The sequence below is a fragment of the Macaca nemestrina genome, chromosome 19 (assembly GCF_043159975.1).
Source record: "Macaca nemestrina isolate mMacNem1 chromosome 19, mMacNem.hap1, whole genome shotgun sequence".
Taxonomy (NCBI): domain Eukaryota; kingdom Metazoa; phylum Chordata; class Mammalia; order Primates; family Cercopithecidae; genus Macaca; species Macaca nemestrina.
This window is the reverse complement of record NC_092143.1, coordinates 16983424-17045915: the sequence shown is the minus strand read 5'-3', so window position 1 is coordinate 17045915 and position 62492 is coordinate 16983424. Positions and strand designations below refer to the sequence as shown.

Here is a 62492-nt window from a genome sequence, read left to right as displayed (position 1 = left end):
CCAGTGAATTGTTGCTTAAGACTCTGTGGGAAAGACCTTTGTGATGATCACACTAGCCTAACATGGTACCAAAGTCCACTTGGCTTGTGCTAGCCTGGTGCCACTACTTGGCTTCTGCAACCCAAGTGGATTGCTTTCTGGCCCCAGTGCAATCGGAGGACAAGGAAAGCACGTTAGAAAGCATTTCTTCCGCCGGGGGCGGTGGCTCAAGCCTGTAATCCTAGCACTTCGGGAGGCCGAGGCGGGTGGATCACTTACAGCCTGGCCAACATGGTGAAACCCCGTCTCTACTAAAAATACCAAAAAATTAGCTGGATGTGGTGGTGGGAGCCTGTAATCCCAGCTACTCGGGAGGCTGAGGCAAGAGACTAGCATGAACCCAGGAGGTGGAGGTTGCAATGAGCTGAGATGGCACCACTGCACTCCAGACTGGGCGACAAGAGCGAGACTTCATCTCAAAAAATAAAATAAAAAGTAAGAAAGCGTTCTTTCCACCTACCAAAGCTTTGATTAAGGAACCAGATTCTAGTTCTCTAGGAACACTGTGGCTTTGTGGATAGGTCTTACAGGGTAAATCCACTAAAGCTTTTTTATTTTCTAAAGTTGTTAGATTTTTTCTTTTACATTATATGTTAATGGAGTTCAGAGAGGGGCCACTGCCAAGTTCAGTTTCTTCAAGCAGTCAGGCAAACAATGAAAGTCCCTCTCAGTGACTCAAACCAAAAACTGAATACAGAATTTCTGATAACTGAACCCATAGTGATACATCCAATCATATCGGAAACTTGATTCCTCTGCTTTTTGATCATCAGCATAACCCACTGTCACATATGCTCCAGATGCTGATACTCAGAATCCTCCAAATTTTCACGAATATACACATTCTAATGCTACAGGGCCTGCTGTTTTCCTACTAAATTTTCTTCCTTTCACATACAAAACGTGGTCAATCTGTGAATTCAACTGATTGCCAGCAACCTGCAGGATCAAATACTGAGTTTGGCTTTTGATTACTTAGGCACTGTGGCTGTAAGAAATGTTTGTTTTAGGACAGTCACAGAAGATCCCTGGTTTTCCTTCTCTGCCCTGACCAGCCGTTTGAAGTTCTCATGCTCTTTATTTTATTCGACAGCAGCTGCAAAGTGGCTCTCCAATGTCTTGTCCTCACTGGGCACTTCATTCCGTGTGACCATAGGCAATGATGTAGTCAGCTGTCTCACTAGGAGCTACCAGAGTCCCATCCAGTTAGATGCTGGTGATGCTGCTATGATCCTATTTTAAACGTCCTGCCATCTCTGTGTTACTTGCTCAAGATTGAAGGAACTGAGTGGCAGTACTTGATATGCCAAGGTTACATAAAGGGCCCAGCTACTGGTTACCAAGTGATGAAGAAAAATAGGGTCTCCCCATTTCGGTTCCTGTGTTGGGAGGCCAGAGGGCAGTTAGATGAACAGCACCTCTCCAGAGTACATCTGTTTGATGACTGACTGACTGTCCTGTTCTCTTTTTAAAACATTTCCTGTTATTTCATAGGGTTCTAGAGGGGGAGGAGTCCTAATTCCTGTGATTTGCTGTCAACCAAATTCTTCCTTAAAACTTTTTTTTTTTTTTTGAGATGGAGTCTCGCCCTGTCGCCCAGGCTGTAGTGCAATGGCGCGATCTCAGCTCACTGCAACCTCTGCCTCCCGGGTTCAAATGATTCTGCCTCAGCCTCCCGAGTAGCTGGGATTACAGGTGCCGGCTACCACGCCCAGCTATTTTTTGTATTTTTATTAGAGATGGGGTTTCACCATATTGGCCAGGTTGGTCTCGAACTCCTGACCTCAGGTGATCTGCCCACCTCGACCTCCCAAAGTGCTGGGATTACAGGCCTGAGCCACTGCACCCAGCCCCTTAAAACGTCTTAATTTTGAGAAATTAAAAATAAAGATAAAAATACAAAGAAAAGAATGAAAGTGTCCATATTTCTATTCACCAGGATTTAGTCACTGTTAATTTCTTGAGGTGTTTTCAGTCCTAATTTTCTTTTAGAATAACACTGGGGGTGGGGGGCAGAAATTACACATGCTGATTGTACAAATTTAGAAAGAATACAAAGTAAGTTTCATTCACTCAACAAATACTTGTTGAACCCCCATCAGGCACCAGCACTCTTCTAGACACTGGAGATACAGCAGAGAACAAAACAGACAAGAAACTCTGATTTCATAGCATACATGTTAGTGGGAGAAATCACATAAGGAAAATAGTAAATTATATCGTATGTTAGATGACAAGCACTATGGGGAAAAATACAGCCAGGGATGGGGATAAGGAGCACCAGGAGGGTTTGTCATTTTCAGTAGGGTGGCCAAGGAAGGTGTCACTGAAAAAGAGACTCCGGAATAGACCTGAAGGAGATACGAGAGGTAAAGTAAGTTACAAAAAAAAAAAAAAAAAAAAAAATCAATCTAATAACATCATGAGTATTATGTGGAAGACATTCCAGATGTCTATGAGAACATGCAGATTTCTGGATGAATGATTACGGAGGGATGGACAGAAAAATATACTTAGGAGACACTATCACAAAAACAATTCAAACTAGAAAAGATTCTTAATAATCAGTAAATTATTTAGTACCTATTTCTGGATATCTACATATCTGGATATAAATGTACAGCATTAAGCATATGAGTTTTCACATACACACACATACACCTTTGTATCAACCACCCAGATCCAGATTTGGAATTGCATTAAATCTACAAATGGAATTGGTTAAATTGACTTTGTTTTTTGTAAGTCATCCATCTCATAAACAGGGTCCACCCCCCTCTTATTTAGGTCTTCCTTAGTGTCTTTTGGTAACGTTCCATAGTTTTCTACGTGGCAGTCTTGCCAATCTTTGAGTAGATTAATTTTGAGGCATTTGATGCTGATATTATTGTAATTAGTATTTTTTTTTTTTTTTTTTTTTTTTTTTGAGACAGTCTCGTTCCCTCACCCAGGCTGAAGTGCAGTGGTGTGACAATAGCTCACTGCAGCCTTGAACTCCTGGGCTCAAGTGATCCTCCCACTTCAATTCCCCAATAGTTGGGACTATGGGCACATACCACTCACATAATTTCAATTTCTAATTGTTGCTAAGATAAATAATTTTTGACTTTGTATCCTGCAACCTTGTTAAATTATTTCTGTAAGTTTATATCAATTTTCTACAATCATGTCATCTATGAATGACAATTTTGTTTCTTCTTTTAATCTGTAAGACTTTCATTTCTTTTGCTTGCACTGGCTAGAACCTGTATAAAGTTGAGAAAAAGTGGTGATAGTGGGTAACTTTGCCTTTTTCCTGATCTCTGGGGGAATAAACTTTTCAAAAATTCACAATTAAATACGTTGGCTATAGGGTTTTTTTCTAGATCTTCTTCTATTAAGAAGTTCCCTTCTATTCCTAGTTTGTGCAGTTCAAAAAAAAGCAAGTGCTGAATTGTATTGCTTTTTATGCATCTATAAATAACTTGTCTCCTTTATTTCTGTAAATGCAGTAAATAGTATTAATCTTCCTATTTTAAGTTACAGGCAATCCTTGTTTTTTATGGCTAACTGAACTCTTGCTGATTTCTATGGTATAAATATTCCCATCACAGCAGACTTTAAATTTCTAGTATGAGGTCACTGAACTCGCAGCTGGGAAAGAGGTACTATCGGTTTTGGTGAGCCAGGGTGAGCTAGTTTGAACACATTTTTGATTTTGTAGTTCTCAATCACCAAGACAGAAATTTATCATAACTTCACTAGACAAGTAAGAACAAAGTCACTTTATAAACTTACCTATGTTATAAATCTCTCACATAATCCACGAGGTAGATCAAAATTAAAACATAACTCCTTTTTTTCCAATACTAAGTACCTAATAGCATCCAGCAATATATTAATTGCTAGGGAAAATGTAACTCTCAGAACTTACAGTCTAAATGATCTAAACATGGTTAATAGAACATGCTTCAAACCGAAAAAAATCTCAACACAGCAGCAGCAATTTAACTGCTAATTCTTTAGCAGTTGGCAAAACTAGGATGGGGATAGTTTAGGCGGTCTTCCTGCAAGAGGCTACACGGTTCATCATTAGGTTTTAATGGAAATACGTGGACTAGCAAAAAAAAAAAAAAAAAAAAAAAAAAAAAAAAAAAAAAAAAGATACCATATTAGAATAAGAGAAGGATACAAATGAAGGCATGAAAGTAGGAAAGAAAAGGGCACCTGTGAAAACTCACAAACTTCAGATAACATCAATGTCAACAATAGGCACTGTGTTGCTTCATTTGCAAGACACTGTACCATCAGGCAGATATGCCTCTTTCTCATAGAAGTGGCTAAATGGTGCTTCTGTGGCACTAATCACGTACACCCATTCTGTTTTTCTGCATGTAGTCGACAGCAGACTCAGAAGTCAATCCTCTATTGACATGTTTTATAATTAGAGTCCTTCTAGATTTCTCAAGGTGAGACAAAAGGCTTTCAAATATCCAGGGTGTAGATCATAGAGATGCTTAACAACTATGATCTACTTGCTGGCTCAGAAAACGTCTACCTAAACTTCATAATTACTGGTCAAGAGCCAGAAAAATAGAACATGCCCATTCGGGTTCCTTTGAGTATCTGTGCATAAAGAACACACAGCAGTACTGTATAATTCTGAGGCAGATAAACAGGTAAGATGTATAAATTACCTTATCCACAAAGAATTCAGTGTTAGTCTACTAAGTTAGTTCTCAACCTGTGCATAAAAGTCATTGAAAAACAGAATTTTCATGTATACATTAATAATTTTAATGATTTCTTTGTATCTAACCAATGTAGGTGATGTTTTCTTTTACACAGATGGTCCCAAAATAAAGAATGCACAGAATACAGTCAATGGGTTTTATCGATTTACTTCACATAAGAGCATAATTCAGGCCTTTTCCATTTAATAACAAAAACAATCTGTACAGAAAACCCAAAGGCAACCACATAGCATATGTAAAATGTGCAAATACACTTTAAAATGCAAGTTATTCTAGAGCATTTGCAAGATAGAATTTCATAGTAATTAAGGAGTCTACTTCATTCTAACTTAATAGTCTTTTGCATGTATAGACAATGCAAATCTACAAGGCACAACTTAGCGCTGATGCTAAAGTATGAAACACATCCTCAGATTATTTATTTGAAAATATTAAAATAGTATCATGTTTATTTTTTAATGAGTCATGAGCTCATTTCTAAAGCTTCATAAAGCATTACACTGATAACATATGTGTGGTCAGGACAAACTGCTCCCTGAACTTAAAAGGTGAAGGACAAGACCCCATATTATTATCCTGTATTAAAAAAGGAAATATACATATATGTACACAGACACCCCATATCACAGACAAGAAACTTCCCATAATCCAAAGGGAGACCATTTCCTTACTAGCATTACAGTATTTCATGACAGTTAAAAATTACACACTTACCACCTGTTTTGGTCAATCTTGCTACAAAAAGACACTGAAATAGACAATTTTCTTATTTAAGGTAAAGACAATGTCTAATTTAGAAAATCTTCCTCTTGAGATTGCACAGTGAAAGGTATCATTTAATTAAATATAAAAGCTTACTGTTGTTGTTTTTTTGAGACAGAGTTTCGTTCAGTCGCCCAGGGAGTGCAATGGTGCGATCTCGGCTCACTGCAACCTCCGCCTCCCAGGTTCAAGTGATTCTCCCGCCTCAGGCTCCTGAGTAGCTGGGATTACAGGCACCCGCCATCGTGCCCAGCTAATTTTTATATTTTTAGTAGAGACAGCATTTCACCATGTTGGTCAGGCTGTCTTGAACTCCTGGCCTCAGGTGATCCACCCGTCTTGGCCTCCCAAAGTGCTGGGATTACAGGCATGAGCCACCACGCCCAGTCAAAGCTTACTTATTTTAAAGAAATTATTTAAATCTACACAGAAAAAAATATCAACTTATTAAAAACCAGTAAGAGCACTGTCTACAATTCACAATCTTTCAAACCCAATCACAATGCTCTTTGCTGTTTTATTGCCCATCCCTGAGAGTAAAGATTCTATCATTTGTAATTTTTTAATAACGTAAATTTTACATTGATAAGAATGTTTAACAATTTTTTTGAAAATATAAAATAAACCCTATATCATTTTAGTAAAAAAAAAGATAAATGCTCTTTGCAAAGACCACTATTCATAAAAATTTTAAATATTTGTATGTCAATCAATTTCTGACATCCTTTCTACTGGGTAATTTCTATTTTTTGCCATTCATATATCGCTCATTTCCTCATAACCTGTTGTTTTGTACATTTTGTTAATAGGAGTATTTAATAAGTAATGGAGGAAAAGTACAATATAAAACCTAATGGAATTCTGAAGTGAGATGTGTATTTCCCTGTGGTAAAAGTGTTTTACTGGAAACAATCAATGCGATCCAAAATAGACAAAAATATCTATGAAAGAAAGAATACATATGGGTAAGCATCTTCCTTGTCTTTGGTTTAGCCTTCTTGACCAAAATCTTCTGTAAACTTCTTTAATTTCAACAAGTCATGTTCATTGACTGTAGGTTTTGTGTTAGATAGTGACCGCAACATATCCGACTGTCAGGGAAAAAGAAGGGCAGGGAGGATATTAATAATAGAGTTAACAAAATAAAAAACCGTCATATTATCATGATTGTTATGAACTTTAACCTAAGTTTAAATATGAATATTTGCCGTCTACCATAAGATACTGACAATAAACTCCCTGTTCTTTTTTTTGAGTCAGAGTCTCACTCTGTTGCTCAGGCTGGAGTGCAGTGGTATGATCTTGGCTCATTGCAACCTCTTTCTCCTACGTTCAAGCGATTCTCCTGCCTCAGCCTCGAAGTAGCTGGGATTACAGGCACCTGCCACCATGACTGGCTAATTTTTGTATTTTTAGTAGAGATGGGGTTTCCCTGTTGGTCAGGCTGGTCTCGAACTCCTGACCTCAGGTGATCCGCCTGCTTCTGCCTTGCAAAATGTTGGGATTACAGGCGTGAGCCACCGCATCCGGCCCCTATTCTTTCACAGATCTTTCAAGATCTTTGATCATGTTATTACTTTGTGTAGAAACTTACACTTTCTTCCCCTGCATTGATCAAACGGCTCCCCATTATCAGAAGGACATTCCTCTTAGTCTGAGGATCAAGGCCTCCAAAGTATGTTCATGATCTAATTTCTGGCCTTATCTCTTTTTCTTAAACAAGAGATCAGTTTTCTAAGTAAGTATAGTTCAAAAGGTAAATATCATTCACTTACACGTAAGTGAAGCAGAATACCATTTTATGAAAAATCAACTAACCAGAATTTTACCATAGTTACAATTAAGATTGAAATGGTTAGAAAAATATGCTAATATCAGAGATTCATTAAAAAACTAACTTCTAAGCCAAGACTCCTGTAAAACGATATGAAAAATAATAAAGAGGACTACTCTAAGTCACTAAAAATTCTTCAAAGTTGAACAAAGTACAAAAAATAAAAAATAATACACCAAGGATTAAAACAAAAGGGGTTTCTTTTTTTTTTTTTTTTTTTTTTGAGACGGAGTCTCACGCTGTTGCCCAGGCTGGAGTGCAGTGGCGCGATCGCGGCTCACTGCAAGCTCCGCCTCCCGGGTTCCCGCCATTCTCCTGCCTCAGCCTCCTGAGTAGCTGGGACTACAGGCGCCCGCCACCGCGCCCGGCTAATTTTTTGTATTTTTAGTAGAGACGGGGTTTCACTGTGGTCTCGATCTCCTGAACTTGTGATCCGCCCGCCTCGGCCTCCCAAAGTGCTGGGATTACAGGCTTGAGCCACCGCGCCCGGCCAACAAAAGGGGTTTCTGAGTAACTTCTCAGATAAGCATTATGGTTGGTTCACACACAAATATATAGGCGTGTACACATTTACATGTATGTCTATGTATCAGGTAAAAGTTTCTCCTCTGGAAGTTACTATTAAACCCGCCATTAAAAGTCCTTAAAGATCTGAAACTGACGGAAAATTCTGAAAACTGAGAATGTTCTTCCATAAGTAATCAACTTTTCAATCACCCTAAGTTCCCTAAAAATAACACGCCTTACAAAATAAGTCACATATTAATTCCTCCAATATAAACTATGTAACTGTAATTTTTAAAAATAAAAATAGAACTACATTATTTAAACTTTCTATGGACCTTTGAAAAGTGAACTAGAAAACACTATAAATATGATGATACGAGCATTAGTATTTGTTTTGTTTTTTTTTTTGAGACAGAGTCTCGCTCTGTTGCCCAGGCTGGAGTGCAGTGGTGTGATCTCGGCTCACTGCAACCTCCGCCTCCTGGGTTCAAGCCATTATCCTGCCTCAGCCTCCCGAGTAGCTGGGACTACACGTGCGTGCCACCACACCCAGCTAATTTTTTTGTATTTTTAGTAGAGACGGGGTTTCACCGTGTTATCCAGGATGGTCTCGATCTCCTAAATTTGTGAAGAGCCCGCCTTGGCCTCCGAAAGTGTTGGGATTACAGGCGTGAGCCACCGTGCCCAGCCCTGGTTTTTTTTTTTTTTTTTTTTGAGACAGAGTCTCACTCTGTCACCCAGGCTGGAGTGCAGTCGCGCAATCTCAGCTCACTGCAACCTCTGCCTCCCTCGTTCGTGTGATTCTCCTGCCTCAACCGAGCAGCTGGATTACAGGTATGTGCCACACTGCCCGGCTAGTTTTTGTATTTTTAGGAGAGACAGCATTTCGCCAGGTTGGCCAGGCTGGTTTCAAACTCCTGGCCTCAAGTGGTCTGCCCGCCTTGGCCTCCCAAAGTGTTGGGATTACAGGCAACTTCTGGTTATTTTAAAAAATCTGAGATGCAGGGAAAAAAAAAGTTTCACCAATCCTATTTTTTTAGTTAGGTTTTGGCAATCATTATACTATATATGAGCATTTTGGAGATATTCTAGCTGTAAGACCTGTAAAGTCAGAATCTTGTGCTTTAAAAAATAGCTTTTTCACTTAAAGTTTCCTCAAAACCCAAGAAAATAGTTTAAAAATAATTACTTTTTATATTTTAAGTTCAATTAACTTTATAATTTCTAATGTGAGTCAACAGTATTAAAATACATCTGTTTAATAGTAAGATTTTCCAGCAAATATTATGTAACTGAAAATTATAATGTTTTAAAATTTTTCTTAAAAACAAACAAAATTTCAAACCATGGAAACAACTGGCTCCAAAAGTTTATCTCCAGGGACATCCATCCATGTCATTTCAATGGCACCAGGGTCACCTGGAGAGCAAGGTGTTAGCAGATCATCTACAAGATGGTTAGGATCAGCTCGGGAAGGTCCGCGAACCTGAAATAAACAGTAATCTGAAATATTTATTTGAAACAAAATTGAACATTAAGATTTAATCCATTATCAGGCAAGTTAAAATGTGTAATAGATTTGTATGTTTAATGTTTACTTCTGGGAAAAAAAATTAAGAATATACAACAAAAAGTAGTTATCCCCTGGGTAACAGGATAGATTTTGGTTGCTTTTAATTTTTTTTTTTGAAAGGGTGTCTCGCTCTGTCAGCAGGCTGGAGTGAAGTGGCGCGATGTCGGCTCACTGTAACCTCTACCTCCCGGGTTCAAGTGATTCTTGTGCCTCAGCCTCCCGAGTAGCTGGAATTACAGGCACGCGCCACCACACCCAGCTAATTTTTTTTTTTACTTTTAGGAGAGACAGGGTTTCACCATGTTGGCCACGATGGTCTCAATCTCCTGACCTCATGATCCGCCCACCTCGGCCTCCCAAAGTGCTGGGATTACAGGAGTGAGCCACCGCGCCCAGCTGCTTTTACTTTTTTTCTTGATGCTTTTCTGTATTTTGAAATTTCCTACAATAAATTACTTATATGATCACACATAGAAGTTAAAAAAAAGAAATAGTTACCTGTGTCTAAGCTTTCTCTTTTACCCCTCCAGTGCTTAATAAGTGGTAGTAATCTCAGAGACCAAAAACAGATACATTAAAAAATTCTCAGAAGTTGCTCTATAGCTGAGAAACTTCTGTAATATTTGGAACTTTAGTATGAAACTACTGAATCTGTATCTTTCAACAAAAATGCTCTCAAATCTAAGTGCAAAATTATATGCTAAATGCAGTATCAATGCCATTTTATCATGTACAACTTAAGTTTTTTTTGTTTTGTTTTTGTTTTGAGACAGAGTCTCACTCTGTCGCCCAGCATGGAGTGCAGTGATGTGATCTCGGCTCACTGTAAGCTCCGCCTCCTGGGTTCACGCCATTCTCCTACTTCAGCTTCCCGAGTAGCTGGGACTACAGGTGCCCGCCACCACTCCCAGCTAATATTTTTTTTTTGTATTTTTAGTAGAGACAGGGTTTCACCACGTTAGCCAGGATGGTCTTGATCTCCTGACCTCATGATCTGCCTGCCTCAGCCTCCCAAAGTGCTGGGATTACAGGCGTGAGCCACTATGCCCGGCCACAACTTCAGTTTTAACAATATCCAGAAAAAGAATCTTTGTGACATAGTCACATGGAAACATTTAGATGGCAATAGTCTGCATCAACTTGGGGGCACTTTCTTTTTTTTTTTGACAGAGTCTTGCTCTGTCGCCCAGGCTGGAGGGCAGTGGCGCAATCTTGGCTCACTGCAACCTCCGCCTCCAGGGTTCAAGCAATTCTCCTGCCTCAGCCTCCTGAGTAGCTGGGATTATAGGCACCCGCCACGACGCCCAGATAATTTTTGTATTTTTAGTAGAGACAGGGTTTCACCATGATGGCCAGGCTGGTCTTAAACCCCTGACCTCGTGATCCGCCCACCTTAGCCTCCCAAAGTGGTGGGATTACAGGCGTGAGCCACCACGCCCAGCCAACTTGGGGGCACTTTCACATCTGTTTCACAATGATCTACTTTAAATATTATCTCAGGATTGGTGAAGGTGTGAAGAAATACACGCTCTCACCTTATTATGTGTATTTTATTGTCTGTCTTTACTCACTAATATTTTAGCTGCATGAGGTCAGGGATTTTTGTCTCTTTTGACTGCTCTACTTTCTGATGTACCGCTGGGCCCAGATTAGTATTTTAAAAATAAAATACTAGTAAATGCAAAAAATAAACAGGGAATCTTATTGTTAATTGAAATAATCAGCTTTAAAAGAAGTAAAAGATGGAGCCGCTGAGAGGTCTGCTGCAGCTGGTGATCCCCAGTCGCAGAGATAAACCTCATCTGGCTGTGTCATCTTCATCCCACTAACAAGGACCTGGCTTCAGCGTCATGTGAGCTCACTCAGGCAGTAATATGCAGAATCGAGTGATAAATTCTGAGTAGGAAAGGACTGAGTTCCTATGCATTTATAGTTTCTAAGTGGCAAAGAGAATTTAAGAGAAAACATAATGGCAGTGGCATAAACTTAACAGTATTTTGGTAATGAAATGGCTAAAGAAGGGTGGATGAGTAATACTCACTGGGCATCTGCAGTATCACGATTGGTGTTTTATAAGTATTATATCACTTCATTATCAGAAAGGACTTCAAAATAGCATGATCATCCCCATTTTAGAGATGATAAAAATGAGCCTTCAAGAAGTAATAGAATTCGCTCAAAAAGGTATAACAAGTAAATGGTGCCAGGTTTCAAATTCAGATTTTAATTCAAGCTTGTTAACCTAAAAAATCTTATTGTGGTATATGATAAACATACATATGTGACTTAGTCATATTAGTCCTGACATACATTATGAGATTAGGTTTGCGATAGTATTCCACATCTATGTTCATGAGTAATACTGGATACTGCTGTTCACAGCAAAAGGGTTGGTCCAGATGACCCAGTACACTGTTACTCAAACTGTGTATCTCAAGACCACAGTCTTTTTATAAAACTTTATCTCAGCCATAGATGCTTAACTTGTTCTTGCAGACAAAACAGAACACAGGAGGGGCAGGATAGCAGAATGGTTGAGATTTCGGATTCAGAAACCTCATCTCCAGACAAATCACATGTGAACCACTCTAGCTACTGTGTTAGCACCTAAGTCCAAGACTAACCACCAGTAGGTGGCTGGCTACATGTACCTCTTGTTGTTTTTGTGAAGAACAAATGAAATAATAAAAGATAGAACACAGTGCCAGGCATGTGAATATTTAAAAGATATTAGCTATTATTAGTTTTACTTTATGAGGTATAAATGCACCAGATTCTGCTCAAAAATATTCTAGATGTGTCAGAAGCAGCCTGACATCTATACATTTAAGTTTCTATACTTACATCAAAATAATACACAAATACTTCAAAGCTCATTTCACAGGAAAATTTAAAACACATTAGGATGATTAATAAGGCCTTTCTTTTTTTAAGACAGGCTCTCACTATGTCACCCAGGCTGGAGTGCACTGGTGCAATCTCGGCTCACTGCAACCTCCACCTCCTGGGCTCAAGTGATGCTCCCACTTCAGCCTCCCAAGTAGCTGGGAATTACCAGAGTGCGCCACCACATCCAGGTAATTTTTCTATTTTTTATAGAAATGGGGTTTTGCCGTGTTGCCTGAGGCTGGTCTTGAACTCCTGAGCTCAAGAGATCTGCCCACTCCGGCCTCCTAAAGTGCTAGGATTACAGGTGTGAGCCACTGCACCCAGCCAATAATGGCTAATAAACTTTATTGAAGAACTTGTTTCAGTGACATAGAAATATGTCTATTATGTAAACCCACTTATTGTATTATTATACAACACTGAAACCCTCCCAAATTCTTTGAAGACAAACCAATGATGATCTTGAAACTTGATTTTAAAAATATAGGAAAGGGGCCAGGTGCAGTGGCTCACGCCTTTGGGAGGCCAAGGTGGGTGGATCATCTGGAGCCAGGAGTTTGAGACGAGCCTGGTCAACATGGTGAAACCCCGTCTCAACTAAAAATACAAAAAATTAGCCAGACATGGTGGCACATGCCTGTAATCCCAGCTATGCAGGAGGCTAAGGCATGAGAATCGCTTGAACCTGGGGGGTGGAGGTTGCAGAGAGCCAAGATAGTGCCACTGCACTCCAGCCTGGGCAACAGAGTGAGACTGTCTCAAAAAAAAAAAAAAAAAAAAGATAGGAAAGGATAGATAAAAATGACTTACCTTTTTAAAATGAGTAGCTGACTGTACTTTCCTAACAGGCTGCATAAGTGCATCACGTACAATGATACTTATATCTGCCCCTGAATAACCATCTGTCTTCTTCCCAAGTTCCCGAAAGTCTGCTTCCGTGAGACTGTTCTGAGTGGTCCCCAGGTGCAGTTTAAACATTGCTGCTCGGGCATGGGGTTCCGGCAAAGGAATATAAATTCGTTTCTCAAATCTTAAAAGAGAAATTACATCAAGGAAATATTTAATTGAAAATTAGGATATTTGCAAGGAGAAACAGATACTAAGTTAAGTGGGCGTGTATGTGCCAAGGTTAAACATATATATTTCGGTTCAAGGGAGAACATCCAGAACACATTAAAAACAAACAAATAAAATCAAAATAGCCTGGGAGCCAGTTTGGAGTGGTTGAATATTTCGCGCATGATTTTTGGGTTATTTTGGCCACAGTGTTCATATGTCTGGAATTCATGAAATAAAAAGAGGTCCTACAGGATTACAGTTTCCCACAAAATTGTACTGTGAACTCTTGATCAAGGGACTAATGATTAACAATATAAAATAGAAGTAGAGATGACACAGTAATTCTCTACATTCAAAATAGAATTAACTCACAATCTTATAGGATATACATTACACAAAATGTCCACTTTAATGAATACATCCAGAACAAACAATCCTATATTATAAAAAATAAACACTATGTTTCATTAACAATAATTTTGCTTGCCTTCTTAGAATGTATTTGGAGATAGAGAAGCAGCGATGAGGGATAATTTAGGTGGTCTGAGCAGACTGTTTTTCCTCCAGGTAACTCTCTGTGGCAATGAAAAGAATTTTAAGTTTCCATTGCCTCTAGAGATGGGTGCAGAATAAGGCAATTTTCCAAAAATACCCTGCACATTTCCTTTCTTGGTACTGGATGGTAAGCTAGCATGCTGGCAAATCATCAAGTGAATGGGATAAAAGTGGCAAAAACTGAAGTGCTAATTTTTACCATACAAAATAAATGAATGTACTAGGGAACTGTGAAGAGTGAAAAGTGAAGAGTCCATATACCTTTCCTAGAGCTGAAGTTTTATTTTCAACTTAAAAATTAGATAGATATATACACACACACACATATTTTATTTTTGAGATGGAGTCTCACTCTGTTGCCCAAGCTGGTAGTGCAGTGGCACCATCTTGGCTCACTGCAACCTCCGCCTCCTGGGCTCAAGCGATTCTCCCACCTCAGCTTCCCAAGTAGCTGGAACTACAGACAGGTGTGTGCCACCATGCCCAGGTAATTTTTTTGGATTTTAGTAGAGACAGAGTTTCACCATGTTGCCCAGGGTGGTTCTGAACTCCTGAGCTCAGGCAATCTGCCTACCTCGGCCTCCCAAAGTGCTGGGATTACAGGCACGAGCCACTGCACCTGGCCTGACATACATTTTTTACTTTAAAAAAAAAAAAAAAAAAAAAAATCTTGGCCGGGTGTGGTGGTTCACATCCGTAATCCTAGCACTCTGGGAGCCCGTGGTGGGTGGATCACGAGGTCAAGAGATCGAGACCATCCTGGCCAACATGGGGAAACCCCGTCTCTACTAAAAATAGAAAAATTAGCTGGGCGTGGTGGTGCGTGCCTATAGTCCCAGCTACTCGGGAGGCTGAGGCAGGAGAATCGCTTGAACCTGGGAGGTGGAGGTTGCAGTGAGCAGAGATTGCGCCACTGCACTTCAGCCTGGCAACAGAGCGAGACTCCGACTCTTACCTGGTTATCTTACTCTGACTTATAGAATTGCCATTTTGCTAAAATTTTATATGAATGGTTTTTACTGAATTGTCAAACTATGTTTGTAAATTTTTGAAGCATCAGTGCCCACCAAGCTTAATCAGAATGAAAGGTAAACATTATGTAATATATTTTCTAATATGAAAGACTCAAGTATGTGGAAATCTTGTATATTTGATAAAATAGGGAAACAAACAAGCAAATAAGCACCCTTCTCCCCCTCAAGGCAGGGGAGCGACAGGGTTAGAGTACACTACAAATCTTTTGAAAAGTTGTTAGAATGCCTCCTCACATGACAAAAAGGGAATTATCATCTACTTGTTACATCTGTGGTGAGAAATAAGACATTTACTGTATTATCCTACCTTCGCCTAATGGCAGAATCCAGAACCCAGGGTATATTTGTAGCTCCCAGAACCAAAATTCCATCATTGTCTACACCAACCCCTGCATTAAAATAGGTAATGCTTTAATTAATTTGTCATTTTGCTGTTCTTTAAACCTCTTCCATATATTGTTAAGAAATGTGATGCTTTACCATTAAAGTGCCTCATCTTGAGGGTCTTTGAAAAAAAACTGTATTTAATCAAATATCACCTTACAGCAATATGATCCAAATTCACTATGATGCAGGATGATGCAAATGTAAGCATCAAATCTCCCAGACTGTGGACAAATACTATTAACATTCATTTCGAAATATTTCTTGAAATATTTCATTTGAAGTCTACATATTACTTTTACTGAAGTTGCTGCTGGTACACTATAAATGAATATATTAAAACTCTTTTCTATTTATGTCAGTGAGTCCTACAAGATAATTACAACTGAGTAAAAATCATGTATGCATATGGAAGACAACGGAATGAAACACGGCAAAATGAAACAGTTTGTTAGAATGGAGAAATTCTGCTTGAATTTTTTATTACTGTTATAAAAACTGTTATAAAATAAACAAAGACGACTTTAAAAATTAGTAACATTAAATTAGCCAGGCATGGTGATGCGTGCCTGTAATCCCAGGTACTCAGGAGGCTGAGGCAGGAGAATCGCTTGAACCCGGGAGGTGGAGGTTGCAGTGAGCCGAGATTGCGCCACTGCACTCCAGCCTGGCGACAGAGTGAGACTCTGTCTCAAAAAAAAAAAAAAAATTAGTAACACTACCTTGCATTTGCACTAGGAACTCCGTCTTAATTCTACGTGCGGCTTCACTTTCGTTTTCACTTCTTGAACCACATAGAGAATCAATTTCATCAATGAAGATAATGGAGGGCTTGTTCTCTCTGGCAAGTTGGAATAAATTCTTAACCAGTCTAAAAATAAATGAAAACTTTAAGTGTCTAAAAAATAGTAAAAGAGTAAAACAAAGCAATGTATCAATATTACACGAACTGTGTAGATTAAAAAGCCTAATCATGTTTCAGGTACAGAAAATAAGAATGCTACAACTGGATAACTCACTTTGATTTACTAGGTTGTACATATATGCTATCTTTTCCCACAAAATAAATTCTAGATTAGAGACTGATTTGACAGAGAACTGAGTACTTACATTACATCACTTCTCTGAATATCTATGAATGATGTAAGAAATCTATTAAGGACTGATACAGTAATTACAGGCAAAGAAAAAACTTTAAAAATTGATTTACTACTTACTTTTCACTTTCACCTAGCCACTTAGAAACAAGATCAGAGGAAGATATTGAAAAAAATGTTGAGTTGTTGGCTTCTGTTGCTACAGCTTTGGCTAAGTAGGACTTTCCTGTTCCAGGCGGCCCAAATAATAGGATTCCCCTCCAAGGTGTTCTCTTGCCTAAAATTTACATTTAGAAAAATGTCACAAGAATTTTAACACTTAATTGCAGTTACCACTGACATCATCTATACGGAGGAATACTCTGAAAAGATTTTCACTCTAAACCTGTAAGGATTAAAACAATATTTTAAAAATAAATCAATCTAAGGTATGTCTTAAATGTATTTTGTTTCTTCTAGAGACTACTTTATCAAAAACACACTTACATAACATAAGCCTTCTAACAGGAAGTACATTTGTTTGCTCATTCATTCAACCAGGATGTATCAAAACCATAACATGTGCACAGGCAAAAGGATTGCTGCCCTGCATGGAGTCTATAGGGGAAAAGAGTTCAGTGAAAAGGTACTTTCTGATCATCCACTGTGTGCACAGCTTGATACCAGAATATTGTACAAAAACTACACCCGTAAAAAATGGGCAGCTGGAAGAGATTTTCTTTCAATATTTATGCTCTTTAGAAAAGTGAACCTAACAAAGTTTGGATGACTTATGAGTTTCTGCTGAATTCTTGATTCCACAGGAAAGCACAGGTTAGTGTTACAGGTAGCAGACTTCCTTTTATTTTTTTTGAGACGGAGTCTCACTCTTGTTGCCCAGGGTGGAGTGCAATGGTGCTATCTCGGCTCACTGCAACCTCTGCCTCCTGGTTTCAAGTGATTCTCCCGCCTCAGCCTCCCAAGTAGCTGAAATTACAGGCGTCCGCCACTATGCTTGGCTAGTTTTTGTATTTTAGTAGACATGGGGTTTCACCATGTTGATCAGTCTTGAACTCCTGACCTCACGTGATCCGCCTACTTCAGCCTCCCAAAATGCTGGAATTACAGGCGTGAGCCACCGCGCCCATCTCAGTAGCAGACTTCCACGGTTGGGTAACAAAAAGGTGATGCTACCTTAAATCCCAGTTTTGCCAAAACATAACCAGTGAACATAACCATCAACTCTTTGTGCCTCAACTTTGCTAATGAGCAATTATAATTCTGCCTAAAATAACACAGGCTGGGTTACAGCTGGCAGGAAATTATCAAACATACATTTAAAAAACTATGGCCGGGCACAGTGGCTCACGTCTGTAATCCCAGCACTTTGAGAGGCCGAGACGGGCGGATCACCTGAGGTCAGGAGCTCGGGACAAGCGTGGCCAACATGGTGAAACTCCGACTCTAGTAAAAATACAAAAATTAGCTGGGTGTGGTGGCAGATGCCTGTAATCCCAAATACTAGGGAGGCTGAGGCAGGACAGTTGTTTGAACTCGGGAAGTGGAGGTTGCAGTGAGCCAAGACCTCGCCATTACATTCCAGCCTGGGCAACAAGAGTGAAACTCTGTCTCAAGAAAAGAAACAAACAAACAAACAAAAAACTGCTAGGTGCAAACTATGGCTGTATACACAGTATCTGCAAAACGATGATACGCAGATGAGTAATACTATTTCACTTAACTGTTATGAAAGCAACTATTACTTGAATTTCATTTTCTTATTTCAAATGTATACATTTACAAATCAGTGTCTAAGTATGGTACATATACCACTGGTATAACATGAAATACTTTTAGGTGGTATACACTTTTTAATTTTTTAACGTGTATTAGGAAAACACTTTTTTTCACTTATAATAGGCACAAAGTCTTTTCAATAACGTTACTAAGTAAAAATATGTGAGATGATTTAAAGTTCAAATACAGGCAAAATAATCTCTGGTGTTAAAAGTTGAGAGAGAGATGACCTCTGGGGAGGAATGAGGCAGAAGGCTCCTGCCAGGTCCCTAGCAATGCTGTTATTTCTGGATCTGGTTGATGACACTGGCATGCTTGCTCTGTGATAACTAAGGAAGCCCAACACCCAGGGGCTCCTGTATGTCTCTGTATATTTATGCTATGCTCCAGTAAAAATGCTGTCCTAAAAAAATAAGCAAAGAAAAAGTAATGGTACACATACATGGAAAAATTCATGAAGATGATACATAAATGACTTATGTTTGAGAAAAACTGGTATAAGTAATATACCATAAAATGAGTTCAACCATATTTTTGTGCTTTTCTAGGATTACGATGTCAACTTTTATGCTGTTAGTTTCATACTCCTGAAGTTGGGTTGTAAACTACACCTTGAAGTTAGGTGGACAGTGCGTGACCTACTGGCTTTTTGCTCTTCATCACTGCTCTATATGATACGACTGTCTGGACTGCTCAGCCTGAGGCCTACATTACAGATTTGCTGTTGACATAAACCAACATGTTTATAAAAGGAAAACCTCTGTCTGACCGTCAGATTGTGGGTGTGGCCATATTACAGACACAGACTATCAGTCACAAGAAGGATAATATAAAGGAATGGTTTAGCACAGACATATCACTTACTGCTGGAACTAGAACTTGTAAGTTTCCCCAGATGGTAGGTCAGCAATACTCTCTTCACAGTGATAATGAAATGTTGTTTTGCTACTAGAGGATATGCACTTCCTCTGAAGCTGTTAAGTGATTCTTACCTCTCATTTTAAGAAATGGAAATACTCTTTAAAAATTAATACATAACCGGCCAGGCGCAGTGGCTCATGCCTGTAATCCCAGCACTTTCGGAGGCCAAGGCGAGAGGAACACGAGGTCAGGAGATCGAGACCATCCTGGCTAACACAGTGAAACCCATCTCTACTAAAAAATACAAAAAATTGAGCTGGGCGTGGTGGCGCGCACCTGTAGTCCCAGCTACTCGGGAGGCTGAGGCAGGAGAATGGCGTGAACCCAGGAGGCAGAGCTTGCAGTGAGCGGATATCGCACCACTGCACTCCAGCCTGGGTGACAGAGCAAGACTTCGTCTCAAAAAAACAAAAAAATAATATATAACCACTGCAAAAATTCAGATGAGAGTCAAAAGTAAAAATCTCCTATAATCTTATCTCCTAGGCATACATTAATATTTCTATGTCAATCCAATTATACTTACTTCTCAGCATACACATTTAACAACATGGAATCATACTATTCAGTTTATAACTGCTTTTTGATCTTTGCAATAGATGTGGACATTCTTCAATAAAATACAAGGCAGATTACAATTTATTAATGTAGATGCACACTCTGTTTTACTGAGGGCATAGTATTCTATTGCATGTTGGTGAATTACCCTACTGGTTGACATTTAGGTTGTTTTTCAATATATATACAGCAAATATGGATATGTATAAGAAATAAAACATCTTGTATAAAGATAAATCACCACCTTTTAAGAGACACAATTTATTTAAGATAATCATTAGTGACAAGAATGACAATGCTTCGCCTCAGTCATCAATGAACTTTTACAAACTCATGAAATAAAATTATTTAAAAGTTATGTCACCTGTAAAAAGATGAGGAAATTTAATAGGCAGTATCACAGCCTCTTTCAGTGCTTCTTTGGCTCCTTCAAGTCCAGCAACGTCACTCCATTTCACATTTGGTCGTTCTATAACAATGGCACCTAGAAAAAATTATGTTATCTTTAAATTAAGAAAGACTATTTCACCAAAGTTAGAAAAAAACATGAAATAATGATGTTAAGGAAATGCATTATAAAATTGTCTGGGAAAGTTTTATGTACTAACAACCTTTTTGAAATAGTGTGAGGAGGAAGCAGGTGTTAGGGAGAAGTCAATAGGACTAGGAACCAGGTGGATGACTAGATCACCTGGGGCATGTTTCTTTACCCTTCTGTTTCAGCTTCCTCATTTGTGAAATGAAAATAATATCATCTGCCCAAACTACTTAGATAGGTTGGTGCAAAAATCAAATGACATAATGAATATTAGAGTGTTTGGAAAAGCACCAAACGTTCCGTAAGTTGGTTATATTTGAATACATTGATTTTGGGGTATCAAAAGTACTTGTTCTACCATTTCTCCTGTTAACCAAAAGAAAAGAGGATCTAATCCTCTCCTCAACCACTGAAAAAAAAAATACGCTTAACAAATTTAACTCAAGATAGGCAGATAGACAGAAGGGAGAAGGAAAAGGGGAGAGGAAAGGAAGGAATGGAAGCAGATGATGCGAAAGAGAAAATATACCCCTGCAGATTTGCAGTATTTTCCTAAGATTTGCTGAAGTTTCTATTTGGCTGCTAAACAGATCTATTTACAACTTTTGTTAATTAACAAAGTTAACTTACATGGAAGATTTAGCTTCTGAATGCAGTATATTTAAAAGCCAAAGCAATTACTGCAGTAAGAGTCCAAGAAGGATGTCTTTTAATATAGCCTACTGACAAATTTTCTAGTTCTCTTTTATCGAAAGCTTTTCTAATTTTCTAGAATATGGAAACTGTTCCACTATAAAAGATGAAGCAGCCTGTTCTGAGATGGCATGCACTTAGTTGTCTTAAGTGTAACAGAACACCACCACTTACACAATCTATTACTTTATGAAATCAGTTCTACTGATTGTTTCTCCTTGTTAGGAAAGATAATCTGTTACTCTAAGACTAGTTACTCAGCAACTTCCCTAAATTATGAAAATCTTCAGCTACTAGATTAAAATTAAATGAAATCATAAGCATTTTGTATTACAAAAGTTCAGACTACTATAAAGAAAAAAGTAAATTCACTTTGTCTTTTTTATGTTTAAGATTAGTAATCCTAGGATTTCATGTCAGTTAAACAAAAGTAAACTTATTTTATATATGTACACCATCCGACTAACTCAAGATTTTCTGCTATAAATTTTAAAAATATGTCATGATTTGTTTTCATATATAACTAATACTTTTAAGTTAAAAGGTGACTTTGGAATGTTTACTGATAATCTCATACTAGACATGGTTTGCAAAACTAAAAAGGGGGGGATAGGACTACTGAAAAATGCTAACAAATGGAATGTACTTCAGTGATATAAATTTATCCAGTCTTTGACTATACTATTTATTACACTAGTATATTATTTAATCACAAAAATTCACTGAATAAAATTAGCTAACAGAAAACTCAAATCACAAACCAATTCTTAATTTTAACAAATATACCCTTCATATCATAATCTAAAACAGAAGTAAAAGATTTAAAATACTGTTCAAAAAACAAGGAAAAATTCAAAAAATATGTAATAGTATGAAATCCAGCAGCAAACCATTAAAAAGTAGGAAAAAAAAAAAGGATATTCAAACATAAAAGGCTAGGACTCCTTTCATATTCTATTTCATCCCAAAATTTCAAATACATTTCCTCATTTAAATGTTTTAAGTATTTGGTTTTTGTTTGTTTGTTTTACATTTCTGGCCCTTATAAGTGATATGGAATTTAGAAAAATCCCTATTAAAAACTGGTTGTATCGGCCAAGAGCGGTGGCTCACAACTGTAATCCCAGCACTCTGGGAGGCTGAAGTGGGCCAATCAGTTGAGCTCGGGAGTTTGAGAGCAGCCTGGGCAACATGGCCAAACCCCATCGCTTAAAAAACCAAAAAAACTCAACTTAGCGGGGCATGGTGGTGTGTGCCTGTGTTCCCAGCTACTTATGAGGCTGAGGTAGGAGAATCCCTGGAACCCAGGAGTTTGAGGCTGCAGTGAGCCATGATCGCGCCACTGCACTCCAGCCTGGGCGACACAGTGAGAGCCGGTCTCAGAAAAACACAAAAGAAAAAAAATGTATCTTTTTCAAAATTAAAGATATACAACTGATTTTTACCTGGGGCAGGAAAACAAAACCAAAACCAAAAGAGCAGACAGAAAAAGTATCTTGCTTTACAACTGGAATAAGGCCACTTGGCACAGACCACAGGGTCACCCAATAAATGCCAACTGAGTGGGCAGTACATGCCAGCAGTTTCAGGTGGTGGGGACATAGCAGTGTAAACTCAAGTTTTCGCTCCTGGACGACACCTACCACTGAGGTTGTTGGCACCTAAAGATGTTTTCTATCCTCATTACCTGGTCTGTTGTCAACATATTATCCTACAGTGTTTTCCTAGACATCCCAGTAGGGTAGGCAAGACAAAAATATTACCAAAACGGAGACACTAGTATAGCAAGGCTAAAAGTTTGGTTAAGGTAGGTATTTTCACTATTCAGTAACTAAGTCTGAACCTATAAAATGGAAATCCTTTCCAGTTATGCATTCTATTTGGTAAGATTCAAATGAACAAAATATATACTACCATCGGGTGAGCAAAAAATTCAATCTGAAAAATTGTTAGATAATTTATTTCAAAGAATAATCAAATCTCAGCAACTAACAAAGCCAGCCAACAAATAGATGCCTTTTTAGATAAACAGAGCTACCATTTATTGAGTCCCTAGACTTCGTCAGATATATTAGGTAGTTTTTACACTGTCATTAATCTTAAAAGCCCTGAAAGGAAGTTATTGCTTATTTCTATTTTACAGATGAGGGACTCTGACTCTGAGAGGCTCAGTCACTCACTCACAATTATAAAGTTTCTAAGTGGCAGACCCTTGAACAGAATGAAGATCTGAATGGAGCCAAAAATCTATGTCCCCTCGGTTATGCCACTACGCTATAGCAGAACAGAATTTAAGGGCTTCACAGGTGTGGAAGGTAAACACAGAAAGCTTAAACACTTAAATGTAAACAGGAACACTGAAAAGCAGATGAAGAGCAGTTAAGAAACAAAATAAACTATCAATAAGTGAGCTACAGCAATGGCAATAAAAGCCATGTGTAAGTCCTAACTTCTGCGCCCCTCACAGTAGTAAATTTTAATACCATCACATTTTGCAGTGTGCTAAGAGTATAAATGTTACCTTCCCTAAAAGGGGGCAAATAAACAAAATCAAAGAGCAAGTGGACTGAGAGCCTTTTAAAAGCAGATATGAAGCCAACAAAACTTTTACTATATAAAAAAGGCCAAACCATGATCCTAGAGGGCAAACCCTAAAACACACTCTAAACAAAGCCAGCACATGACTACTGGGAACCAAAGCCAGCTCTTAAACTTCATTTAAATACAGAGGGAGAACAAAAACAATTCAAATAGACAATTCACTTTGAGTCTTTTTAATAGGATAGTAAATTTAAAAATGAAATCTAAAGCAACCTTGAAGTTGATTCTGTAGTTTCTTTTTTTCAGGATCATCAGATTCTCCTTCCCCATCACTGTCATTCCTAATAAAAAGAATTTAATATATTCAAATGATCACTCATTGCTATCAAATAAGGCAAAAATGAAGGAAAAAATAACCTGAAATATTTGTAATTTAAGTGGCAAAATCAGACATTTACATTAAAAGCTATGCTTACTTAAAGAACGTAGTAAATAAAATAGGAAGCAGGCACGTTATCATCAATAGAGAATCATGTAAAGGAAAGGGACAAAAAGACCAGAATGAAGTCAGGAACTAGCTCCAAATTCCCATGACATATTTAGGTATGTATTAATTCATAAATGCATGCCCCACACATCACTCCATGAAGGATTCAAGATGAATTACAGAAGAGTTGCAAGCAACAACAGTGAAAACATCAGGACTGGGCAAGATATAAATTAGAACAAGAGGTCATATTAGGAGGAAAAAAATCTGGAACACTAATTATCTAAGGTACAACCCTTAGTCTGGGGGTTCCAAAGGACAGAGGAAGCTTCTTGAGGACAATGAACTACACTCAAAAGAACAAGTAGGTCGATCGAGGCATTTCATATCTAGGAATTTATCTTGAGGAAATAATTTTAGAAAAGTTCAAGGATTTGACCATAAAGATAATCACACACACACCGTTTGCAAAAAGGGAAAAAGTAACATATTATAGGGACTAGCATATGACAGGATACATTGCAACATTTAAAAGCGATGTAGAAATAGTTTATTGGAAAAATGTTCCTGATACAATGTTAAGTATAAAAGTGATAAAGCCAAAAATAAGGCATTATATCATTTTAAAAACAATAACATATAAAGGGGGATAAAAGCATGACATATTTTATGCCAAAATGGAATTGCCTTGGTTATCATAGGATGGTGGGGCCGTGGGTGAGGCAGACACTGCAAAACAGATTCACTTGACACTCACTTGAACCTCCTACTATCATGCTGTCCAGTACTATAAAGGCTGTCCTTATTAAAAACAAACTGCCGTTTCTCATCTCCCTTGCAGCTAGGGTTCCACATGAGACCTAAATTCTTCCAAGAAGGTGGGGGCTACTCACAAGGAGACTAGTTTTGCTGAGGGAGCTGCGCAGAGGTTTTACTACCTGCTCCCAAGCACCATCAGTGCTTGGCAGAGTTGTTGGCAACGGTGGGATCCCTACTTGAACAACCTTGGTACTGTTGGCCATTTCTCCTTGTGATCCAAGTCTGATTCCCTGGCCCCACTATTCTGTAAGGTAATACCTATAATACATCCCTTTTTGCTTAAATTAGCCAAAGTGGGTCCTACTATAAATGAAGACTGCTGTTCAGTACAGGAGAAAAACTGGCATCACCTTGTCAGGTAATTATCTCAAGAGAGATCCTTACAGGATTTTCAAGCATGACCAGAAGAGCTTCTATGCACAAGAGAAGAGAAGCTTCTGCGGTCAAGGGAGTTTCAGTGAGAGCTGGAGGTCCCAGGCAGTCACGGTCAACTAAATTCTTCCCAATATTTTCACTTCATGTTTGGAGTCCCTGTTTTATACTAAATGTCCTCACTTTCATGTAAGAAACCCTCAGCTGAAATTCAGTAATTCATCACATCGGACTATCATCTGATTTTTGTTATGTCTATGTTATCGATGAAGAAGATAAAATGTTGTTAGGGTCTCACAGAAACTTCCTAGTTCCCCGATCACATCTTGAACACAGAATATAAAACCTTGAGCTTGAGCTTATCATTTCCTTCAAACTCTGCCACTTAGTTTGAAGCAGCCAAGTCAACACTGGTTCTTATATTCCTCATGTCCCTCTAAACGGTCAAAGCCCCAAAGCATTGCCTAAAAGGCACTTCATTCCTTGTGACCACAGGACATCGTTTCAGTAACTTGTACCACTGCATACCATGAACAATGAGAACCGCATCCTCTAAAGCTGAGCAGAACCTCCCTGCTTTCAAACCCAACCAGGCCAGATAACTCCATTCCAGAGTCTCATTTTCTTAAGGGTGTGTTACCTGGAACTATTGGCATCAATTAATAGGAGAGCCAGAGAGGATGTGGTTAGAATATGTTCCCAGTGCTCAGCACAAACTTGGCATGCATATGTCATGTACTGAATAAACAAATTCTGCATCTAGAAGTGATACATCTCCCATCTAGAAGACATGCCAAAAATCGGTTTCAATGTTTATAAGTTATGCTGTGCTGTGTTGTTTTCTTTACAATGACAACATAAAGCAAGTCTAACACAAATTCACATCAAAAAATTTTGCATAAGATATCTGAAAAAAGTTTACATTGTTGGAGTTACTTTTCATTTTTTCCATATGGTCAAAGGTTTAATTTTCAGGTCACTCCTATAATCTTAAGCTTCGATATTAGCTAAAGACCACAGGGTAACTGAGTGCTGTTCCTACAAGCATTCTCCCCTACTACTGGCAGGCAGTCAGGAAGCGATGTTTGAGGAATATCATCCATTAAGCTTGGCAAACTAGGGGTCAGCAGACTTTTTTTGTAAAGGACCAAACAAGTAAATATTTTAGGTTTCGTGGGCCATATAGTCTCCACACAACCACACAACTTTGTTGTCATGGCATGAAAGCAGCCCTAGACAACAATATGTAAAAGAATGGGCACGACTGTGTTCTGATAAAACTTATTACAAAAACAGGCAGCTGGGCAGCTTTGGCCCATGAGCCACAGTTTGCTGACACCTGTTTTAATCAAAAGAAATTTATTTCACAAATCAAAAGCTAAAAGCCACAATAAAATTGAACAACTTTAAACACGTACCCCTTCTCATCTGCTGGACTCGGCTGTCCTTCTTTCACTGGCTTCTGTGCTTTTTTCTCTTTATTTTTCAGGTACTCCTTTAGTTTTTCTGCTCTATCAAGATATTCTGTACACTTTGCCCTGATACTTTGCTTGGCTTTATCACCCTGTGCTTCATCTATTAAAGAGAAATGACAGAGATTTTTTTCCATTAGTATTCTGTGTAAAAAGGTTTGAACTCTTAAATATGTATTTTTTAGACAAGGAAATTCTATGTTGGGAGAAGGAGGGAAGAGCATCTCTAACTCATCGTAGTCAATGATTATTACCTCTTTTCTACCCCTTCCCCCAGCAGGGTTGGAGACCAACAGTAGGTCTGAGTCAGAAACAATCTGAGCAAGACAGCAGGGTATTTTAAGTTAATGTTAACTAACAGGAAATTATTTAATATTCTGAAGCTTTCACACTCTTCCCTTACATTTTTTGCAGATAGTTCAAAGTTGCTTGTCTTCCACAAACCCAATGATAAGAAAGACAAATAGAAGGAAAGCAGTATTAATCATTTCCATGAATGTCTACAAAAGCTTTATTTCAGAAGAGTAAAGTGATGGAAATCCCATACATTCTGTGTAATACCAGTGTCATAATTTTACTACATGAAGGCCTCTGTCAGAGCTGTTTTCAGTGTGAACTTTGGCAACACATGCAGTAGATGGGATGAGCCCCACATAGCTTACAGGTTATGACTCATTCTTAGTTTCACTTTAACATAAAATCTCAAAACTAAATGAGAGAAGTTCAAAAGAACATCTTCAATTATCCAACTACATTCCATTTAAAAGCCATGAAGGCTGGGGTTTTATCCATTTTTTTTCTATTGTATCCCCAGTGCCTGCCACATGGTAAACATGCAATACGTATCTGTAAAGACACAAATAAAATGTCTCCCAATCTATTTTCCTCTGACCATACTAGATTTTAAGATGTTTCGGTATACAAAGTAATAACTATGATGGCTGTCACATTTGCTAGCTAAGTCTCATTACTTAAAAATCACTAGAAAGAAAGTGGACTTTTTTTTTTTTTAATTTTTTCAACAAATGGATAGTTTAGAATTTTCTGGCATTATATTTCAATTTTTTAGATATGAAACAGAATAAATTTTTCTTTTCGTGTTTTTAAATAAAATATAACCGATGGCCTCACATTTCACGACATGAAGAAAATACTGCACAGCATGCTGATAGAGCTGAAGGGCTTCTTCGTAGTTCCCAGCCTTGTCTTCTTGCGATGCTTTGCTAGCCAGATCTATCGCTTTCTGTTTGAGGGAGGCAAAATAATAACAGTTAAATCAAAGCATAAACATAAATTTGAAGTAAATAATCACATTGAAAGTTTTTTTTTTTAAGCTTCTTAGCCTGCTGGACTGTTAAAGAAAACAAACAAAAATAAGTAAAAAATAAACAATAACTAAAAAAATCATTTTTTTCTAACTCACAACTGTATTATAAATTACAAGTTGATAAGATGCAAATTACATTTGTTATATGAATAAATGTTACTGAATATTACTTTAGTACCAATCGCTAACATTTACATGTAATTTTCACTTAGCTAATTTTAGGGCTAACAAGAAATAATAGAATCTGAAAATTCACAATTTTAGTATATGTGCTGCCGAAGCGAGCACAGAATCTGAAAATTCAAACTAAACAAGTATTTAGGGAAATTCTAAAAAATTAAATGCTGCTTTAATCTAAAAGATATAACAACAGTGGAGATGTAAATGGGGTGAAACCCCTTCAGAAGCAATGGGGCAATGAAATATCAAGAATCTGAAAAACATTCATATATTTCAATCTAGCAATTAACTAAAAGGTTTACTGAGCAAAGATATTAATCAGAGAGGTCTTTTAAATAACAAAAACAAAACCTGGAAACCTAAATCATAAAGATGCCACAAAACAGAATATCAAAGGATCACTAAAATAATATTAAGAAATATTTGTAATAACATGGAAAGTGCTAATAATGGGCATTTTTAAAAAGCAGGACACAACTTTTTGTATGTAGCATGAATTTATTTGAAACAACAGCAAAAAAAAAAAAAAAGCACAGGAAAAAGATGGGAAGGAAATTTAACAGAGCTTATCTTTGATAAAACTTCATAGATTTTTCATTTTCTACTTTTTCACATCTTCTAAAAAACATGGTCTACTTTTGTGGAATTTTTTTTAAAACCTCCCAGAAATAAATCCATACTAATAAAGCCAAGAGATTTTTGAAAATGATGCAAAAAATCAGTCAATGGCACCGAGTCAGGCTTTTGAAGAAGTGGTGCTAGAGGAACTAGACATCCATAAGCATACACCTAAAAGAATCCTGACTTAAACTTAATACTTCCTGCAAAAATTAACTCAAAAATGGATTACAGAATTAAATGTAAAACTACAAAATTTTTATTCTTATTTATTTTGTTGAGACGGGGCTCCATCTCACTATGTTGCCCAAGCTAGCCTCAAATTCCTGGGCTCAAGTGATCACCCTGCATCAGCCTCCCCAAGTAGCAGGACCACAGGTGCACACCACTGCACCGAGCTAAAACTTTTAGAAAAAACATGGAAATCTTAGGATCTGGGGCTGGGCAAAGAGTTCTTAGATTTGACATCAAAAGCATACTATATAAAAGAAAAAAACGGTAACTAGACCTCACGACAAAACTTTTGCTCTTTGAAAGATTTTGTTAAAAGGATGAAAAGACAATCTATAGACTGGGAGAAATATTTGCAAAACATATCTAACAAAGAACCAGTATCCAGAATATATAAAGAACTCTCAAAATGTAACACATATCTTCATGTGATAAAACTACACAAACACAACCACACCCACACACATAAAAACACATGAGGACAAGTAAAACTGGGAAAATATGAGTAAGAGTGGTGGAATGTATCAGTCAATATCCTGGTTGTGATATTGTCCCAGTTCTACAAGATGCTGCCCCTGGAGACAACTGGATAAAGGCCGGATTCTCTGTTACTTCTTACAACTGCATGTGAATCTACAATTATCACAAACTAAAATTCTCCTGAGCTCAGGAGTTCACGACCAGCCTGGACAACACAGTGAAACCCCGTCTCTACTAAAATACAAAAAATTGGCCAGGCATAGCCGCATGCGCCTGTAGTCCCAGCTACTTGGGAGACTGAGGCAGGAGAATTGCTTGAATCCGGGAGGCAGAGGTTGCAGTGAGCTGAGATCACGCCACCGCACTCTAGCCTGGGTGACAGAGCAAGACTCTGTCTCAAAAAAGAAAAAAAAAATGCATCTCAAAGTCTCAGTGGTTAAGCTACATAGCAGAAATAAATCCTTTTTCTTTTCTGTTTTTGTTTTGTTTGGTTTTGTTTTTTATTTTTTTTTGAGATGGAGTCTCGCCGCTCTTGTCGCCCAGACTGGAGTGCAGTGGCACCATCTTGGCTCACTGCAATCTCTGCCTCCCAGGTTCATGCGATTCTCCTGCCTCAGCCTCCCCAGTGGCTGGGATTACAGGTGCCCACCACCATACTTGGCTAATTTTTGTATTTTTGGTAGAGATGGGGTTTCACCATGTTGGCCAGGCTGGTTTCAAACTCCTGACTTCAGGTGATCCACTCGCCTCAGCCTCCCAAAGTGCTGGGATAACAGGCGTGAGCCACCGTGCCTGGCCTAGAAATAAGTTCTTTCTTATCCTAAGTATAATTTTCTTCTCAGGTGATTTTGAAATGCTGTGCCACTCACCTCTTCAGCCACTTGTTCCTCTCATTGAGTCAGGTCTCACTGTGGCACCACACTGATTTTTATTAAGGTAAGTAAATCTCTTACACTGCAGTGGGTATTATTTAAGCATCTAGCTCCAAACACAGTAGTAATTAAACCAGCCTTTCCCTGTTGATGAGAATGTCTGTGTATGGCTTCTAAGCACTTGAAATGTGGCTAGTGTGACTGAGGAGTGAATTTAAGTAATTAAAATTAAAATAGCCACATGTAGCCACTGTACTGAGTGGCACATGTTAAATCTTTAATCAAAGACGATGAATTAAGAGGATATGCATCTATTTTTTTTTCCGCTGAAGAATGCCCCATCTCAACCTTATTTCTGTTAACATTTTTCACCTGAAATAAACTTAACCATGTCTCTTAGCATTTTTCGTTTGAAATAAAATTAACCATGTCTTCTATGGTCTCTATGGTTAATTCTGGAGAGCTAATTATTTTATTTTTTCATTCTAGAAAGCTTTACTGGAGAGATCCATAGAAAGGACATCCATGCACTTCCATTAGTTTCTTGACGGACATGTTTTACTCTCTATCCTTCTGCAAGACGCTGGCTACTGCTATCTCAAAGTCCTCCTGGGTGACATGGACTCGCTGTTCCCTCAGGGCATATACAGTGGCTTCTCTGTATATGACTTTCACTTCAGGCCCTGATGCTCCTGGCAAAAGCTCAGCAATTTTTCTCTGGTTGATCCCCTGGGTCAGGTTCCTTTTCAGAGAATGGATCTTCAAAATGTCCAGCTAGAATTCAATTTTTCTGTTGACATGCCGTGAGCGAAGCAGCGGTCCACAATAACCTCCATCTTCTTGGTGGCCTCAAAGCTGTCCAGCTGGTTGAGCAGCTCCAGCACGATGTGCACTTCACTGTCCCCTCCACAACCCACCTCCAGCTGCAAGGAGTTGATGGAGCTGATGATAGATGGCGGGTCCTCATGCCATGACAGACAGCTCCCTCACCATTCTTGGCCCTTCCCTGATGAATTTCTGTACCAATTCAGAGCCAGGGATATGAACAAAAGTACAGTCTATATGATGAGCCATGACCCAGGCAAACAGTGTCTTCCCAGTGCCTAGAGGTCCACACAGCAGGACCACCTTGGGTTGTGCGATACCCAGTGCTTCAAAGAGCTTGGGATGCTTAACAGGCAGTTCGATCACTTCTCTGATGTCTTTAATCTGCTTGTCCAGTCCACCAATCATCTCTTAAATCAAGGCTGGCACCTTCTCCACCATCACTGGTGACACCAGTGGGTCTACTTTGTTGGGTATGATGTTGTGCAGTGTGTAGCTATCATTTCTGAGCGCCACCTGGCAATTGGGTCTCATGTCATTGATGTCGCTGTTTCTGTCCACACCTAAGACAAACTTGCCCTTGGGATATACCTTGACTAACATTTTCTCCATATCCATGGCCCGGACTACTTCCCTCATACAGGAGCCCTGTTCCAGCAGCAGCTGCAGCTCCTCCTGCAATAGGTGAACTTTTGCATTTAGTTCATTCCTTTCTGCCTGCAGCCTCTGGAGGTATTGGCTCTTATCATTCACAACTGACTGGAGTTCTTCAGTTCTTCAGTCTCAGACACATAATACTGGCAGAGTCTGCTGCCTGTCTTCCCCTCTTCCGGGTCTATCTGCTCTGGTCCATCAAACCTTATCTTCCCTCTTCAGCCAGAGCTCATTTTCTTTCTGAATATAATCCTCCACCCTCTCCCTTGCTAACACCCTAGTTCTATCTGCTATCATATATGTCAAAACTACTATCCAGCCTCGTGAGTGGTCAGTTTGTTCCCACCCTTGCTACCTGAAAACATACAAGGCAACCTTCGATGGCTTCCCATTGAAAAGAATAAAATCCTGATGCTAGAGCTGACCTAAAAGGTCTGAAATAACCTGGGCCCTAGCTACATGTGGTTCTCCTCTGAACCCTAGAATCCTCCTGCACTCAGGCAGCCTGAGCAGTTGGAGCCCTCCACCTAGAATGTTCTTCCTTCCTTTCCCCAGATAGATGCATGATGTCTCCTTTTCAGTCCTAGTTCAGATGGCAAGTCCTCAGAGAGGCCCTCCCTAATTTGCTATAGAAAAGGCTGTACCTCATCCCTGCTCTCTGCTATCTGCCCCCGCTGCACTCTCTCATCCTATTACTGTCATTATATTTACCTGTACACTCACCCACTGGCTGTCTCCTTTAGGGAGGTAGGCTCCATGAGGACAGGACTTCACCTTGAGCTCCCCACGCCTAGAATGGTGCTGGCATACAACGGGTACTCAAAATTGTTTAACGAATGACAAAAAAATTCCCCTACTCCTTTTTCAGTATCTTCTTCCTTTTAATTACTTCACTTCTGTCATTCTTAACATTTCTCTCCACTAGGTATTTCCATCAACGTAAAAACAGCCCTCCTTTAAAAAGTCTTATTTGATAACAAAACACTATTCAGTGTTAGTTCTGTTTCTCTGCTACCTTTTAGAGTCAAAAATCTCACCAGAGTGGCCTCTATTCTCTTTCCGTTATCACATAATAAAACGGCTCCTATAAAGGCTCTCTAGTATGCTAGATCCAAACACCAGCTCTGTCTTCTCGATCTTCTGACATTGAAAGTTGATTATTTCCTCCTTCTTGGACACTGTCCTCTGCTGAGTCCCCTACGACCACTTGGCTGGTTTTCCTCCCACCGCTCTGGTGCTCCTTCTCAGTCTCCTTCATTGATTCTCCCTCTCGTATGTGACAATGAAGTATATTCATCAGGTGTGGGCTGGGACTCACCACCCTACGTGGTTTGCAGTGACCTAAGGCTGATGATCTTTGTGTGTGTGTGTGTGCGTGCGTGTGTGTTTCAGAGCACGCACAAAGTTTTTTTGTTTTTCTTTTCATTTATTGGCCTCTCTCTCCCGGTTAGAATGTAAGCTCTAGGAGAACAGCAGTTATATCTGTTGTCTTCACTTCTTTATATTCCCAGAGTCTATTACAGTGGCTGACACAAGACTGAATGATGTATCACCCCAGGATCAGTCAGGATCCAGTTATCAATATGGAAGTATAAAGGTTGGGAACATGTGGAATTGTCCTTTTCCACTTAGGAGACCCAGACACATCCACCTTAGAAAACCCTGAGAAATGGGGTAAATTCTACAATTACCTGCCTCAGGAGAAAAGGTGTCCCAGGCCCTGTCTGTCGAGACCAATTCTTTCTGCTCTGCTGTGGAGCTGATCCCCACCTTCCTCCGCTGACCTTTACTCCATCAATGACATGTCTATCAACTGTTCTCTCCAATCTTTCCTTTTTTCCCTCAGCAGAAAAATGTGTTGTCCTATCTCAGACTCACTTCTGCAGAACACAAACTACACACCATCTCTCCTCAGCTCCTCGGTTCCCCTATCTACATCTCACTCATCTCTTTGCCTCCACATCAAAATCCCGAATACCCACACTCATCCCAGTTTCCCGATCTGCTATTTCTCACACAGCAATGCTTTCTGCCTCCTGACAGCCAAATCTTATGCTTATCTCACTCCCTCTTCGCAGCACTTCACACACACAAGTACCCTCACAGTGTCTCCTTGCTTGGCTGTCATGACATCATTTTCTTCTAGTTTTAGTCCTTTTTTTTTTTTTTTTTTTTTTTAGACAGGGTCTCACTGTGTCACCCAGGCTGGAGTACAGGGGTGTGATCACAGCTCACTTTAACCTCCACTTCCTGGGGTCGAGCCATCCTCCCACCTCAGCCTCTGGAGTAGCTGGGACTATAGGCATGCACCACCACACTCAGCTAATTTTGTAGAGAGGGGGTTTCACCACGTTGCCCAGACTGGTCTCGAAGTCCAGAGCTCAAGCGATCCGCCTGCCTTGGCCTCCCAAAATGCTGGGATTACAGATGTGAGCTACCGCACCTGGCCTGGTTTTACTTTTGATTAACAATTCTTTTCCAGGCTCCCGTTTCTCTCTCCTTAAATGTCGCTAATCCATAGAATTTCTACCTTGGTCTTTGTTTTGGCTTACTCTGTATACTCTCCAGGATGTGACTCTGTATGCCTACAACCTCTACTGCCACCTGTACGCTAATAATTCCCAAATCCTTATTTCCAGCCTAGTTCACTCTCCCTAGTTCTACACATGCGTATGCAAATATTCACCAACATTTCCATTTGATTGTCTCCACAAGCAACTAAAACTCAACAAGTTTAGAACCAAATTATTTTGCTCCCTTGCCCTGGCCCCAAATATCTCTCCTTTTGTATTCCCAGAACCAATCCCTACCTACTCAGATACCCAACCCCGAAATCTGGGAGAAAACCCAGACTATTCCTCCTCCCTTTCAAAACGCAGATACAGCCAGGAGCGGTGGCTCACGCCTGTAATTTCAGAACTTTGGGAGGCCGAGGTGGGGGGATCACCTGAGTTCAGCAGTTGGAGACCCACCTGGCCAACATAGCGAAACCCCGTCTCTACTAAAAATACAAAAATTAGCTGGGTGTGGTGGTGCATCCCTGTAATCCCAGTTGCTACTTGGGGGCGCTGAGGCAGGAGAACGGCTTGAACCCAGGAGATGGAGGTTACCATAAGCCGAGATCATGCCACTGCACTCCTGCCTGGGCAATAGAGTGACACTCCGTCTCAAAAAAAAAAAAAAAAAAAAAAAAAATGCAGATACAAGCTTGACTCTTCTCCATCTTTAATTTTTCTCCTCTGATCAATCCTTTTCACTTTATTTGAATGGATACTCTCCTAATTTGGTCCCTCACCGCCTCCCATCAGACAGACTTTGCCTCCTTGCCCAGTACAATATACTGTAATAAAAGTTATGTGAATGTGGTTTATCTCTCTCAGCATCTTATTGTACTGTTCTCAACCTTCTTGTGATTATGTGAAATAATAAAATGCCTACGTGATGACACGAAGTGAAGTGAATGACACAGGCATTGCGACACAGTGTTTCAAAATTATAAACTATTTATTCTGGAATATTTCATTTAAAATTTTTGGACCCAGGTTAACTGTGGGTTATTGAAACTGTGGAAAGTAAAACCACAGAGAAGTGGAGACTACTGTGTAGCTTTGTTACATTATTACATAATCTTGATTTTTAGTTATCTGCATTCCCTCATTAGATTATAAGCATCTGGCCACAGGGAGTTTTGCCTTGCTCAGCACGAAGTTAACCATCACATGGATATTAATCCAAATTTCCTAGGTTAGAAGGCTGAAAAGGTTGAATGAGAAAGCACACATGTGAACCTACCACTAACAAAATCACAATTCAAGATCCCTCCGGCTTAACAGTAACAATTATGCCTTTCATGTTGGTCAGTCTCTGGCTGACGCACTGAAGAAGAGCCAACAGTCCAATTCAAATATGATGCATTCCGGGGCTGGGCACGGTGGCTCACACCTGTAATCTCAGCACTTTGGGAGGCTAAGGCGGGTGGATCACTTGAGGTCAGGAGTTCAAGACCAGCCTGGCCAACATGATGAAACACTGTCTCTACTAAATATAGAAAAAAATTAGCCGGGCGTGGTGGTAGGTGCCTGTAATCCTAGCTACTTGGGAGGCTGAGGCACGAGAATCACTTGAACCTGGGAGGTGGAGGTTGCAATCAGCCAAGATCATGCTGCTGCACTCCAGTCTGGGCAACAGAGCAAGACTATCTCAAAACAACAACAACAAAAACCTGCAAATGATGAAGATTATGTTGTAGAGTATCGAAATCGCATGCGAAGTCTCTGACAAATGAAAAGTTGGTGAAATAAAAATTGTTAAAAAGCCAACGATGACAAGATGGGCACTTCAGAAGGGTCACCTTTAATACTCAAGGGAAAAACACTTTTACCAAATGACCAACGCTTTTTCCAAATACGTTTACCGAAAAGAACCTTTCCAAATAGGACTACAAAAAGCTACAAAAACCTCATGTGAAGATTGCTGAATCTTAGTTTAACACAACCTTGGTGAAAAAGATACAGTCGGCCGGGGGTGGTGGCTCACGCCTGTAATCCCAGCACTCTGGGAGGCTGAGGTGGGCGGATCACCTGAGGTCAGGAGGCCAGCCTGGGTCAACGTGGTGAAATCTCATCTCTACTAAAAATACAAAAATTAGCCAGGAGTTGTGGTGGGCAACTGTAGTCCCAGCTACTCGGGAGGCTGAGGCAGGAGAATCGCTTGAACCCGGGAGATGCAGGTTGTAGTGAGCTGAGATCGAGCCACTGCACTCCAGCCTGGGCGACAGAGCAAGGCTCCATTTCAAAAAAAAAAAAAAAAAGAAAGAAAAGAAAAAGACACAGACAAATCAACACTTGACTTATTCTACAAAATGAGTCATTGCTGCAATTATATAATTATTTTGTGAAAGATTTAAAAAAATTTTTTTATAATCTTCTAGGTCGATTTTCAAGACAAAAGTCCCAAGCAAGCCTCCTTTCCCACTCTTTTTGTGTATGCGTGCGTGAAATTTTAATCTCTGTTTAAGTGGGTCTACTTTGAGTGGTCTTTCTTCAGAATCAATTATCATGGACTAAGGAGTTCTTCCATTACCTTTGATGCCTCTATCAGGCACTCCAATAAAAGTTGAAATGCTTGTTCAACAACCTACCGGAAGTCCAAGACGGGGATTCAATACAAGTATTTTAGGCTACTTTCTTCCCTTATTGACTTACTGGACTGGGAGTCCTCTACATTAAGCCACATTACATTCTAAACTCCACTGAAGCCCTAGATCCATTCTGGGGATAGGAGACACCATTACATGAATTTCTTTTCTGAAAGAATTCTATTCCACAGAAGACTAACGATTAAGCCTAAAATCTTAAGATTCCATGATTTGTGTACAAAACACTGTGCTCATTGCGGTAGAAGAGGGGAACTGGAGCCACACAGAAGTTTAAGAATAGTCCTCGATCTTACACACTACAATCTGGGGGCCACAGCAGACTGCACATAAATTCAATGACTTCACGCAGACTGTATGTAGCCTGGCTGTAATTTCAGATTCTTAGTCTGTTCCCATATTTCTACTCATCTGACAGCTCAGAATAAAGGCATCTGCTGTCAGCTTGAGAAACTAAGACCGAACTATGATCACTCTATTTTCAACTGGTCTAGAACAGGGCTTTGCAAAAATTACGTTCTTTCTCCCTTAACCCTGATTGGAGAGATCTGCCCAGATCTTGGCTGGTTTGGGGACGTGAAGACCCAACAAAAGGGAGCAGTATCACAAAGTCAGTGGCTCGGGAGACCCCAAGACCGGGTCAGAAAAGACCTTTCCGCTGGAAAACGGGCCCCTCTCCCACCTGCGGCAGGTCCCCGGACCCGCCCTCCTCCTTCCCGACCACAGGCGCGGCCGCTTCCTCCCTTCTCCCCGCCCCCCACCCGCTTCTCGCGCCTCCCCTGGGTCCCAGCTCCCTAGGGGAACGGGAGATGAGCAATGATACCTGGAGGTTGGGCGAGGTGGATGACATGGCGGAGTTCCCAGGCGGTTCCCAAGGGGAACGAGGGGCGAGAAGAGCCAACGGCAGCGACGTCCAACCGCGCCCGGGGTAACAGCCCCCAAACTGGGGAGTCCGGTGGTTCTCGGACCGCGAGCAGCAGCCTCCCTTCCGGAACTTGTTTTCAGACAACACTCTCTCCACTAGCAATCGGACCCTCCCCACCAAACTTCCGCAATCCCGAGCCCCTCTAGGTTCTGGTCCCGCCTCTGCTCCGGGCACTTCCGATTTCGTCATCAGCACGCGCGCACCCAGTCACCAGACTCCCTTCTCTCGCCACAGCGCAGGCCCTCCCTAGGCCGGGAGAAGTAGCCTGGAACCCAAACGAGCCCTGGCGGAAGTCGGGCTCGGCGCAGGCGCACTGAGACTCTGGCCTAGGGGCGGGGCGGCAGCCTGGCCGACCTAGGATAGCGCAAGCGCGGAAGCACAGAGCCAGTTGTGGTTTTTTTTTTCTGTTTTGTTGTTGTTGTTGTTGTTGTCGTTGTTTGTTTGTTTTTTCCCCACCCCCAGGGACGTCTTTTACTTTGAGATGAATTATTGGTCCTGGCTCCCTTCCCTCCTCATCCACGTGCCTTGTTGCCTCGCAGCGTTTGAGTGAAAAACTCATCCATTTCCAAGACCCGCCGACTGGGGGCTTTGGGCCTGTGACTGCGCCTCCCTCACTGCGTGTCCTCTGTGGAATGGGGGCGATCACAGTCCTCGTCTCGGTGGTGAATAATTCAGGAGGGAGTGAGCGGTGAGGCGGCTGCGCAGCGATGCGCTAGCAGTCAGGCCGCGGGCGGGTCGGCGCTCGTTCCTGCTTGTTCTTCCCACGCCACTCGGCATCTTCCAAATGACTGTTGTGTTGGGAAGATGAACGTAAATAAGGCGTGGACGGCCGCTGTCCTCGAGTATATGTTGTAAGAGGGAAGCACTTGTCCTGTAAAATGGGCATTATGCCGGTTATGTTTACAGGCAAATGGCTTGAGGTTAAATGCGTCAGGGATTAGAGGCAGAACCAAGGTAAAACCCTTTCTTAGCCTTCCTATGGTTTGCAGCCACCACCACCGTTTTCTTCTTTTCATAGTTAACCTTCTCAAAGGAAAGCAACGTAGATGTTTAATCACTCCATCATTTTTTTCTCACTCATTCCTTAATTTTTTCTAATCTGGCATCTCCGAAACAAAGTCTTCTTCTCCTCCCTCTTCATTGGTATTGTCAACTACCCCGTTCTTATTTGTCCGGCTTCCTAATGTTCGTTTTCTACCTCCTTCACTGTCTCCCTTTCTTACTCCTCCCTGAGCTTAAGCTGAATTTACTCAAGAGTCTGATGTCCTCTTCTCTCTTTCTTCTCCACCTCTGCTCATCTTATTCTCTTCTTGAGCTTCAGCTATCAATAGACTAGAAGTCGCTTCAAATCTGGATTTCTAGACCCACCGCATCCCCTGCCCAGCATTTACAACAGTCTCACAGAGGTTTCCTTCACAGGGATTTTCTGCAAGACAAATTCAACATACTCAAATTAATTACCTTCTACCCTAAACTTCTTTCTCTGGTCTCTCCTTAGAATAGTATTGCCAAATCTGTATCATCCAGGCTCAAAGCTCAGAGCCCTGTCTCTGCCCTGCATCTACCAGTCCTTTCTCCCTACTTGTGAAATTGCCTTTGCAAAATGATGACTGAGACAGTGAAAGAGATCTAACTTAACCAACTCCATCTTGCTTCTAACCTCCAAGATGTCCTTGTACATTCCTGGGCATAGGCTGCACTAACTGTGGGAGAAACTAAGTTTATAATTTAAGCAAAGATGGGCCAGGTGCGGTGGCTCAAGACTGTAATCCCAGCACTTTGGGAGGCCGAGGTGGGCCAGTCACTTGAGGTCAGGAGTTCGAGACCAGCCTGGCCAACATGGTGAAACTCCATGTCTACTAAAAGTACAAAAATTAGGCCGGGCGCGGTGACTCACGCCTGTAATCCTAGCACTTTGGGAAGCCGAGGTGGGCGACCACCTGAGGTCAGGATATGAAGACCAGCCTGGCCAACATGGTGAAACCTCGTCACTACTAAAAATACAAAAATTACCTGGGCATGGTGGTGCATTCCTGTAATCCAGCTACTCGGGAGGCTGAGGCAAGAGAATTGGTTGAACCAGGACCCAGGAGGCGGAGGTTGCAGTGAGCTGAGATTGCACCACAGTACTTCAGGCTGGGCTACAGAGTGAGACTCTGTCTCAAAACAAACAAACAAAAATTATCCAGGCGCGATGGTGCCTGCCTGTAATTCCAGGTACTTGGGAGGCTGAAGTAGAAAAATCACTTGAACCCAGGAGGCAGAGGTTGCAGTGAGCCAAGATCACACCACTGCACTCCAGCCTGGGCAACAGAGAGAGAATCGGTAAAAACAAACAAAAAACCCTCTTTTATCACCAGTAATAAGCCATGTTGTTATGATGGAACCCCTGATGTGGAGAAGGGCACATTACCTCTGTGGTATGCTTCCCAAACCTGTGACCTCAATCTAATCATGAGAAAACATCAGAAAAATTCATATGGAGGGTTTTTCTACCTCTACAAAATGACCAGTGCTCCTCAAAATGTCAAGGTCATAAAAGACGAGGAAAGACTGAGGAACTGTCACAGATTGAAGAGACTAAGAAGATGACAACTAAATGCAGTATGGGATTCTGCATTGGATCCTGAAACAGAAAAGGGCCATGAGTTGAAAAACTGTTGTAAGAATGAGATTAAAGTCTGCAGCTTAGCTAATAGTAATTTATAAATGTAAATTTCTTAGTGTTGATAAATGTACTATGGTTATTTAGGATGTTAACAGTAGGGGAAGTTGGGTGAAGAATATATGGGAATTCTCTATATACCTTTGCACCTCTTCTGTAAAAGTTTATTTTAAATTTTATTTATTTATTTACTTATTTTGAGACAAAGTCTCGCTCTCTCACCCAGGCTGGAGTGCAGTGGTGCAATCTCGGCTCACTGCATCCTCCACCTCCCATAACGATTCTCCTTCCTCAGCCTCCTGAGTAGCAAGGATGACAGGCGTGTGCCACCATGCCTGGCGAATTTTTTGTATCTTTGTAGAGATGGGGTTTTGCCGTGTTGTCCAGGCTGGTCTCAAACTCCTGTCCTCAATGATCTGCCTGCCTCAGCCACCCAATGTGCTGGGATTACAGGCGGGAACCACCACACCCAGCCTGTAAGTATTACTTTAAAACGAAAATTTTTTGTTTTAAAATTCCTGTTCCCTGGGACCTTACATTTTAGTGGAGTAGAAACTTTTAACTGTTTACATATTTAAAATGTAAATGTAAAAATGTTACATGTGTAAGAGTTTACAGAGTACTTTTGCATACATTATCTTACTGTATACTACAAGGTAAATCTTAAATCCCCCATTTTTACAAAAGAGGAAACAGGCCAGGCGCTGTGGCTCACACCTGTAATTCCAGCACTTTGGGAGGCCGAGACGGGCAGATCACGAGGCCAGGAGATTGAGACCATCCTGGCCAACATGGTGAAACCCCGTCTCTACTAAAAATACAAAAACTAGCTGGGTGTGGTGGCACGTGCCTATAATCCCAACTACTCGGGAGGCTGAGGCATGAGAATCACTTGAACTCAGGAGGCGGAGGTTGCAGTGAGCTAAGATGGCGCCACTGCACTCCAGCCTGGCGAGAGAGCAAGACTCTATCTCAAAAAAAATAAAGAAAAGGGAACAGCCTCAGAGGTATCAGTAGAAATGCCCCCCAATTCATTCAGCTTTTGTATAGTGGAGCTAGAGTTTGACCCAGGTCTTCTGATTCCCGAATGACAAGTGCTAGGATAGAGGCAGGAAGCCCTGTGGGACCACAGGAGAGAGAAGGCTTAATTCTGAATGAGTGGTTAGGGATGTCTTAGGGAAAGTTCACTTAAACTGAAGTTTAAAATCTTAATCTGATTTTGACGGAGTGCAGGCCATTTCAGGCAGAAGGAAAAGCAGAAATAAAGGCGCCGAAGAATAAACTACCTGCTCTGTTTGAGGGATCCCTGGAATGTAGGAAGCAGAGGCGCTGTGGGGTTGGAGTGGCAGGAGATAAAGCTAAAAATGCACCAACTGGCACTGCCAGTTAGAGGCTTGGAATAATGAGTTTGGACATCATTCTGTAAGATTTGTTGAAAGCTTTCCTCTTCATTCTGTCACTACCTCCTGCTTTTCTGTCTTCCTGTCTTCCTTCTTGGTAGAGTTGCGATTTGGTCAGATGTTGGTTTCATGAAGGTGGATCTGAGTCCTTTTAGGATACACCAGAAAGAGAGAGGAGGCAGTAAGATCAAGCAGGAGGTTCCGGCAAGTGTTTCATTTTAGAAAAAAGGGATGCAGAGCCAAAAGGGATATTCCCGGTTCCTGCAGTGCAGCCCCCCTTCCTTGCCTCTTGAGCGTTGAAGAATAGATTCTCCTCCTGGCCTGGCATGGTGGCTCATGCCTGTAATCTCAGCACTTTGGGAGCCCGAGGCAGGTGGATCACCTAAGGCCAGGAGTTTGAGACCAGTCTGGCCAACATGGTGAAACCTTGTCTCTACTGAAAATACAAAAATTAGCCGGGCATGGTGGTGGGGGCCGGTAATCCCAGCTACTCGGGAGGCTGAGGCAGGAGAATGGCTTGCACCAGGGAGGGGGAGGTTGCAGTGACCGGAGATCATGCCCTTGCACTCCAGCCTGGGCAAGAAGAGCAAAATTCCATCTCGAGAAAAAAAAAAAAAGATCCTGGCTCCTTTCATTGCTTTCACCAATTCAATCTGTTAAAAATCATACTATTCCTCAAGTGTCAGTTCCAATGTCACTTCCTCAGGAAAATTCTGAAACCTCTCTGAGCTCTCATCGCACTTTGGACCTTGAATTGCCCTTAAATCACACATGCCAAGTGCCTAACACAGTGCCTGGTGCAGAGCAGATGCTCAAAAATTGTTGATCTTACTAGCACGTGTTCTACTTTTCTAGATAGTAAAATCCCCGAGGGCTAAGACTTAATTTTATTCCATTTGCAACCTACCCCCCTGCCTTACCACCTACATGTACTAAGAGGGTGTGTTCTTCAATAGCCAAGGTTTGTTCAACAAACCTTGCTGTGATCAAGGACTTCAGAAATTAGGAAGGTCAGTGGGGTGGCAGGTGGTGTTTGTGGATTCAGCCTTCGACAGGGTCTCACATGCAGACCGCCCAGGACTGAATTCATTTCACTCAGACCATTTTAAAGAACACGCATAATATTAACATTAAGGTCCTCCCCTCCTGTGCATCCAGAAGTCGGGTCTCTATTTGTTGAGTTTTCAACTTCCTGCCTGACCTGAAACATAACTTGAAGGAAGGCAAAGTGCGGATGGGGCTGATCCCATGAAAGTGACTCAGGCAGTTGTCAGGCAGGAAGTTGGTTGAGCCCATCAGGTGACATTCCTTTCTGAATGTGCTCAGCTACCCTGAAGGCCCAGCCCTTTCTCACTTATTGCTATTCATTTTATTCATATGAAGCCACAGCCAGCTTGTGGACTGATAAGGAGGTGTGGGAATCAACCCATCAATGTCATTCATTCAGCCATGTGATAGAGGGCGTGGGGATGAAGCAGCAATTCCTCATTGCTGGTCATATAAGGGTGAACATGATGTAAGGCATTGGCACAGAAAAGATGAGGGGCCTGCCCTCAAGCAGTTGCAGGCTAGAATAAAAAAAAAAAGAAAAAAATTTTATCCACACCTGGCTAATTTTGTATTTTTCGTAGAGATGGGGTCTCGCCATGTTGGTCAGGCTGTTCCCGAACTTCTTACCTCAGGGGATCTGCCCACATCGACCTCCCAAAGTGCTGGGATTACAGGCATGAGCCACCGTGCCTGGCCCATCTTGTTTATTTATTTATTTATTTATTATTTTTTGAGACAGAGTCTCCCTCTGTTGCCCAGGCTGCAGTGCAGTGGCGTAATCTCGGCTCACTGCAACCTCCGCCTCCCGGGTTCAAGCGATTCTCCTGCCTCAGTCTCCTGAGTAGCTGGGACTACAGGTGCATGCCACCACACCAGGCTAATTTTTGTATTTTTTAGTAGACACGGGGTTTCACCATATTGACCAGGCTGGTCTTGAACTCCTGACCTCGTGATCCGCCCACCTCAGCCTCCCAGAATGCTGGGATTACAGGCACAAGCCATCGCTCCTGGCCTTCTTTTTACTAATATTTTCACCTGCAGTTGGTTGAGTCTATGGATGTGGATTTATGGATTTATATGCTTTATAAAAGCGTATAAAACACGGTATTCTTGTGTTATATGTGTTGCAAATATTTTACCGTTTTAGTATTTGGGTCATTACCTTTTTGGCATGAAAATTTATTATTATTTTTCTTTTTTGCTGTCTTGAGAAAGAGCTTACCCACTAGTAGGTTATTTAAAACAACAATATCATACTTTTATCTTCTTTCAGTATGTACAGGGTTTCACTATTGCATCTAAATCTTTGACCTGTCTGGAATTTATTTTGGTGTTTTATTTATTCCAAATGAGTAGCCAATTGTTCCAATATTATTTAGTTAACATTCATCTTTTCTTTACTCATTTGAAAGGGCAGCCCTTGTTGTATACCATTTTCTCACAAGGATTTATCTGAATTCTTGATGATGTTTTAACTATTTCTTTTAACCACCTATTCTTACTCCAACAAAACTTATTACAATAGCTTTATAATACATTTCAGTATCTTGTGAGACTGCCCGATTTCTTCTAAGCAGAATGCAACACTAGTTAAGGGCTCAGTTTCTGATGTTACAATGCTTGCTTCAATTTTTTTTTTTTTTTTTTTTTTTTTTGAGATGGAGTTTTGCTCTTGTTGCCCAGGCTGGAGTGTAATGATACGATCTTGGCTCACTACAACCTCTGCCTCCCAGGTTCAAACGTTTCTCCTGCCTCAGCCTCCCAAGTAGCTGGGATTACAGGCACCTGCCACCACGCTCAGCTAATATATTGTATTTTTAGTAGAGACTGGGCTTCACCATGTTGGCCAGGCTGGTCTCGAACTTCTGACCTCAGGTGATCTGCCTGCCTTGGCCTCCCTGAGTGCTGGGATTACAGGCATAAGCCACCATGCCAGCTTCAAAATCTTGAGTCTAGCACATAGTAGGCAATTTCTCAATATCTCTAAACTGCTGTTTCTGCGTCTATAAAATGGGAGTGGTATTACTATCCCATCTACTGGGGCTACATGAGAATTAAATGAGACTACAACATCACAGGATTGGGCTCAAACCATAGTTAACACTTGTTAAATGTTTGCTATCAAGAATATTCAGAATAGTTCAGATGTTTCTTACATTACTTTTCCACATGAATTTTAGTATTATTTTGTCAAGTTCCACCTAAAATATTTATTTATTTTGTAATTGAATTGATATATTAATTCAGAGCAGATGGACATCTTTACAGAAGTGAATTTCCCTCAGGTTTAAAAATCATAATATGTCTTTCTTCAAGTCTTCTCGTATGCTTTTTTTTTTTTTTTTTTTTTGAGACGGGTCTCGCTCTGTCACCCAGACTGGAATAGAGTGCAGTGGGGTGATCTTGGCTCACTGCAACCTCTGCCTCCCGGGTTCAAGCTATTCTCCTGCCTCAGCCTCCTCAGTAGCTGGGATTACAGGCATGCACCACCATGCCTGGCTAATTTTTGTATTTTTAGTAGAGACAGGGTTTCACCATGTTGGTCAGGCTAGTTTTGAACTCCTGACCTCATGATCTGCCGACCTTGGCCTCCTAAAGTGCTGGGATTATAGGCATGAGTCATGGCACCCGGCTTCTTGTATGCTTCTTAGCAGTATTTTATATTTTTCTTCACATGGTTTTTGAACATTTGTTTTGGATTTATCTCTAGGAATTTTATTGTGCTGTTGTTGCTATCATAAGTAATATATTTTCTTCCCATATTTTCTAGCAGATTATGGTTTATATACAGGAGACCATGAATATATGCAGGCTGATTTTGGCAGACACTTTGTTTCTAATAGATCATTTACCTATTCTCTGGGGGTTTCCAGGCAAATGATGAAAACTTTTGCAAACAATGATACCTTTTTCTCTTTCCCATACAAAGTTAAAAGTGTCAAGAATAGACATCTTTATATTCTCCCAAAGTTTAAAGGAAAGCCTTCTAGTGTCTTATAAAGAATCATTTAGCATGTGAAATATGATTAGATTTGTTTTCTATTGCTGCATAACAAATTAGCACAAACTCAGTGGCTTAAAATAACATACTTTTATTGTCTCACAGTTTCTGTGGATCGGGAAGCCAGGCCCAGCTTAGCTATGTTCTGTGCTCAAGGTCTCACAAGGCTGAGATCAAAATGTAGGCTGGGATGCATTTTCATCAGCAAGCTCAACTGGGGATGGATATGCTTCCAATTGCCTATGATTGTTGTCAGAATTCATTTCCCTGGAGCTGTAGAATTCATGATAGCTGAAAACCTGCTTCTTGAAAGCCAGACACACACACACACACACGCATGTGTGCACATGCGTGCCCACAGAGTTTCTGCTGCTTCAAGTCTCTTACTTTAGGGAAAGCTCATACTCTCTTTAAATGGCTCACCTGACTAGGTAGGACTCACTGAGGATAATCGTCCTTTTGATGAACTCAAAATCAACTCTTTAGATGCCTTATTTACATCTGCAAAATCCTTTCACCTTTGCCATATTCTATTGGTTTGAAGTAAGTCACAGGTTCTGCCTGCACTCAAGGAGAAGGAAATTACAAAGAGGTATGACTTATTGGGGTATATCTGCTACAGTAATATTTCAGAACACATCTTTGTAGAGGAGATAGGAAAAATTAATATTCTGCTCAACATAAGAGAAATGTGTAAGATTTCATATTCTAAATGCTATGCTCACAAGCAACTATAAAACTTTTGTTGGTGCTATATATATATATGTGAATATATAATTTATGTTTTATAAGACTAAGACAACTGTTGCATTTATTTTGATATCAACAATAGATAATAAAAAAGAGGAGTGAGCAAAGGCAGATGCTTATAAAGAAAGGTAAGGCATTGCCTTGGAACATTGTATGGAGGGGAAGCACTTGGTTTAGAAAAAAGGAATTAAGTTTTCCATACCTTGGAAATATGCTGACTAATACATGTTCCAGCAGTAAAATTCATCTGGATCTAGAAGCTCTTATTGTCCACCGAGTGTCCCTTCTCCAGAGTAACTCATTCCAGTTGTCTTTTGAATTGGCAAAATTTGGAGTGCCAAGATGCTATCACTAAATCAACACGCAGATCTAGGGTGAGAGTATTGGAGTGGAATCATTTTTATTCCAAAAATCCACCTGTATTTATTTCTCATGGACTAGTTTCAGGAGAATTTAGGTTCTATTTCAGAAATTCCCCCAGCACCGAATAGCACAATCTCCCAACTAGCAACAATGCCATCATCGGGCTAATGATTGGCTAGATGAGCAAAGGAATTTTGCGTATCATTATCTAACTGCATATTTTCCCAGGAATTATAGTCTACATTAGTTTTTCATTGTCCTATTTGATTGCTAAATCAAGTCAACAAGATTAAGCAGAAATAAGTGAATACACCGTAAGAGTAGAAATTATGTATCAGAGAGGGCTCAAATATGATGCCTATGATGTTTGTTTAGTAATATTTTTTCCTGAAAATAGTATAATGCTCTCTTACTCTGTCACTCAGGCTAGAGTGCAGTGGTACGAGCATAGATCATATATCACTGTAGCCTGGAACTCCTGGGCTCAAGTCATCCTCCTGCCTCTGCCTCCCAAGTAGCAGGGATTAGAGTTGTGCAGCACCATGCTCGGGTCCTTCACCTTTTTACAAGCTCATTTGTATCAACTTCAGGCAAATCTTTCCTGAGACCTTAAGCTTTGCTCCCATCTCCCGGTTCTTCCTTTTCAAAGTGCATAACTTTATATCATTTCTTGATACTGCAGCTATTTTTAAAAAGAATATAACTGCCACAGCTGGGTGCAGTGGCTCAAGTCTATAATCCCAGCACTTTTGGAGGCCGAGTGGGGGGCAGATTGCTTTGAGCTCAGGAGTTGGAGACTAGTTTGGGCAATATGGTGAGACCCTACCTCTACAAAAAGTACGAAAATTCGCCGGGCGTGGTGGTTCATACCTGTGATCCCAGTTATTCAGGAGGCTGAGGCTGAAGAATCGCTTGAGCCTGGGAGGTGGAGGTTGCAGTGAGCCAAGATCGTGGTACTGCACTGTAGCCTAGGCAACAGTGAGACCCTGTCTGGAAAAAAAAAAAAAGAAAAAAGAAAAGAAAAAATATCTAAAAACAAATTGGCTATAAAAACAAAAAGAATATAACTGTCAGGAAAAAAAATAAGCCATGGTTGTGGTTTTGTGTGGAACACACAGAGAAGCCTTATGATTTAATTACAAGCTAAACTTTTAGTAAATGGCCCTTAGGGAAATTTTTGAGTAACAGGTGAGGATAATACTCTGGGTAGTGGGAAGTAAGGAAACAGGACTGGGGACCCCCAAAAAAGATCACATCAATTGGAACCTTAAGACTGAAAATCAGCTGGTTACCTTCTTTGTAATTTATCAGTTTCCCAATGAAAAACCAAAAATTGCCAAACTTTCACAATGTTTTATTAGAAGTTGCTGTTTCAGGGCACTTTAAGGTCAATGTTTTAAGTACACAAGACACTCAATACTCCTATTTATACTTTAGCTGTAATAATGTTGGGCTTTGAAATCAAAGCATGTGGGACAGAATTCTTATTTATATGTGTAAATAGATGTCAACCCCCAGACTCAAAGAAGAGACAATAGAATTCATGGCACAGCTGTGTTAGAACCAATAATGGTTTTCAATCACTCGGTCTGATGGTGTTAATTGAGACTCTGTCAGGTATGCAGCACTTAAATTTGATGTTTAAGAGAAATGAATCCCAGACAGAAGTCAAACATGGCCGCTTCTTGAAAACTTCTAATACAACTGAAAGAATAAAGCAGTTATATACCGAAGGCAGTCTTTATGGGTCAAAATGAATGATAAATATATTTTACAGCTTGTAAGTTATAAACAAGCAGTGAGAGCTGTTGGTTTCAGTGATCATAGAAAGGGCTGGGCCTGAACTATGCCTAGAGAAGAAACTAGACACAGTGAAAGAATGTACTTATTCATGTAAAGGCACGCAGTGCTACCAAACAGAGCTGTCTTTTCGTATTATTCAAATCGTAATCCCAAAATGGAAGTCTTGGAAGCCCAAATGTTTACTCATAATCTTGGCCAAATTCCACCTTGGAAGAGTAAGTTAAAAACCACAGCCAATTCAATTATTTAATTTCACTGTATTAAACCTCAAGGTTGCCAAATGATCTCATTACCAAATTATATCCTAAGGTCGTCCTGGGAAAATAAGCTATTCTATGCCAGACAAACTATCCCCAAGGGCAATTCTGGGCCAGTGATATTTTCAAAGTTGCAAAATGGCTGTGTTTTTCATTGGAAAATTCCATCCTCCACCCCTGGTCCTCTTGGAGAATTCTGTAGCTTATCTAACCTAGTGCAACAAAGCATTGGGCCAAAGAGTATCATGCAAAACACACTCAGTAACATGTGAACGACCACTAGTTGCAGTCCAAAAAACAAATTTGTCATAGATTTTGTAAAGATGCATACTGAGTCTGCAAAAATCATATGAGAAACAGTGGATTCCAGTATTAATCACAAGTGCCTGTCATATAGTCTGTGTTTTTTTGTTTTTGTTTTTGTTTTTTCCAAAATGGAGTCTCACTCTGTCGCCCAGGCTGGAGTGCAGTGGCACGATCTCGGCTCACTGCAACCTCTGCCTCCCAGGTTCAGGCAATTCTCCTGCCCCAGCCTCCCGAGTAGCTGGGATTGCAGGTGTGCGCCATCATGCCTGGCTAATTTTTGTATTTTTAGTAGAGACAGGGTTTCACCATGTTGGTCAGGCTGGTCTCGAACTCCTGATTCACCCACCTCAGTCTCCCAAAGTGCCGGGATTACAAGTGTGAGCCACTGTGCCTGGCCTCTTACATAGTCTTATGATTAGGTATTCATAGGTTATTAAAATGCTGTAGTAAGAGATGTTATGCTTGGGAACATTACCAATAAAGACATGAAAAAACAGAAATGTTTTGCTTTCACTCTTTGTGTTTTAGGGCTCATTTTTTTTCCAATGGAGGGACTTTGTAGTAGTAAAAGGTTCAGATTCCCTCTTAAAAGAGAAAACATACTACCCCTATCAAGGCAAGGAATACCCCTAAACAAAGTAGTCTTATTGTGCCAGGGTCAAGTGAGAAACTCCAGGAAAGGGATATTATAAGAGCCCCTAAGGGGTTGATTTAGGTCAGGGGAAATGTATACCTTGGAGGGAGATGGAAACATTAACTTATTTAGAAGTTGGCTCTCTTCAAAGACCCCAGAGTGTAAAGTATCATGTAATTGATGCAAGCGGCCAATATGTCAATCAACAAATCTAAATTGAGTTGACTATTATGTGAAAGGTACCTAACTCTCCAAGCTCCTTCTAAATTTCCCTAAAAGGGCAGCATTGTGCATTGATTGTCTAACTCATGAGTATTAACAACACAGATATATTTTAGAAGTACCAACAGTGACATTGTAATTTTATGGTGTTGTGTCGACACATTGTAATGTTGTGCGAAGAGCTCTCGCTGGAGTCCAGAAGTCCTAGGGTGTAAGCCTGCCTCTCCCACTCAACAGCTTTGGTGCCTTTTTCAGAGAGTAAAGGAAGGGTTTTGGATGAAAGGTAGTGTGATGGAATCAGAAGACTTCAGTTCTATACTCAGCTATCCCACTGCCTTGCAATGGGAAGGTCACTTAGCTTCTCTCTTTTGTCTTTAGTTTGCTTGTTGGTGAAGAGAAAAAGCTACATCACCTCTAAATTATCTTGCTGCTTTAAATCAGTCCCTTGAAACAGAAAATAATTATATCACTTGAAATTACTGTGGATGCTTAAAGTTGCCCCTATATTTTTACGCCTGACTCTTGAGATGCCGTGGTGTAACAGAAAGTATTAGAGATTTTGAAGTGAGACTCAAGAACAATTGCCTGTTCTAAAACTTAGTTTTATCTTTAAAGTTAGACTAGTAATTCCTACTTTACAAGGTTTCTGCAAAGATGAGAGATAAACTACAATGTCTGGCTCACAGCAGACACTTAGTAACTGGTGGTGCTTTTTATTTTTGCCTCTATGAACTACTTGATGCCAAGGTGTAGCATTATTCCTATGGGAAAATAAAGTAGACCTTATAACAGTCTTCTGTTTCTAGGGCATCACTGCAGCAGACACAGCATAATGCTATCTTATGTAGACTGTCAGGTATGAAATTGTAGGGAAACTTATTAATGGAGCCCAGTACTTTACAAAAGTATTGAATGTTACCTTTGTAAGGTCTCTCACGCAGATCTTACAGTGAATTCTGACACTTAATGCCCAAGGCTTCTTTATGTAGTCAGGTCAGTTCTGATAGGCTCTGAGTAGCGATATTCTACTGATTGAATAAAGCTGCTCCTCAGCTTGGTGTTTTTCACCATCCTTCTTTTCGGGTTCCTCTTTTTCACCAGCATCCCCAGCACATCACACCCCCACCGCTCTGTGTTTCTGCATTTTTACCACATCGTGGATACTTGTTGGCACTCACAAATGAGCATTCATTTGTCGTGTTTCTAGCTTTCACAGTTTCACAGGGAACTCCCTGCATAAGGCATAATCCCTACTTTTAAAGAGTTTACAATCTATTAACATACGGAGAAATAAGCAATACACAATCCTGTGCGCTAAGTGTGGGTAGTGTTACAAGCAGGAACTTCAGGAAGGAGAAGAGACTGCTTTAGGCTGGGCTGGGATGACTCCTAACAGGAACTCACTACTGAACTCCCTCTTGGTGGTGGGAGAGGAGAAGCTGGGCTTTTCAAGAGCACAAATGCAGGGACCAAGATGGGTGGCAGGATGGTGCCAAGAATGTGGTCTGTGGAATTCTTCCCTAGAGAAGTTTTAAAGAAAATTATTTTCCAGTCAATTCCTAAGCTCATCTCTGCCGTGGACATTCTTTTTACTCTAACCCAGAGAAGAAAAGCAGGTATCAGGTATTGGATGTGTGAGCCTGGCTGGACCAGTTATCCACATTAAGTCCCATTTCATCACCGGTTAAGGTCAGTATCATACAGTTAGTGTGACAGCTAAGATGCAGCACGTGAAGATACTGAGAGGTAGCAGGTTCTGGAAGGCATGATGCCACCTCCCCCTCTGCTTCACAGAAATATGTATATGACAAGTTGGGATTGGGATATATTTATCTCTGTAATTTATTTTTATTTAATTAATTAATTAATTAATTTTTTTGTGATGGAGTCTTGCTCTGTCACCCAGGCTGGAGTGCAGTGGCGTGATCTCGTCTCACTGCAACCTCTGCCTCCCAGGTTCAAGCGATTCTCGTGTCTCAGCCTCCCGAGTAGCTGGGACTGTAAGTGCACACCGCCATGCCTGGCTAATTTTTTGTATTTTGGTAAAGACGGGGTTTCACTGTGTTGCCCAAGCTGGTCTCAAACTCCTGAGGACAGGCAATCTGCCTGCCTTGGCCTACCAAAGTTTTGGTATTACAGGCGTAAGCCACTGCTCCTGGCCTATCTCTGTAATTTATTAATCTTATGTAATTTCTTTTTTTTTTTTTTAAGAGACAGGATCTCGCTCAGTCACCCAGGCTGGAGTGCAGCACTACCATCATAGCTCACTGCAGCCTCAAATTCCTGGGCTCAAGCAATCTCACCTCAGCCTTTCAGGTAGCTGGGACCACAGGCGTGTGCCATGATGCCTAGCTAATTATTTATTTTTTTGTAGTGATGAGAGTCTCATTATGTTGCCCAGGTTGATCTTGGACTCCTGGCCTCCAGCAATCCTTCCATCTTGGCCTCCTAAGGTGCTAGAATTATATGCCTGAACCACAGTCCCTGACCAATCTTATATAATTGTATGTAAGTATTTATTTTCAAATTAATGCACATACTTATGTGAATAAATATAAACATAATAGGTTTCCCAGCTCTTTTTTTTCCCTGAAATATTTCTGTGATGGATTGAAAGAAATTTAAAAAATAAGGAAATCTTATCAAATGTTTTAGCTCAGAAAACAGAAAATTGTGTCTGGGTTGCTGCTGTAACAATGTAACACCAACAGAATGGCTTCAAACAACAGAAAAGAAGGGTGGGGCATGGTGGTTCATGCCTGCAATCCCAGTACTTGGGGAGGTCAAGGCAGGAGGATTGCTTGAGCCTAGGAGTTTGAGACCCCCAGCCTGCACAGCGTGGTGAAACTCTGTCTCTACAAAAAGTAAATTTTAGAAAGAGTCACCGGCGCCAGCAAAAATTTCCCTCTTCTAACAAGGATACCAGTCAGCAGTCAAGAACCCTGAGCAAGGCAACATGAACTGAAGCTAATTCATGATCCAAATATTACTAAATAATTCCAAGGAAAAGCAGAACCTAGATACAGTTAGCTTCAGATGAGTGACTGCCATGAAGAGCATTCTGACGTGACATGAAATATTGACTCCCAGGTCAACCTTTTGTTATAAATATTCTACCCAAAAGACAGGATAAAGCTCCATTGTAAATAATTACCTCAGGAAATTTAAGAATTTCACTCTTCTGTGTCTAGTGGTCTGACAAAGGAATTTAAATTATTTTTAAAATTTGTGATTCAAAGGGTTTTAGAAAAAATTAAAAGAGGAGTTCAAATACTGTTCCTCCTTTTAATGTTTGTTTGTTTTTTTTTTTTGCCATTGGATCAATCCCCAATATCAGTTTCATCTGCAAATTTTAAAGAAATTCTCCCACTCTTGAATTGATTTTATTTTCTTAGTTCAGTCAATCTATCTTGTAATCAACTAACAATCCAGAATGTATGAAAGACAATCTGTATTCCAGTTAGTTTTCTAGTTTTTTGGTCTTAAGTGTGGTAAGAGTCCCCTCTACTGGCAATGCCTCGAAACTACAGTTCTCTACCCGTGCAGCTGCAACAGGGGGATTCAACAGTAAGTGACTTGCCTTTCCTTGTAGCCCCCCGTGAAAATTGCCAGAGGTAGTAGGCTCAGGGCAAGCAACACCAAAAGGCACAGATTAGGAAACCCACTGTGAAGTAAGCCTTGGCCCACAGCCTTGTGGGTTGAAATGAAAAACGCTTGCTTCTCTACAGAACAATGCTGTTCAATGGAAAAATAATGCAAGCGGCCGGGCGCGGTGGCTCACGCCTGTAATCCCAGCACTTTGGGAGGCCAAGGCGGGCGGATCACGAGGTCAGGAGATCGAGATCATCCTGGCTAACACGGTGAAACCCCGTCTCTACTAAAAATACAAAAAATTAGCTGGGCGTGGCGGCGGGCACCTGTAGTCCCAGCTACTCGGGAGGCTGAGGCAGGAGAATGGCGGGAACCCGGGAGGCGGAGCTTGCAGTGAGCTGAGATTGCGCCACTGCACTCCAGCCTGGGCGACAGAGCGAGACTCCGTCTCAAACAAACAAACAAACAAACAAAAAAAGAAAAATAATGAAAGCTACAAGTGTGAGCCACATATACAATTTCAAATTTTCTAGTGATCACATTAAGTGTAAAGAAACAAGTGAAAATAATTTTACGAATGTATTTTTATTTAACCTAACATATTCAAAATATTGTAATTTCAACATGTAATCAACATAAAAAATTAATGAGACATTTTCAATGTTTCTGTTGCGCTGAGTCTTTGAAATCCGCTGTGTACTTTCCACTTGCAGTGCATCTCCATGTGGACTAGACACATGTCAAATGTTTAGTAGCCCGGTGGGGCTGGTGGTTGTTGGGCTGGACAGTACAGGACCAACTCCAGAAACAAAGATAAGACGTGAGGGATATGACCTTACCTGCTTCACAATTTACAGTTCAGAGCTCAGGGCAATACCTTACCATTTTCCTGAAATCTGTCTAGAAAAAGACCATTATACATTCATACATTCGCTTGCAAGAATCTAGAGGTCAATATCGTGTTTGTATCACTTTTGGCGCAACAGTTATACAAAGTAACAGCACCAGAACTCTGGAAAGTGGTTTGACATCATGCATCCAGAGCTTTCAAACATTCACAGCTTCCAGATCAGCAGTTATATTTATGGAGATTGTGGTAGTGAAATATGAGCACAACTCTGGCTTTGGGGGCCAAGTTCCTGTTTGCTGGGTTGGGCCGTGTCTCTTTGCTAGGCTGGACTGCATTTCTGCTCCCAATTCTGGCAAGACTGGGCTCTCAGGATGGCTGTAACCTTCAGCAGCAGATGTTGAGTCATCCCTGACAGGCCTGCTTTGTCCTGGGCGGAGGAACACTGACACTCCTGTGGACTGCTGGTCACACTCTCAGCTTGCTTTTCTTTCCCTTTCCCTTGGGGTCTGAGGTTGGGTGGGGTGGGCTAGTTAAAAATTAGATGCATCTGTAAAATTAAACTAGTAATCAACATGTATAATTTTACTAATAAGTATATAACAAAACTAATTAAATGTATTATTGCTCATGAAGGTCTTTGTCCTCCAGGCTGTTTTGTTGGTTCTAATGAGAGGGAGCCATGGGTGACGGTGGAAGGGCATGGCCTTTCTGGACCTTCTGCCCTGGAAGGGGAATCTACCCAGAGGAGGTAGTCAGAGATGCAGAGCAAGATCCATGGATAAATCTATTCAACCAGCTTTCTTTGTATTAGGAACAAATAGAAACAAATATTCAACAGTAGGAAATTGCTTAACAATATGACATTTCCATATGATGGAAATGACGTAGCTTTCAAATAAGGTTTCAACTAATGTTTTCCCTCTTGTTTTGTTTTATCTATAACTCCATGACACCCGAGTTTTGTACGGTTTATTATGAAAAGCATCGGCCCCTTTCCCTTTCACTTCTCCCCTCCCCAGATGTCTCACTACCTCCGAACTGGTCATTTTGAAATTTACTTCCAGTTCTCCAAATCAGCTACGTGTATTTCTGTTTGTGGACTTTCGGCTTTAGTCATTACATATTGGCTATTAGTTCTGGAGGAGGGAATGAGCTTCTTCCCTTCCCATCCCCACCGTGAATGGTCACCTCTCCTGTTTCTTTGCCTTTCTCCTTCCTACAGCTTCAGCCTCCGCAGGCTGGGTGCTGCTCTTGCTTTTTTTTTTTTTTTTTTTTTTTTTTTTTTTTGTGAGGCAGAGTCTTGTTTTGTCACCCAGGTTGGAGTGCAGTGGTGTGATCTCAGCTCATTGCAACCTCCATCTCCCAGGTTCAAGTGATTCTCTTGCCTCAGCCTCCCAAGTAGCTGGGATTACAAGTGTGTACCACCACGCCCAGCTAATTTTTGTATTTTCAGCAGAGATGGGGTTTTACTATGTGGGCTAGGCTGGTCTTGAACTTATGGCCTCAAGTGATCTACCCACCTTGGCCTCCCAAAAGTGCTGGGATTGCAAGTGTGCTGCTCTTTTTCTACCTACGCTCTGCCTTTGTGTTTGTCTCACATCAGATTGTGGTCATCCATTTTGTTGTTCATCTTCTTTGAGGACAGTCTATGCCTTTCCACTCTGTCTTGAGTGTCTGATGCATTCCAGACACTCAGTGTTTGAGGAAAACCAAACAAGGCACATGGCAGCCCCTGGGCTGCTACTTTAAGAAGGGCATGGAATGCTAGCAACAAGTGAAGCCACCCCACCAGGAACTTATAAGGCAAAGGAGTATCCTGCTGGTCTCCACCATCTCTCCAAACATGTTATGATATCTTAATCAGCATTCCCCACCCTCCCAAGACTTCACTTTTATGTTGAGGCTTCTCTTTTCTCCCCGTCTTTATGTTGGTCAACTTTCTTCCCAAGTCTGCCTATAATTGGGAAAGCAAAAAGTAAATCAAGATCAAGAACCTTTAAAATGAATATTCTCATTGAACTATCCCAAGTGGAGCTGAATTTTCTCCTGAAATAAGATATAGAATGATGAAGCTTTTAGATCGGGCCTTGAAGATCAGGAAAGACACCAACAGGAAAAGATAGGGCTTATTTTGCAGAAGGGTATTCCCAGTAGTAATCCCTTGAGGCAGCGATGTGGGGTATGTTCCAAGGAAAGCCACCTGTTTACGTTAGCTATAAATTAACTGTATTTGTAATAGAGATTAGGCCATAATATTGTTGCTGTTTAGATTTGATGCATTCTGGTCTTTCAGAGGAGCTTGTATATATCTGTGAAGTTTGTGAGTTGGATGTTTGTAAATAGAGAATCTGCTAGATTTTACTGCATACAAATTTTAGGACAGGCACCATTCTTGATCCTGGAGATAGAAGCAATAAGAAAAGACATGGATCTTATAGTTCAGTAGGTGAGATGATTGCAAATAATGAAATAGGTAATCATGTACAACAAATACTATGATAAGAAGCTTCTGTGAGAGTGTTTAAAGGAAGAAGGAGGAGGAGGGGTGGTTAGGGAACGCTTCCCTCGAGAGAGGACTGGCCAAAACTCACCTTTCATTAGAGAAGATTGTAAGGGATGTGGTGCTAGCGGGCAAAAGTCAAATTCCAAGTATTAAAATGTATGGAAATGGGACAAGTGTACAAACAAATGTTTGAAAATACAGGTTAAATCATGCATGTAATGTTATACATTTTCAAAAATCAGATATGCATAAATGTAACATTTTGATAACTGAATTTAGTTCTAATGCAGGGAAAAATAGTCTGGCTACTTTTAAGTATATCCAGCTACATTCAGTAATTTGGGGACATTAACTGATTTAAAGCTTTGTCACACTGGGAACAATCTCAGCCACGTTCAGGATGATTACTTCTGGTACTATTCCTCTCCCTGGGATAGATATTAGGATGTGAGCTTTGCATCCGAGGCACAAAAGACCCCTGGCAGGGGGTGGCCATGCATACGTCCAGATGCCCTCCCAAGCCTAGACACACTCTTTTTTCTTTTTCTTTTTCTTTTTGAGACAGAGTCTCACTCTGTTACCCAGGCGGGTGTAATGGTGTAATCTCAGCTGACTGCAACCTCAGCCTCCTGGATTCAAGTGATTCTCCTGCCTCAGCCTCCTGAGTAGTTGGAATTACAGGCGCATGCTACCATGCCTGTCTAATTTTTGTATTTTTAGGAGAGACGGGGTTTCACCATGCTGGCCAGGCTGGTCTTGAACTCCTGACCTCAGGTGACCCACCCACCTTGGCCTCCCAAAGTGCTGGGATTACAGACGTGAGCCACGGTGCCCAGCCTAGACACACTCTTGCACTGCCAATACCCTCCAGGGTTGTCACGACCTGTAACCCCAGGGGGCAATTTTTGGTAGAGACTTGCTGTCTCCCTGGGCCTCCTCCAGCATCTGAGGCTCAGGCCCTGCCTGTTCTTGGATTTTGAAAGTGAAAAGGGAGCTTTATTGTGTGTTTCTACTTCTCCTTCCACCCCCAACTCGACTTGCCAAGCGACAAGCAAATTTTGTGGCTCCCACACTGACTCTTACCCTCTTACTTCCTTTCCAAGACTTCTTTCTCAGTCATCCAAATCAGAGGGTCTTTTGTTTTATTGGAGTGGGGGTGGGGCCTAGGAGAACTGGGTCTTCTCTGTTATGCCTTCTTTAAAATACTTTCTACTTTACTCCTTTTCAACACCTTTGCTTGCTAATTCTGGCCATGCCTGGGCTCGTGGGAGAGCCTGAGAGTGTAAGGGAAAGAGGCTTTATTGGGTTATTGGGTGTAGCTACCTGGCGGTGGTTGCCACACCCAATAACACATACCCCAAAACATAGACACTCCTCTCTGTTCACAGGAGAACAGGGATTCTAAAATGGCCCATAGTGGTAGGGTGGTGGACAGAGGTGATGTGTGTCTCAGGGAGGGCTGATCAGGACAGAGAAACAAGCAGGGAAGTAATAGTAAAGTCAGGGTCAGAGGTTGGCACCTGGAGGGCAGCGATGGTAGTTACCTAAAACGAGCATTGAGTCAAGGGTGTGTCATGATACAGGCGGGGGAATCCCAAGAGTACAGAACTTCACCTTACGTTCTATGAGTCATTTCAACCATAGTTCTTTTTGTTTTTCCTTTGAGATGGAGTCTTGCTCTGTCCCCCAGGCTGGAGTGCAGTGGTGTGATCTCGGCTCACTGCAAACTCTGCCTCCTGGGTTCAAGCAATTCTCCTGCCTCAGCCTCCCGAGTAGCTAGGATTACAGGCATCTGCCACCAAGCCCAACTGATTTTTGTATTTTTAGTAGAGACGGGTTTTCCCCATGTTGGCCAGGCTGATCTCGAACTCCTGACTTCAAGTGATCTGTCTGCCTTGGCTGAGATTATAGGTGTGAGCCATCTCACTCGGCCTGAAACACAGTTCTAAAAAGCTTATTTTTCATTCTTTTTTCTTCCCCCCATTTATTCAATTTAACAAGTGTTGTGGTTGGAAATATAGATTGCTTATTTCTTGAGTACTTACTTTTAAACCTGAGTAAATGCCTAGACATTTGAAAATGCAATAAATTGAAAGCATGTGGTAGCTTATAGAAATATTACAATGCTCACATACACCCAGTATGTCTGAGTGGGTCAAATGGAGTGTCTCTGCCAAATGTGCTGTCTGAATGAGACAGCGATTATGTCACTCATTGGCAATAAACACTTGCGGAGCCATCACTGAGGCTGGCAGGAAGTTAAAAAAAGAGTCTCTGGGGAAACAGCTTGTTCTGCTTCTGGTTCCATGAGATGTAAATATGTCTCTGGAAATGCGTCCGTATATATTTTATTACTTATTACCACATAAAAGTTCATCCCTAAGCTAGGGTGCCTGTTGTGATGATGGATTTGAGTGCTAGCATTCACTCTTCAAAGGCACAGTTCAGCAACCCCACTCCTGGGGTGAATATGCGCCTGAAATGGGAACTTTTTCTTTAATGCCCAAAACCCCCGACAGAACAACCAAAAACCACACCCAAAAATTCTTCCCCATGCTTCCTCAAAGTGTGAATTCATTCTCTTGAGCCAAGATTCACAGAAGACAAGGCGCCGGGCACCCGGCAGCAGAGAAGCCCTCATTCCTAGAAGCTGGAACCCGTGATCCTCTTGTTGGGGCCTGTTAGGGTGATGCTCTGTTGGAACAAACCCCACTCGGAGCTAGGCCCAGTCCCTGGGCAGAGAGCCCGCCCAGTCACATTTGTATCCTAAAGCCAAATATCTTGTCTTATGAGGAAATTAACCAGTTCTCCCAGACGTTTTATGGGAGCAACAGAGAGCGGGGGTTTGACTGAGGTGAGAGAGAAAAAGGAAGGCCCGGAGAGAGGAGCCAAGCCTCACTGGCTTGGAGTTATTGGGAAAAATGTGAGTTTAGACAAAGGAAAATTCTAAATTATGGAGTATATTTCAAAAGAAATATAATTTAATATTTGAAAGTAAACATATAATAAACAGAAATACCTATGGTTATTAGTTAACTAAATGAAAAGGTATAATTTTTCTTTTTTCTTTCTTTCTATTTCTTTTTTCTTTTTTTGTTTTTTGAGACAGTCTCCCTCTGTGGCCCAGGCTGGAGTGCAGTGGCTTGATCTCAGCTCACTGCAATCTTTGCCTCCCGGGTTCAAGCGATTCTCCTGCCTCGGTCTCCTGAGTAGCTGGGATTAAAAGCATGTATCACTATGCCCAGCTAATTTTTGTATCTTTAGTAGAGACAGGGTTTCGCCATGTTGGCCAGGCTGGTCTTGAACTCCTTCTCTAGTGATCCGCCCACCTGGGCCTCCCAAAGTGCTGAGATTACAGGTGTGAGCCACTGCACCTGGCCTAAAAAAGTATAATTTTTCTTAGTCCTACATTACACATTAATGTATCAAAAACATTAAAAAGTGATTTTGAACTTTTAAGCAAATACAAATCAGTGCTATACATACATAAGAATACATTTTAAATTAGTGAAGTTAAAATCAAGGAAGATCTTTGGCTTGTTATTATTAAAGTAATTGTCACTTAATCATTGCAATAATAACTGCTCTAAGGTTTCTGAAAGGGCATCTGAGAGGTGACACTCTTGCAATGGAACAATTTGAATTCAAGGACCCATGGGACTTACTTCATTGATAACAGACTTGGACAATACTAATTGGTCTGGAGATGGACATGTGACCAGAGTCTGGCCAATCAGCATGCTGCCTTGAGGTCTGTCTGCCTGGAGTTGGCAGGATAGAGCTTTGTGCTCTCTGGCCATGGGGTAGGTGTTGATGAAGCTGTGAGTCTCCTGTTGCCTGGGGAAAGCCCACCTGCAGCAGCAGACGAAGGCCAACATGCTTAGAGAAGCAGAGATGAAAGGAAGTGAGATAAAGTCCTGCCTGAGCTAAATCCCTGGTCTTGGCCTACCCTACTTGGTTGAATGGACGTATATTGTCCCCTTTCACCGTGGGCAAGCTTATGTTTCTGTTACTTGCAAGCAAAAGGATCTACCGGATCCATTACTCATTAGTATTATTTCCTTGAATTTGCAAGGAAACTTGACACTAAGGCACCAGTGTGAAGTTTGTGGTCATGTTTATGTCGCATCTGTAGCTTCATGGGTACCCCTTTAGGCGTTTCTCTGTGTTTATTTATGATTAAAGCACTGCTGATGGGAATGGTATATATTGTTTGATATATTGTTAAACAAAGTTGCACCAATTGGAGGCTTGCTTTACATAGCTGGAAAGTACATCCCATTGTTTGCGTGTGTGCCTGGTTCCTGGATTAGATTGTGAACTCCCTAACAGCAGGGATCTGCTACTTGTCATATTCATATCCCGAAGACCCAGCAGAGTTCTGGCCTATAAAAGGCACCCAGTATAGGCTGAATGTTCCTTTTTCACACTCCTGGCACTTCTCCCATTCTGCTTTCTACTGGAGATACTTGGCACAGGCCTCAGTTCTCTAAATGTTGCATTAGCTTTTGCTGTAGAGTCCAAGTTCAATGATCTTTGCACCTCGCATGTGCATGGCCCAGTGGCAGGCGCTCGATATGTATGTTGATCTGCTCCCAGAAACTTGTATTTGCGAGCAGGGTAATGGAGGCTAAAGCAACTGCATCTTGGATGCTAATCTCAAAAGTTGACTTCTGATTAACCCCAGTTCTGGGAATACCTCTAAGATTACTAATCTCACATGGTTACTGTAAACCCTGCCCTTAGGTCAAAACAACCTTTATGTTATCATAAACACATACTTACCATAAATCCTTCCCCTAGGCAAATGCCCTATGGTATATAAGCCCTGGGTCTGGAGGGTATCAGGGTGGGAGCCACCATCTCATGGCCGCGTGGAGCATGGCTTCTGTTCCTAAGCCCCTGTGACATGTTTCTTTCATGTTTCTTTCTGAGAAACTGGATTTATCAGCCTCTTTCTGCGGCCTCTCAGCTTCCTTGGTTTTTGGGGGTAGGTTTCACAGAGCTTCTCACTGCAGAACAGGTCTTAAGATTATGCCCTTTTTGGCCGGGCGCAGTGGCTCACACCTGTAATCCCAGCACTTTGGGAGGCAGAGGCGGGCAGATCACAAGGTCAGGAGATCGAGGCCATCCTGGCTAACACAGTGAAACCTCGTCTCTACTAAAAATACAAAAAATTAGCTGGGT

At 40.9% G+C, this 62492-nt stretch overlaps 1 protein-coding gene and 1 pseudogene across 1 annotated transcript; both read right to left on the bottom strand.

Annotated features, from left to right (window-relative positions):
• Positions 1–4903: 4903 nt before the first annotated feature.
• LOC105476998 (vacuolar protein sorting 4 homolog B) lies at positions 4904–38080 on the bottom strand. The gene is made up of 11 exons (XM_011733302.2): positions 37809–38080; positions 27775–27886; positions 26590–26746; positions 23767–23834; positions 20086–20205; positions 16587–16743; positions 16092–16240; positions 15293–15374; positions 13148–13367; positions 9221–9361; positions 4904–6625 (listed from the first exon to the last, which is right to left on the bottom strand). The coding sequence occupies exons 1-11, from the start codon at positions 37833–37835 to the stop codon at positions 6524–6526; spliced, it is 1335 nt and encodes a 444-aa protein (XP_011731604.1). The 5' UTR covers positions 37836–38080; the 3' UTR covers positions 4904–6523.
• Positions 28187–37797, bottom strand: LOC112425770 (26S proteasome regulatory subunit 8 pseudogene; annotated as a pseudogene).
• Positions 38081–62492: the final 24412 nt, after the last annotated feature.

What these genes read in the sequence shown, in the direction of transcription:
- LOC105476998 (XM_011733302.2), bottom strand. Translation starts at nt 37,835, where the DNA reads ATGTCATCCACCTCGCCCAACCTCCAG. An exon ending in AGTCCAGCAGATGAGAAGGG is followed by an intron (nt 23,835 to 26,589) that starts GTACGTGTTTAA and finishes TCTTTTTATTAG; the next exon opens with GAATGACAGTGATGGGGAAG. An exon ending in CAGCTACTCATTTTAAAAAG is followed by an intron (nt 9,362 to 13,147) that starts GTAAGTCATTTT and finishes TGTTTATTTCAG; the next exon opens with GTTCGCGGACCTTCCCGAGC.